The following is a 69125-nucleotide window of genomic DNA, read 5'->3' on the forward strand; positions in this document are numbered from 1 at the left end:
AGAGATGACTTAACTGTTACGAGGCTTAGCTTGACGCGACAAGAAAACCAAAACTCCCACACAGGACTTCGACATCGACAACGCCACATGACTTCAACAATGATCCCACACAGACTGGACAAACACAACAGACTAAGGCCCCGTCCAGACGGAAGCAAAGCCGGCTTCATTCCTCAAACAAATCTCGTAAACACAGAAGCATTTCAAGACTTGCGTGTGTCCAAAAGAAGAAGCTGAGGACGTTTAACCGCTGTAATGTATATGCCAAGTCTGGAGTGGCGCTATAGCGCAGCCACAAGGAGTTGACGGAATGCGTAGAAGAAGAATCAGCAAAGAAGGCGAACACTTTTTTTTCCCGAACTTTATTGCAATCTACAGAACAAACATGGCTTTGCATGTGTTTTATGGAAAACACTACTTCACCTTTATATTTTTATGCAGGATCGTGAGTGGTCGGCGGCAACAATGAATACACAGAGACTTGATATACTTTGCTAGAATAACCGTGTCTTTTATTCCCCGCAAACAGCAATCAACACCTGCGCTATGCTAGAATGATTATCCCTTTCATTCCCCGCAAACAGCAACAGTCACAACTCGATTTGCTAGAATTTACCTTTTATTCCCCGCAAACAGCAATAATCACAACTTGCTTTGCTAGAATGATTGTACCTTTTATTCCCCGCAAACAGCAATCAATACACTACAACGTTAAGCAGCATAATATAATGATCATCAGCGCTTACCTTGACACTAGACCGGAGAGCCTACGGTCCGGGTAGAACGAGCTGCAAAACGGCTGGGCAATCGTACGTGTTCCGCAAATGACTCTGTCGGGACCGCGTGCCGCTCCGTCTTTTATTCATTAGCGTGGGAAACCGGGCTAGCAAAGCCCTTTCTCAGACACTTTCGAAAACATTTTTTGCAAAGCAGGGAAGGCTGTAGTATAAACAAGGAAGCGTTCCCAGGCTGATCCAGCCCTTTATTTACAAATTGTTGGGCACCTGGATTTGTACAACAGTTCAGGACAACAACATATCCTTATATAAGAGGTTTCATGAGGACGTATCAAACCATGTTTTTTTTCCCTTCAGCATGTATCAAAACAACATGAAAAAGAGGAACACAGGAGAAGTGACGATGGCGGGTGATTCAAGTACAACATCGCTTGTTGAACGTGGGAATAAAGAAGCTAAATATTTTGCTTCAAAAGCATAAGCAAGCTAAGGAGGCTGCGCAAAACGACTACGACACGGCTATCCGCCATTGTTGTTGACAGACTGACGGTTCACGCGCAGACACGCGAGAATTGGCACAATAGTCATCAATGTGTGACAATGCGTCGTCTTCGAACTGCGACCATTACGTCATCACTGGAGGAGTATCCTGCATATGGTGTCCAGACGGACGCTTACGGGATGCGTTTTGAAATCTCTCCACTCTGGAGCCCGGTTTCAAAAGTGTTCGGTTTTAAGCTCCAAAACCATGCCGTCATCTGGACAGACGGCTTAAGCGGTAAGAAACTTGTGAGGATACATTGAAACTGGCTTTCGTGTGGACGGGGCCTAAATACACCAACACTAATGAGGAACCTGGGGAACACAATATTGGCCAAACACACTGGGAAGGGAAAAGACACACAGGTGGACGTGATCAGACATAACGAGACGGGAAGAACTAAGGAAAACTAGACAAACACCACAAACACACCCAAAATAAACAAAACCCCAACCCCTACAAAACTGAAACACGACAGAGAGGCGCTGACAAATGAAACAACCACGCTCTTAGCGCACTAATCAAATTTACGTGTATTGACAATTCCGAGCTTGTCACTAGTCAAAATGGCGGTCAACTCGATGAAAAGAAGCTCTCCACTAAGTGAAAAGCCATTAATCCTTTTCATATATGTTTATGTTACCAGTAATTGAACTTGTGTCAACACGTTTATGTTGGTCTATGATTTTATCTTTTTTTTTTTTTTTAAACAAACCGTAACTTTACGTGGTTTGTAAAATAATGACATCCAGGGCAATTCCATGTACAAGTTGCATTGCTCATGTGAGGAATGCTTGTGAATTTACGAATTTATATGTTTTGATTGTTGCCATCTGATTAATTGATCCACTACTATTTTTTGTTTTACTTTACAAAACAATCTCGCGGACCGGATTAAACCCCTTTGGAAGCCTGATGCGGCCCCCGAGGGCCGTATGTTTGACACCCCTGGTAAACTGTATACAATAACTTGGTTAACATTACTTAGACCTAAAAATAAGGTAAAGTGGGTGGAGGGGCTTCATAGACACTGAAATAATCTCTGGTCCTGGCATTTATTACAATTTAATTTATTTTACATTGCAGTCTGGCATAACAGCATTTGCAAACTGAGTTAATTATACAATTACTGAAACAATTACGGGGGTTCCCTACATCAGTGGTTCTCAAATCAGGGGTACGTGAAAACACATAAGGGAGCACATGGGATTTTAAAATAGATTTGAAAAGTAGCATACATGCAAGAAACGATCTTGTTTTTTTTTTTTCCAGTTTCTGCTTTTATTTAAAGTTTACTGAATTATTGGTTTTGAAAACCAACCTGTGCCATGATCCAAAATTGCAATTATTTTTATTATTTATTTTTAATTATTGCAATTATTGCACAGGGTGGGGGGGGGGGGGGGGCGATACATAGTGGGACTGTGGCCAAAGTTAAAACCAGTTCCCAAATTAAAACCAGACACAAAATGGCATAGGACTGTTTTGTTTTGTCAATCCAAAATGCTTTGCGCTGGTTGGGAGTACTAGGCTGAAAAAAATATTTTGCAGTGTGTACATCACTGAAAAAAGGCTGAGAACCACTGTCCTACATGATCCTAATCTAGCTAGTTTAGGGCTAAATTGTAACTTTAAGATAATGTTCACAACATTAGCCTACCCGAAACGCACAGTTTAACTATAATGTATTGGCGACAAAAAAAACTCCTCTGTACAGTGATATTGATAATGATTTATTTGGAAACAACTTTTAAACTTACCTGTGAATGATGTTTTCATTCTATGTACAGTATGTTCTGATAGCCTGCATGCCGTTACTCACCGAAAAGACGTTTATTTATTTCGGTCTCACTCACATTTACGATCATCTCGCAGGTGACGGAGCGACCTGTCAATCAACTAGAGTGGCATTGACGTATTAGGCACGACCCACCCAACCCATTCTCTGATTGGCTCATCAGTTCTGATGCCTTTAATTAACCAATAAGACGACGAGTGCAGGCCAGCCAGTGAGAGGCAGCGGAGGGTGGGTCATGGCCACTATCTGATCTATATATTACTGGATAGCTGCTAGCAGCGCTGAGGCAGTAAAATATACAGATCAGTGGTCATGGCTGAATGGTGTGCAAAAACTGCGCATCCAAGAGGATTCAAAAGTGGGCAGACGCAAAATTGATGATTTAGAAGTGTGTATAGCCATATACCCGAATATACCCTGGACTACACCACTACCGCTGCTAGTGTGTTAACTCTTTATCTTGTGGGCGAGTGAACAAAAAAACAAAAACAGTTAACTTTGCCTTAAAGAGTGTCTCTGTTATCTGAGGACTGACACAACAGACCAAGAAAGGCACTGACTTATTAAATGGCCACTCTGTTAGCTCGCTCACACGGTTAGTGAACGTAACAAACGATTAACTTTCCCTTAAGTGTCCTTGTTATGTATGGACCAACACACAACACTGAACAAGATACTGATATATTTCTATACTTTCCCAAGTGTCTCTATTGTGTGGATCTATGTGCGGAAAGTGGAGTGACGCTGTGGAGTATAGCACAGACCAAATTTTGGTCTGTGAGCACGCTAGCAGCTACTAGCTACTAACTAGCCAAGCGATTTGAAGTGAAGCCATCCAATTCACTCACGGTTCGCTCCATGTGCAATGCGAAGACTAACATATCTTGGAAGGTGCATTTTTTTCAGGTTCTAGGCGTAGCTACTAGGGGTGTGCCCAAAAAAATCGATTCTCATTTAGTACGATTCAGAATTGATTTTAAATGTCCCAAAATCGATTGTCTTCCCTTTGTTTGTGTGTGCCTTTATTGGGAGCGCTGTTCATGTTTTACCCGATTTGGCCACTGAGGGGCAGTGTGGTTCCTCACGGTCTGATACACTGTTAAGTTATAGGCACATTAGAGAGTAGAAGGAAAAAGTCACGATCAAGTTATTCCAATAAAAGTTGTTTTTTTTGCAGTGTGGAGCCGTTCTTTTAAGTTATAAAAGTGTCTCGAGTAGCGCACTAATTAGCATTAGCGAGTCAGACTGGAATAGATTATTACGATTCCTTGAACATCTATAAATTGAAGCAAAAATCATTATCGAGCAAATCATTTTGAATCAAAAATCGCTCTTAATCGAAAATCGGATTCTGAATCGAATCACACACCCAAAAATCGGAATTAAATCGAATCGTGAGACATTCAAAGATTCCCAGCCCTAATAGCTGCATAGCTAACTGCACACCATAATGGTAGGGGTCTTATTACTGACTTGCAATTGCGAAGGGATAGCTACAGATGAAACGGCGATGTTCAGCAGTGGGGAAGGGCACTCAACTCGCGATTTTAGCCCTGCCCAGAAGATCCGAACAACTGAGAAAGTGAAAAAGACTTTAACGCATCTCAGACAACTCAGTACTAAATTGTACTAATTTTTTGACTTTTTCAGCATTTATTTTCAAACATATTCAATGTACTGTATTAAGAAACAAATCGGGAAATCAACAAACATGTAGCCCCCTCTAGTTCTCAGTGGCTCATTTCAAAGTTGATCTCTTTAAAACTACCATGCGTTCATTTCTCTAAACGCAAGCGAGAGGGTCACATGCATGCAAGCCAAGTGTGGTTTAATTTTCAGTCCGTTTGTGTACAAGAACTGGATCTGTTTTGCATGTCAACAAGTGTGCGTCTCTCAGGTGAACACCACTTACTCACTCACTTGGTCAACCAGCTAAATATAGATGCCTTATCTTCATTATTGCCAGACCTCAACTCGCGCTCAACACAAACAACATGCACGCTAAACGAGCTAATGAAAATACCACAATGACATTTACATGATTAAGTGGATGCCATTGAAGAAGGCAGCAATTGCAAAACAACATTAGGTTAGATTACATAACCAATGATCTGCTTTGTAGGCCCACATGCTTTCTACTTTTCAATAAGATTTTTTTCAATTAAATTATTTTATCATTTTAATTAAGATCAACCTAAAATAATCTTTCAAGCATCTAAAAAATAAATGCGTAAATTTTTTGGGGAAAAGTGACAATCTTATTAGACTAAAATTGTTTGTTGTTTAGAAAAATAAGTTCTAACCTTAATAACATAAAATAATATTTTTTATGGGGGAAAAGAAAGCTGTAACCTTACCAGAATAACGTTCGACAGGGGGAAAAAAAGGGAAAATAACAATTATTAAGCGACTCATTTTAATCATTTAAATCAACGAGTTAAAAAAAAGGAAGATAATTGATCACCAATTTGATCAGAAAATGGACCAAGATTAAAAAACTTTTTTTTAAATTTATATTTACTCTACAGTCAACCGTTGTTATTCGAGAGGGATAGGGACTGGCCAGGCCCACGGATAGTGAAGTGCATGAGAAAAAAAAACAATCTTTAAAAAACATTTAATCTAGCATGTAACATCTCATTTCACAGGGCTGATCAATGACATCATTGTTAAGACATTATAGCCGATAATCGATTTTGCAAAATATCGTCCAATCCCGATCCAGCCAATCCAATCCGTGTAAAGTCTAATAATTAGGGTTATCTCAGAAGAATAAACTTTTATATATTTCATTTTAAAAATTTGATTAGAAGGTTAGAATTTTGATTCAAAAGTACACTTTTAAATATATATATATAAATCGATATATTTTGTCGAGAATTTTATGAGAATAATTTTTTTTTCATGAGAAGTCCTAGTTTTTCTAGGAAAATGGTCTGAGCTCAAGAGAATAAAGTCATTTTTTTATAGTAAAGTCATAATTTAGCGTGAATAGTCTTTTTTTTTTTAGAATGAAGTCATAATTTAGCAAGATTTCATATTTCTTCTGAGAATAGTTACGTTATGAGAATAAAGTCAGATTTTCAGGAAAAAACATTTTTTTAATGTTGCAATCAGCCGTATATAGAATTTGGCCAACTCGGTTTCAGCAAGGTAATAAGATGCCGTCCATATGTCATGTACCCAGCGGTCAACTGCGATTGGTCAACTGCTGGTCACATGACATATGGACGCCATCTTGTTACCCTGCTTGGAGGTTTAAAAAAAATGTAGGAAAAAAATCTGAATCTTATCAGAATAATGAAGTTATTTTTTAAGAACAAAGTCATAATCTTGCATACTATTTAGTTTGTCATCTATACTTACTATTAATGTTAAACTGTAAAAATATTTTTGAAAATTTCCTATTTACAATATACAATAAATACAAGTTGAATCAAGAAACTGGTAATGCACTTCACAATTTTTCCTCTTTTTAAATTACAAAGATAAAAAACACATCCTCATCGAATATTGCGATTTTGGGACGATTGAGAGACCTTCACTTTACAATTTGGCTTAATTGTTGGCGTTTCCGCAGCTCAGCTGCTTCCTGAAGAACTCCACCACTTTGGTCCAGGCAAGTACCTCGGCGCAGGCATGGGCTTGGGGCTCGCCGCCCCACAGGACGAATTCACGCAGCAACCCATGCAGACCCGAGCGGCAGTGGGGGCTATAGGGCGGCTCAAGCAGGTGCCCGGCTCGCGGGTAGCACACCGTCTCCACATTGTCCTTCCCGGCCCGCCTGAGTCCATCCAGAAGAAAAATTAGTTTTTTCTTATTAAATTTTTGGCAAGACAACAAGTCAGAATTTTTAAAGTATCAGGTTGTTTTTTTTCGCTGAGGAAAGAAGTTTGAATCTTATGAGAATAAAGTCAAGTTGTTTCTTTGTTTTTTTAAATGTCAGAATCTTAAGAGTGAAGTAACATTTCATTTGAATAAAGTTATGATCTTGAGAGAAATATAGGTTGGAATTTTACAAGATTTTTTTTAGGGTTAGGGTTAAGTCAGAATTTTTTAGAAATGTGTTGCATTTAAAAAAAAAGAAAAGAAGAAAAATTTGCATTTTTTGTGAATTAAATAAGTTAAGCTAAATATTTTATTCAAAAAAAGTTTGTCATTTATATTACATTACATTTGATCGGTGCAGCGTCTGCAGTGATGCGGACGCTGTATCGGTCCGTTGTGGTAAAGAAGGAGCTGAGCCGAAAGGCAAAGCTCTCGATTTACCGGTCGATCTACGTTCCTACCCTCACCTATGGTCACGAGCTGTGGGTCGTGACCGAAAGAACAAGATCCCGGATACAAGCGGCCGAAATGAGTTTCCTCCGCAGGGTAGCCGGGCTCTCCCTTAGAGATAGGGTGAGAAGCTCGGTCATCCGAGAGGGACTCCACGTTGAGAGGAACCAGTTGAGGTGGCTCGGGCATCTGGTTCGGATGCCTCCTGGACGCCTCCCTGGGGAGGTGTTCCGGGCATGTCCTACCGGCAGGAGGCCCCGGGGACGACCCAGGACACGCTGGAGAGACTATGTCTCTCGGCTGTCCTGGGAACGCCTTGGGGTCCCGTCAGATGAGCTGGCTGAAGTGGCTGGGGAGAGGGAAGTCTGGGCTTCCCTGCTAAAGCTGCTGCCCCCGCGACCCGACCCCGGATAAGCGGAAGAAGACGGACGGACGGACGGACCAAAAAAGTTTGAATTGAGTAAAATAATGTCGAGAAAATAATGTTTTTCTATGGTGCATTGTTTTTTTAAATATATATATAAAGGTGTAGTACAAGACACAATGTCTTATATTTTCAAGACATAATGACATCACTTTACGAGAATAAGATACTAATCTTAAAACAAAAAATAAAATAAAATCACTCAAAATGTTTTGTTAAAAATTGTTTCATTAAAAAAAATATTGGAATCCCAATTGTAGAAATTTTACGAATCCGAATCAGAATTAAGTGTTTTTATGGGGAATAAAAAGTCATAATATTACACGTAAAAAATGTTTATTTTCCCAAGGAAAAATGTCATTACGTCACAAGGATACTCTCGCAATAATATAAAAATACTATCTTACTTTTACAAGAAAAATGCCACAATCTTTTTTTAGAATAAAGGTCTTATTTTCAAGAATAATGTTATATATTTTTTAATTAAAAGGTCACAATCATTTTAGAGCAACATCAAAATCATGCAAGAATAAAATCGTATTTTCTTCTGAGATAAAAATTCTAAATCTTAGTAGTACAATCTTTTCTTTTCTTTTTATAAAAATGTAGGTATCTCGCAAGAAGAAAATGTTTTACATAAACTATAAAATTAATCAAATATGACTTACTGTATTTTATTAAATGGTGGTGTGATTATTATGATAACATTGTAAACAATGCAATTTTAAAATGAACATGAAAAATAATGTTATGAATATAAACAATTTTATTTTTAATAAATTGTGAAAAAAAAAAGTGGGTTGACTAATCATGGCTGAATTAAATATAAATGAAATAATGTAAAAATTAGCATTAAATATTTTATTCACAAACAATTTAACATTCTCATTTTTATTTGGAGGGGAGGTTCCATGATCTACCCACCTGAGTCGCGCCGCAATGCTCTCCATATACGCCCGGCTGTCGAAGTTGAGGTCGTTCTCGGATGCCAGGAAGAGGAAGTGGGCGTCGGCTTGCTCCACAGGGACAAGACTTGTCCGGTTGTCCTCGCCGTCGGGATCCCCGAAGATGAACTTTATGATGCTGGCGCCCTCAGAGGTGGCTATGATCTTGGTCAGGTCGCTGGTCAAAGGAGAGAGGATCCGTCGGCCGCGGTAGTGTAAAGGTGCTCCAATGTTGGCGCTGCAGGCGTTGATCCAGATCAGCGCACGCACGCCTGGCACGAAGGACGCCAAGGACAAGGCGATGTCGCCCCCTTTGGAACGCCCGATCACGCCCAGCCCGTCACTGCCCACCTAGAAGCGCACCAACTAAGTATGTGACATGACTTATACGAAAAGTGTTTTTTTTTAGGCCGATGACGATATTTAGTGCTGCGGTTTCCTCCATGAAGTTCACCCTGAGCAAGTAGAAATGCTATGAAATCAATTATCACTTCTATCTATTTTTGAATAGTGAGTGGTTAACTCATTCACTCCCAGCCACTTAAACTGAAGCAACCCCCTTCACTCCCGGCTGGTTTACTGGATTTTGACTGATTTTGCAAGGCCCACGGAATATTGTGTTCTATTGCTATAAAAACATGGAACCTACCAAAAGAAACATTAGAGTCTCTTCTTTCATCAGGAAAAAAGTATATTTGTATCTGTTTTCGTTTTGCAACAATTAGCATTACAATATAGCTAACTTTCATCATTGTTCACAAACCTGTTAAAATCACTGGGAAAAAGAGCACATGGCCCTGGCTGATCTCTTATACTCTAATGCTATCGGCCGTTTTTTGTAATAATCACCATTGCTTTAAGTGACCTCTTCATGTCAGAAGCTTATCAAAGCTTTCTGTATGCTCTACCATAAAAAAAAACCCATAAAAAACATAAATATGTTTTTGCGAGAGCAGGACAAAGTATGAAAAAACGTAGGTCATGAATAAGTTCTGAAATCAATGAAGAATTGTTTATTTACTCATTTGCTCCCAAAAACATTAATTTCTTTAATTAAGTAGTATTTTAAATGTTTTAAGTGTCCCAAAGACTTATTTATAATTAATAATCATAATTATAAAAGTTCATGTTTTTTTTCATACTAGAGCATACAGAAAGCTTTGATACAGCCTCTCAATTGCAAATAACGGTTGAAGAAATGGTAGTTATTACACAAACGGTCAGCAGGTGGCAGTAGAGCAAAATAGATCAACCAGGGCTATGTTGGAAAAAAAAGATAATTTACTCACATTTTTAAATAGATTTGTGAATAATGATGAAACTTAGCTAACTTCTAATGCTAATTGCTACAAAAAGAAAACAGATAGAAATGTACTTTTTTTTCCTAATGAAAGAAGAGATTGTAATCTTTCTTTTGGCCATGTTTTTATAGCAATAGAACACAATCTTCTGTGGGCCTTGCAAAATCAGTCAAAATTCGATAAAACAGCCGGAAGTGAAGAGGATTGCTTCAGTGAAAATGGCTGGGAGTGAATGAGTTAATCATGATTTCAATATCAATCAAAGTAATTGTTATTTTTTTATTTTATTTTGTGCCACAATTGCCAAGCCCTATCACCTGGTACTGGTATCTTTGCTTCCGCAGTCCAAGTTTTAAATAAAGCTTTTGAGCCACGGTTAGCGTCTCAAACGAAGATTAGGGATTGAAGACTGGGTTAGGGTTTCAAATTCAAATTAGGAACAACAAGGTGTAGGTGTCTTGATTCCTGGCGCAGTCACCTTGGGGTGCCGCTGCAAGAAGCGCAGACCCTCCTGGTAGTCGTCCAGCTCCAGAAACTTGATGTTGCTGCGCTTGTCGTACAAGATGGGCATGGTCAAGACCACAAAGCCTTTGTTGGCCAACAGGCTGGCTCTCTTCTCCGACGCAAAGGTGGCCAAATCCAGCACGCCCGAGAACGGACCGCCACCTGCCGTAGTCGCAACAAATCAAAGCACGGGCGGCACTTTGGTTAGGGTTTCGAATCAGGTCTGAAGTCAGGGTTAAAGTTAAAAATGTCTAAAAACAATTGGGTCAAAAACGGCCTGATCCACAAATTGACATTTTTGGCCGATTAATCATTGGACCCTAGTAGTTGGAACGACGCTTGGTTCTAACCTGGCGGTGTGAATAACACTCCGGTACACTTCCCGAGGTTGACGACTTCCCGAGTGAGGCCCTCCACCATCAGGACCCTCTCGTTGGTGGCCTCCACCAGGGGGCCTCCTCGCTCCTGCTCTTCCACGTCAACGCCGTTGTGTACTGAGAACCTGACTATGTGGGGACTCAGCGCCTTATTCCAGTGGAAATATTTGTGGGGGACGGTGGCCCGCATGGACCACAGCAGGCCCATGGGCTCCACACCCTCGTACGTGCCGCACAGGGCGGCGTCCTGACGGAGGTCCAGCTCCCCGCTATCGCCCGCCCGGTAGATGGCCGCCGAATGGAAGACCACCCCCCGCTCATCGGTGGCTCGGGCTCTAAGGGTGACCACCTGCCTGGACCGCAGACCGGTCACCTTGACGTGGATGGGCTCGTCGAAAAGGCAGCGGGCGCTCGGGAGAAGATGGAGGCGCACTTGAGATGACATGCTCAACTTCAGGGGAGCAAGAAAGGAAGCATCAGTCACGACAGTGGACTTTCAAATACTGTATTTTTTAGACTTGATTTTATTCTATTGATTATTTCATCAATTCATGATTGATTGATTGATCAACCAACCTTTTGGTTAGTGAGAGCTACTTCTTGGGCCCTGATGTGAAGGACTATTTTGATATTGGGTTGGCCCAGTTTGGAGGGGTTAACAAAGTCGGTAGGTAGGTAGGTACGTGCCAAAAAATCGATTCTCATAAGAATCGCGATTCTCATTTAGTACGATTGAGAATTGATTTTAAATGTTCCAAAAGCGATTTTATTTAAATTATTTTATACTGTCTTGCCTTTGTCTGTGCGTGCCTTTGTTTGGAGCGCTGTTCATGTTGTACCCGATTTGGCCACTAGGGGACAGTGTGGTTCCACACGGTCTAATACACTGTTATTTGTAGCCACATTAGAGAGTAGAAGGAAAAAGTCACAATCACGTTATTCCAATAAAAGTTGGGGGGGGAGGTTGCACATCTATAGATTGGAGCAAAAATCATTGTCAATCAAATCATTTTGAATAAAAAAATCGTTCTTAATCGAAAATTTATTCTGAATCGAATCGCACAAAAATCTGAGACATTCAAAGATTCCCACCCCTACTTGGTAGGTAGGTACTAGGTAGGTAGGTAGGCAGGTGGGCAGGTAAAAAGATAGACAAGGCAAAAACGTATCGTTTCTATCTTACTGCACCAGCTGCTTTCACAAATAAAGTGCAGAAACACTGATTTTACGAGACAAAAAACAAAATAGTTCCTGGATTTTTGCTGTCACGTAAACTTACCACGAAGGACGAATGCTCGGCGTTAAAAGTATCCCGGGGTGTTGTGTTCTCTCGAGAAGGCGTCGTGTAACCACATTAGTGTCGCTGCAAGATTACTTTTGTGCGTATTGTATGTGCAAGATTAACGGGACGGTAAAGTTGAGTTTTAGACCCACCGCCGTGGAAAGGAACTGAGCGAGCTGTCTCTTATCGACCGCGCATGCGCACAACAAACAAACCCGAACAAGTTTCAACCAGGTCAGCCCGAAGCTTCACTGCCAGTCAGCTGCCTGTCAATGGCTATGAATGACTTTTTAATATTGTTAAATGTAATCTTTAGCTAATTTTTTAAGTAAAAATCCGCACAATGTTTAAATCAAGATTTTTTGGTGGGATCAGTGTTAAATCAGTCTCTCTTGCCTCATTTTTCTTCACCGTTCTTTCAAAAACGTAAACTCAAAATGAAGCATTATGAGAAAAAAAAATCATGTTTAATTCTTATAAATGATCAGGTCACAAATCTCTGAACAACTTCAAGCAATGAACTGAGCATTTCAATCAACCCGATTACATCAATGCAATGATTTAAAGACTGAAATAATCATAACAAACGTTATTAATTAGCGATTCACAATTCGTTAAGTTCATAATGGATTAATTTTGTTTAATTTCATTTTTTTTCTTTATTTTTTTTTACCGCAGTGGCTCGACAGATGATCTGGATTGAGACTGGTATTGCACATCATGGAAGCGCGGAACATGGTCCACTCGGACTCAATGTCCCCCACGTCCCTCGGGACAAGGGAGAAGTTCTGCCGGAGGTGGGTGTTGAAACTCTTTCTGACAGGGGATTCTGCCAGACGTTCCCAGCAGACCCTCACAATACGTTTGGGTCTGCCTGGTCGGACCAGCATCTTATCCCGTCTCACTGTCATTACCCACGTGAGCGTTGAAGTCCCCCAGCAAAACGAGGGAGTCCTCCAGCACACCCTCCAAGGACTCCAGAAAGGGTGGGTACTCTGAGCTGCTGTTCGGTGCATAAGCACAAACAACAGTCAGGACCCGTCCCCCCACCCGAAGGCGGAGGGAGGCTACCCACTCATTCACCGGGGTAAACCCCAACGTACAGGCGGCTAGCCGGGGGGCAATGAGTATGCCCACACCTGCTCTGCGCCTCTCACCGTGGGCAACTCCAGAGTGGAAGAGGGTCCAGCCCCTCTCGAGAGGATTGGTACCAGAACCCAAGCCGTGTGTGGAGGCGAGTCCGACTATATCTAGTCGGAACTTCTCAGCCTCGCACACCAGCTCGAGCTCCTTCCCTGTCAGAGAGGTGACATTCCATGTCCCCAGAGCTAGCTTCAGTAGCCGCCAAGGTCCCCGCCTTTGGCTGCCACCCAACTCACTACCCACCCGACCCCTTTGGCCCCTTCCACCGGTGGTGAGCCCATGGCAAGGGGGACCCACGTTGCTTTTTCGGGCTGTGCCAGGCCGGGCCCCATGGGTATAGGCCCCCCCACCAGACGCTCACCTTCGAGCCCCACCTCCAGGCCTAGCTCCAGAGGGGGTCCCCAGTGACCCACGTCCGGGCAAGGGAAACGAGGATCCAAAGTTTGTGTTCATCATTGGGGTCTTTTGAGCCATGCTTTGTTTGGTCCCTCAAATATTTCTAAAAATATATATATAAGTTCATAAAATTAGTTTTATATTCAGTAGGCCAGGGGTGCTCAAGTTTGGTCCTCGAGAGCCCCTATCCAGCCTGTATTCCATGTTTCCCTCCTGCAGCACAGCTGAATCTAATGATCAGCTAATCAGCAAGCTTTTCATGAATCAGGTGTGTTAGTGGAGAGAAACATGGAAAACAGGCTGGACAGGGGCTCTCGAGGACCGAACTTGAGCACCCCTGCAGTAGGCTATTCAATTTCAGTGTCCTGAAAACCCAGCATTTCCCCCATACCAGAATGGTTTGACCCAACTTGTCATATGCCACCTGTCAATCACTTGAAAACTTTATTTAAAATTCAGTCCATTATTTCTTTTTGAGAACAGAGCTTTACTATGATCCCAAAAGATGACACTTTATGTTGATATTAATTTGTATGTGCACAAATCTTTAATTATAATTAAATTATTTCTCTCACTCTCTCTCTGGTTAGGGGGTACTTGGCTGAAAACATATTTCACAGGGGGGTATGTCACTGCAAAAAGGTTGAGAACCACTGTGTTAGAAGAAGAACGATCGCAATTTACCAGAATTAAGTGGTCATTCGTCGAGAATTGCCAAGTTTAGTTGTAAAAAGATTTTTAAAAATCACTATTTATACAACAAAAACAGGAGTTGAATCTAGAAACTGGTATTGCAAATCATGGTTTTGTGACCACGTATGATGATGATTTAGTGTCCTTTAGTTTACAACTTGGCTTTGGTGCTTGTGTGTCTGCAGCTCAGCCGACTCCTGAAAAACTCCTCCACCTTCTTCCAGGCGAGCACCTCGGCGTGGGTGTGGGCTCGGGGCTCGCCGCCCCACAAGACAGGTCTGCGCAAGAACGCGTGCACACCCGAGTAGCAGTGGGGTCCGTAGGGCGGCTCCAGGTGATGCCCGGCCCGCGGGTAGCACGCCGTCTCCACGTTGTTATTCCCGGCCCGCCTAAGTCCACCGAAAAGAAAAATTAAAGTTGTTTTTTGTCAAGGACAAAGTCTCTTCTTTCCCCACAAATAATAATGATAACAATAAAAAGCAATTGCCTGAGTCGCGCTGCCATGCTCTCCATATAAGTCCGGCAGTCGAAGTTGAGGCCGTCCTCAGAAGCCAGAAACAGGAAGTCGGCAGTGGCTTTCTCCACGGGGACCAGGCTGGTCCGGTTCTCTTCGCTGTCAGGGTCACCGACGCCGTACTTGATGATGCTGGCGCCGTCGGCGGTGGGTAGGATCTTGGTCAGGTCCAAGGTCACGGCGGAGAGGATCTCTCGACCCCGGTAGTGCAGAGGAGATCCGATGTTGGCGCTGCAGGCGTTGATCCAGACCACAGCACGCACGCCCGGTACGAAGGACGCCAAGGACAGGGCGATGTCGCCCCCTTTGCAACGCCCGATCACGCCCAGCCCATCGCTGCCCACCTGGAAACACAAAATACACAATGAAGCACATGACGCCTAATGCTAGGGTCCGACGATATGTTTTTTTTTATAGGCCGACTGATATTTGGTAGAATTAAATTCTAATAACCGATTAATCAACTGGTTAATAAAACAAAATATGCACGTATTTATTCAAATAAATTTAGTTTTGGTCTCCTTAACACAACAATAAATTACAGGAAGAACATTTTATAATACCTTTAAGCCAAGGTTAGGAATTTGGGTAGACATGGTTAGGAATTCAAGCCTGTGTTAGGGTTTCAAGTTAGGGTTTGATATTTGGGTCCCAAAACTGGGTAAGGGTTTCAAATGGACTATATGCCACGGATGAGGTGGGACTTCCGAGTTCTCACCCATCAACTTTGTTTCCGTTTCCGTTTTGCGATGTGTGGGCCGCGTCCCAGTACTTGCGCGTCCGCCTTTGTGCCCCTCAGTTGCGCGTTCCCGTCGACGGGTGCGAGGCTGCGAGTGTGTAGTGTCTGTCTCAGTGTCCGAAGCATTTCAGATAGCCGAGAAGCCCTCCCGCCGATGAGCAAGAGCGCGGTTGGGGGCGCAGGGGTGGGGGTGCGAGTGTTGGAACGCGGCCGGAAACTACGCTGATGTGTAAAACCTGGAAGTCTGTGGCATCTCCCCAATTATAATTCCGACAAGGCATAGGTTTCCTAATTCCTGGTGACGTCAGCGTTTACAGCGTGGTCACCTTAGGATGCTGTTGTAAGAAACGCAGGCCCTCCTGAAAGTTGTCCAGCTCAAGATACTTGACGTTTGTGGGCTTGTCGGTGAAGGCGGGCATGCTCAGGACCATGAAACCTTTGTTGGCCAACAGGCTGGCTCGCTTCTCCGAAGCGAAAGGGGACAAATCCAGCACACCCGGGAATGGACCTTCACCTAGAGTAGTCGCATGAAATTGTCAGCATTGGTCAGGGTGTCATTTAAATATGGTTTCAAGTTCAGCCCTCAAATAAGGGTTTCAATTATGGGTTAGAGCTTCAAATTACGGCGTGAAGCCAAGGTAAGCTTTTTAAATAAAGCTCTCAGGGTTGACCCTTCGAGCAAAATGGTCACATATGAGAATAATGACACTTTCTTTTTAGCATGTACAAGTGAAAATTATTAATAATCAAGATATATTAGCTGTATACTAGCAGTTTTTTGGTTTGTTTACTATACATACGTACTATTTATTGTGTAACGTATGTTAAAGGGGTAGGACCTGATAAGTTTATGCTTCTTCCTATTCCTTTTCGAACATGTATGTGTAGCTTTTTTATGTTTGCTGTTTTGTTTTATGTTTTTTTTTTTTTTATATTTTGTCTTCACGCATGTACTTTTATAATCAGTTTGTTTTTTCTTTATATACATGTTCGAAATAAAATTGAAAACAAAACAAAACTCAATTTTGTTTCGAAAGTTGCCCCTTTTCCACGCTTCCATAGTTTCGAGCAAATGTTAAAGTTAAGTTTGAAATTACAGATCCAAGACATGGTTAAGGTTTCAAGTTTGTGCTTCGGTTTCTGAGCAGGTTTTCAAACAATATGTAGGGTTTGAAATGAAGCCTGGTTCTAACCTGGCGGTGTGAACAACACTGCAGTACACTTCCCAAGGTTGACGACCTCACGTGCGAGGCCCTCCCCCATTAGGACCCTCTCATTGGTGGCCTCCGCCAGGGCACCTCCCCGCTCCTCCTCTTCCACGTCCACGCCGTCATGCACCGAGAACCTGACCACGTGCGGACTCAGCGCTTTATTCCACTGGAAATATTTAAAGGGGACGGTGGCTCGCATGGACCACAGCAAGCCCATTGGCTCCACACCCTCGTAGGTGCCGCACAGGGCGGCGTCTCGGCAGAGGTCCAGCTCCCCGCTGTCATCCGCCCGGTAGATGGCCGCCGAGCGGAAGACCACCCCCTGCTGGTCGGTGGCCCGGGCCCTAAGGGTGACCACCTGCCCGGACCCCAGACCCGCCACCTTCACGTGGATGGGCTCGTCGAAAAGGCAGCGAGCGCTCGGGAGAAGACGGAGGCGCACTTGAGACGACATGTTCAACTTAAAGGGAGCAAGAGAGCAAGCATTAGTCACTACAGTGGACAGATGTAGAAAAATGATCAGTTCTCCTCTACAGTATTTTTTCACGCTCAGCACTTTCGTGGTTTAGTTCTTTCTTCTCAGAGAGGACGCAGCATATAATCCATGGCAATGTGACTTCTGAGTCTTGTAATGTTACGTGGAGACTGGAGACCCACAGGGATTGGTACTCGACCCTCTATGATTAATGTACATGCTTCCACTTGGTGATATTATACAGTACATAAATATAACATTAGTTCAGTGTTATGCTGATAATGCCCAATCAATTATACAGTATATGCTTTTAGAAATAACAAATCCATGCAATTGCTTGGATGGAGGCATGACTCGCTGAGATTAAACAATGGTTGTCTTCAATTTTTTGCCCCGATAAAATGTTGACTGTTGGCCCTGCTCATCATTGGCACCTCAGGACACCACTCTGTCTTGATAACTGTACTATGACTCAAACTGACTCAGTAAAAATAATCTTTGTGTTGTATTTGACTCTTTTCAAATGCACATTAAAAATATTACTAGAACTATTTATTTTTTTAACCTCCACAATTTTGCTAAGATCCTCCCATTCTATCTGCTAGTGGGGGCGGCGTGGCTCAGTGGTAGTCTCCCATCTGTAAGGTTGTGGGTTCGATCCTCACCTCTGGTGACCATGTCAAAGTGACCTTGAGCAAGACACCAAACCCCGATTTGCTCCCAGTGGAACTGGCAGCGCCTTGCATGGAAGCAGCTGACCACCGGTGTGTGAATGGGTGAATGTGAGGCTATGTAAAGCACTTTGGGCACTATAGCTAAAAAAAGCGATAAACAAATAGCAGTTCGTTCCATTTCTACTGACGCAGAGATTCATACGTTTGTTACTCGCTTTGACTATTGTAACATCTCTCTGGTCTTCCTAAAAGTCTGCAGTTAGTACAATATGCTTCAGGGAGACTTCTGACAAAGGACGAGGAATTTCAATCATATTAGTCTCAATTTAACACAGACATCTGCTAAGCGGTCATATTCTCTAATATGAGTCAGAGTGTTGCCAACTCCCCAGTAAGGAAAGTAGCTATTGGCTGTCCTAAAGTCGCTAGAAGTCGCTAAATACGTACGTCATTGCCTAATTGCATAATTGGCTATTTGCATGTAATAGTATGGTGTAAGAGAATTAAGTAATGGGGGAGGCAAAAAGTGAGTAAAAAAAACACATTAAAGTACCCCCCCCCCCCCCCCCCAAAAAAAAGTTGCTAGATTGTTGCTAGTTGTCTTTGGAAGAAAAAAAAGGTCGCCAAAGGCTTTGGAAATAAATCGCCAGATTTAGCATGAAAGTTGCAAAGTTGGCAACATTGCTTACTCAAACCGAGACTGCAGGTATTTCCATATATTTCCTTGTGCACGCCACTGCTCCCCACTACGGTGGTAAAAAGAAAGGGCGTTTAAAAAACAAAAAAAACAGACAAAACAAACGTTTCGAAAATTTAGCGTTTTAAGCTTTACTCAAAGACGGTTTGATTGTCACAATCGTTATTATGATGAATTCAATGAGTCGCCAGCATTTTGTCGAATAGGGCTGAAACAAAATGTTACTTTTACGTGAGGAAAAGGTGCACCTTTGACCGTCATTGAGCTATGCATGAACAGACTGCGTAAACACTAAGTTGCTGATGCAGGGCAAAGATTACAAAAGCAAAGCTGACAATATGTGCAGCGTTTCTGTCATTTTCACAAGATAATAGTGATGCAAGCACCATTTGTTTTTTACACAAAAAAATGCACTAACGTACAAGAACACAGATTTTACGAGACAAAAACAAACTAAAGTTACCTCGAAGGACAAATTGAAAAGTTGAGTCACTTCGGTCCGGTTTTAAGTGTCCCTGGCGTCTTGTCTTCTCTCGAAAAAGGCGACGTTAAAGCTCACAAGCGTCACTGCAAGCTGTATTTTTCTGCATTTTCAGTGCAATGTTACAATCGTGCGCAAGTTTAACGGGAAAGTTCAGTTTGGCTTCACCAGCGTAGGCGGGACTTCACAACTCAGCTGTTGGAAACATTTGTTGTGCCAATGTAGTTACCACCAAGTGACCCATTCTGTGTATACGTGGGATCGTTTTTAACAGTGAATGCGGTAGGTTGTATTGTTCTACCGTTTCGCGCTATATATTTTATCTAGGAAGTGGCTAATAGGCTATTGACCGGCAACTCTCTTGCTAGCGATATTTTGCCGTGAGCGGCTCTGATAGGCCAGTCGCCGAGTCATGCACTGGGCGTGTTACATTTCTCTCCATCCCCTTGTAGTACGTATTAAAAAAATGTACAAAGCTAGAGTCGAACCCTTGACCGAGCGCTTGGGTAACCATGAGCTAGTACACATTCATTTACGCAGAATTTGTAAGTGGCGAGTTGCAGGTCACGGCATAATATCCACTTTTTGCACGTACCATCCAATAGGAGGTGGCATTAAACAAGTACAGTAGATTAAAAACGAGAAGAACAACCAAATGAAGAGGACACGGGAGAAAATGAATACAATGTATTTCGTGTATTAACATTTAAACACCGTGTGATATATCGATTACTTTAAACAAAAACAAAAAAAGATAAATAAGTGTATGGTACGGAAGAAGGAACAGTAAATAACGGCAATTACATAACTTTCACGCTTCTTGGACTTCAAATTGACGTCATTTCCTTGACTACGGGCTGCGGAAGATCCAAAAGACCAAACCAGCTGATAGGTCGTCCTCGTACTATTTGTTACACCTGACGCCACGATTGTTAATTAAATAATAACACTGGATTACTGTATTTGATTTACTATGAGAGTCGTCATAGGTATGTAACCATCACAAAACTGTCAAATATTTATTCGAAGAAGAACAGGTCAATGTGACTAGGACAACTACCTTGCTAGTTGTTGTTAGCATTCTGGTATTATACTTTCAGCACTTTTTTTGTAATGCCTACACTGACAATCAAAACATGTAAATACAGTAATAATTACTACATATCACCAACGTTGTATTATGGAATAGACAAGAGTGTCTGTCTTTCGCCAAAGTTAAACTGTATGCACGTTTCGTAAGCATGTGTTATACGCATGCGCATTATTCTCACCGTTTTGTTTTGGTGAATTAAAATTACAAGCCACCCTGCTGGAGTTTTTGTTTAGTTTTATTTGTCGTTTGACCAGGTCTGTGAATGAAGATGTGTTGTCTTGTCTTTGGCTGACATTATGTACAGTACAGTACTGTGATCGGTATCAGACCAGGATGTGGAGGTGCGACTATAACCGCGTTCCCTGTTTGTATTGTGTGTATCCGATGACTGTATAAAGTTTTCCGTTTTTTTAGTATTGTTTTATTGTGTGTGAGTGTGTGTCTCCGTTTTATGTATGTCTGTATTGGACTAAGAGTCCGGACTAAAGTACAGTATGTTTATACATTTGTAAAGTATGATTTTCGAGGTTGAGTTGCATACCAGTACACGTTTCCTAGTTGCAAGTCGGAAAACTCCAACTTACCCCCCCCCCTTTCTTTTCTTTCTTTTCTTTTTTTTTTAAAGAAAAAAAAGAAGGAAAACTTCGACTTCCCACCATCCTGGAAAGCTGTTAGGCTACCTCGCTGCCTATGCCCTCAGGGACAGTCTGAAATTACAGCTTTCTTCATAAACAAAGTGTGGTTAAGTTAGCCATGTTTTTACCAAATGTAAGTCAGCTGCTGCATTCAGGGTCAGTCTTACATCCTAACTTCGTCACATCCTTATGTTTACTTATATTATCTATCCATCCAACCTACCTATTTAATTTCTGCATAGGGGGTGGATCTGGCTTTGTGGGTCGTGAGTTGACTCGCCTTCTCCGAGACAAAGGCCACGAAGTCACAGTGATCTCCCGCCATCCCGGTCCCTCGAGGATAACATGGGTACAGTCATTTAGATATATCACATTTTGTCTGTATTTGAATACATCACAACCTGGCTCTTCCTTTTTGCTTCCGCTAGGGTGAGTTGGAGTCGTCTGGCCTCCCGCCATGTGAGGGTGCTGTCAACTTAGCAGGAGAGAATATTATGAACCCGCTGCGATGGTGCGTTTGACCGCTACAGTTGTAGACGATAATTTGTCATGCTAGCTGTCACCTTGCACTGTAGAAATAAGGACAATGACTAGAAATAATCCGCAAAGTTAAAAAAAAAGAAAAAAAAGAAGTCCACGGCACATGTACATTCAATCATCAATGTACATGTAATATGGTTAGTGCAGTGGCTCCTCTCCACTATATTACGATTTCCTTGCACAACAGAAGTAAACACAAATGGCAATAATCAACAAAAGTAAAAAAAACAACAACAACACACGTTCAAAAAAATCTACATCACATTTCTTGATCTCACTTTTCTTGACAGTTATTCAAGTGACAATTTTCTGTCTTTTTTTCAGGTGGAACGAAAGCTACAAGAAGGATTTGGTTTCCAGTCGCATCGACAGCACAAAAGCTCTGGCTGACGCTATCGCGGCCTCCCCGAGTCCTCCACACTCGTGGGTCCTGGTGTCGGGCGTAGGTTTGTTATTAGTCGTAAACTGTTGAATCCTGTTTTCTTTTGAAATACTAGCAATCAGCTATTGTTTTGTGACTGCAGCGTGCTACAAACCGAGCCTGACAGCCGAGTACACGGAAGACAGCGAGTGGACGCCGTTTGATCTCCTTTCTAGGCTGGTGAAAGAGTGGGAAGCTGCTGCACTACTGCCAGAGATTATGACAAACACCACCAAGCAAGTGGTAGTCAGACCTGGTATGTAAGAAATGTTACATCATTATACATGTTTATTTAAGGATGCCATTTTACACATATACCCCCACAAGGTGAAAAATTACATTGGTCTTGAAATGTGTGCGAACGCGAAGTAGTCTTCCTGTTAAGAGGTTATTATGTATATATATTTTTTTTATTGTGGAAATAGTTTTTAGTGTACAATAATCATGGTAATAGTTTGCCTTTTTACAGATTATAATTCCTAAATAGTATTTTATGTCAATACTGCATTTTGCCATCATTCTTAAAACATGAGTTTTTGTATTGTGTTTATTGGTATGTCCGATCATAAATCCCAATACATTAATAATTTACATTTTAGAAAATTCTTATATTAAATATTTTCAATAATTTTTTATTTTTGCTGTGAAAAACATTGACCAATAAATACAATTTTTCAATTATTGTAGAAAAATCTAACGTAAAATTGAATGCACTGTAATCATTGTGATATTTTGCTATTTTATTAATACATCCTGAAAAATAATACATTTACACATTAAGTGTGACAATACACTGCAATTATTCTAATATGTTTCTTTCACTAATAAATCAGTTAAATATATTCTAATGTAGCAAATATTTACAACATTAATCATGAGGTTTTTCTAATCATAAATCCTGTCAAACATCTATTTTTCATAGCCACTTTTTGACATACCCTGTTTGGTCCTCCGTCCACTAGGGGCAGTGTTGGGTCGTGATGGTGGAGCAATGAAGCAGATGCTCCTTCCTTTCTGGCTGGGCCTGGGCGGCACCCTGGGCTCTGGCCGGCAGCCCTTCCCGTGGATCCACGTGTCAGACCTTGCTGGCATCATCGCCCAATCCCTGGAGCCGCCCTCCCCATCCAACGCCCCACCCTCCTCTGAGCCCTCCTCTGGTGCGTTGCCCTACTCCCGCCAGGTCCTCAATGGGGTGGCGCCAGCCCTTAACACCAACTACGAGTTCACCAAGGAGCTGGGTCGGCTGCTGAGCCGTCCCACCATCTTCCCTGTGCCCGCCTTTGTGCTCAATGCCCTGTTGGGCTCGGAGAGAGCCGTGATACTGGCTGAGGGCCAGAAGGTGGTACCCAAAAGGACTTTGGAGACTGGGTTCCAATACAAGTACCCAGACTTAACGTCGGCCCTCAAAGAAATCGTCACCAGTTAAAAAGTTACACTACATTACAAGAAATACCTCATAGTCCACCAGTAAGGGGCAAAGTAATACCATAAAAACTGGGATTGCGCCTCTACTCTAAGAAATATGGTGATGCTAACTTCCTTAGCATGATTAGCTTCACTGATGCAACAACATCATTTTACATCTGCATGTGTTCATACTGTATAAAAAGAAACTCCAAATAAATCTTAAAACCTCTATCATTTGTCATCACTGTGTCATAAGCAACATAGGATGCTAATTTGTTTAGCGTTGGTGGTGAGTGTAGTTTAAAGCTAACTTTCTTAGAATGAGTCATAAATAAGAAGAGTTTTTGGGGTGCAGAAAATTACTAAAAATCAGACACTCTTTTCTGCTCTTAAGTGCTGCTAAGTTACCAATTTAATTATAACTTTCTTAGTGTGGAGTATAGGAGGCAGTATATTACCAAAAAATGTTTGGTTGTTCCTCTACCGAAATGAATAAGGTAATGTTAACTTCCTTAACATGATTAAAAAAAAGAAATCCTTAGCATGAGTTATAAATGATCAGATTTCACAGCATCTTCTTTGGCACGAGTTGTGCGAGACATATCATCAAAAAATAAAATAAAAAAAAATCCCCCATGGGTTTTAATTAAGCAATTTAGTGCTATCTTCCTTAGCATGGGCTGTAGGGGACGGCTAACTTCCTTGGCTGAGTTCTGAAATATGTGATGAAGAAATAAGGCAATGCTAACTTCATTAGAAGCGTGTAGCTACATTTTATTAACATATTAACATGTTGTAGGTTCTCCATCGTTGTCTTTTTCATTTTGGTTGTCATAGTCGTCATGTCGGGCTAGAGGAATTTGGTCACCCCATTCGCTGCTCCGGGCGCAGCGGTACACGTCTCTAAATGGGGAAAAAAATGAAATTGCTTCTTCAGGAAAGGCTCAGAATGTTTATTTCAGCACTGCTAATGCTAAAGCGGTTAGCATAAAAACTGCTAACTTAAATAAGTTATTATGACCTTATTTCTTACACTTTAGTAATATACTGCCCCCAAAACTCATACTAAGGAAGTTAGCATTCAACTGTTAACTTACAACTTATGCTCAGGACATTAGCATGACATTAATTCTTACAAGCACTCTAACTTGTTCGGTAACATGCTGCTGTTGTTTTGACCCCTAATGAGGAAATTAGCAGGAAACTGCTGATCTAGCATTCAAACTGCAAACTTTGTTTGCCATCAACCTCCTTAGCTGGGGCTAGCTCACCGTCCATGTTTGCTGGCAGACACCACCACGTGATCCAGACGTCCATCGGAGCGACACAAACGGCAGTGCACATGCCTCGTCCTGGCCTTCAGGGGCGCTATCAACCTGGACCAGTCCATCACTGTGTCTGCCTCTGGTCGCTCTCTGGCCATAATCAGGTAGCTGAACTTCTCCGTCTGACTGTTGTTCTAAAATCAGCATTAAATGTAAAAATGACTGTGTTGTAAGTTAGCAGTTTAATGCTAACTACCTTAGCATGGGTTATACATAAACATTTAAGCACCTACCCCGTATAATGGCATGTACACCTGCTGGAAGTTGCAAGGCATGATGGACCCTAGCGCAAGTTTGGGACACTTGGCTTCATGAGGACACTAAAAAACAAAAGTAAGATGTATCACAATCTATCATTGCAGCAATAAATATAAATTATCAAAATAAATACCGGCGCAAACACCGAAGCAGGCCTGGTGTCGTATACGATTTTGTCTTTGTTCTGTAGTAGAGTGTCTCGGGCCTCCATTAACATCTGATGGCCTTCTTTGGTGCCGTTTTCCACCAATAACTAAAACAAACACAGTCATCAGTATTCCATTTGATTTATTATGCTATACTATTACTATAGTATGCGCTACACACCAGGTAGGAGGCAGTCTTCCTCCACAACGTGATCACCGCCTCTTCCCGCTCCTTTGCGCTGCGAATTTCCGACAACGTGAAGGCAGATGCCACCAAGTCAAACTGCACCTGAGAGAACAAAAGTAGTCCGCATTTGGCTACGTTATAAAGGTGCCAAAAATGCTTTCTTGTCCAGATAAGTCAGGAATATTTATTTTCAAAGCAAAGTCCTTAAGGTACCAAAGGTTGTTAATTGCTTGGCTATGTCATGAAAAGCAAAATTGGTTCCAGCGAATGTAAGTTACAAAAAGTACAAAAATGTTTCCATTTGGCCATGTTATGAATATGCTACAAAGGTACCAAAAATTATTCCTTTATTGTCTGTCATTTAGAAACCAAAATCATCAACCAAGTCATGAAAGTGGCTGAAAAGGGTTCTTTGTCCAGCTACGTCAATGGTGCCTAAACTGGTTTCTTGTCTGGCTAAGTCATGAATGTCTCAGGGTTACGTTTAAATTTGAGGACAAATGATGCAACTCCGTGAGACCGGAATCAAGGACCTTAAATATCCCATTACTTGGCTATGTCATTAGGCTAGCAAAATGATTCGCTAGCTTGGCAATATTGTAAAAGTTAGAAAAATGGTTTCCTGCTTGCTTATGAAATCACGGTATTAAAATGGGTTCCTGCCCCGCTATTTCATGAACGTTACCAATATGTTTCCACTTAGCTACATATCGAATGTACCAAAAAAGCTTCCTTGTGCAGCTAATTTATAAAGGTGCCTAAAATGGTTCCATGTCCAACTGGACTGAATCTCACCTTGGGGGATACGGGGAGGAACTGCCTGAAGTAAACGTGTTTGATGTGAGCTTCACCGTGTTCGTCGTCACCTTCACAACCACAGAAAAAAATTAAAAAAAAATTGTTAAACCCAATCTTATGGCAGCTTTGATGATTATTATTTTAATTTGTGGGGTGAGAAAGCTTGTACCCTTAAGAAGCCGTTCTGCCAAAATGTTCATGGGCCCTGACATGTCCACGCACACCAGCTCATTCAGAGTGTCAGCCCAGTAAGCATGGGACGCCCTGTGGAATTCAATGACAGATTTGGATCAGAAAATGGTTTGGTTCCATTTTCAAATGAATGCACAATGTGAACACATCCAGAATTGAGTCCCTTTTTCTCTTGGTTTGCTTTGAAAATAACCATGAAAGCAACTTCAAGAGGTGGTCTTAATTTTAGTTCACTGAAAGTCTTGGAACATTTCAGCAAACTTGTACAATGTAAACACAAAGTAGTCATTGTTTACTTTGCCACGTACTTCCATTACTGAGTTTTTGCCAACCTATTGCAATGTTTACATTAAAGTGGTGTCTGGTCACTTGGCCTTGTGTTTGCATTGCATTTACTGAAGTAAAGTACGGTACACCAGAAAGAGAACTGGATCAGAGTTACCTCACAATGTGAAAGCTAAACTAATTGAGTCCTTGTTTTTCATTTAATTCACTTTAAAACAATATAATTCAGTTTTTAACTGCGACAAAAAAAAACACAGAAAACTATAACCAAAGTTAAATGAAAAGAAGATCCGGTTGTCATTCTGGTCCACTTATTTCGAATCAGCGGGCCTCGATTTGAGATATTGCAAAAGTAAACTTGGATCACTTTGTGTTCACACTGCACATTTTCACCAAAACAGAATGACTTAAAAACGTCTTATGTGTCTTTTTTATTTAATATTTCTACCTGCTACAGAACTGAATCCAATTTGGACTTTATGTAGTGATGCTCCCTTTAACACTGAAGCTCCCACTTGATAAATTAATAGGACAACTAAGTCTGGGATCGCGCTGACAGTGGTGACGTCACCCAATCACATACTATTACTGTTGTTTTCTAAGGATGGGGAATTTGTTTCCACAAAAAAATACAAATTCGACTGGGCCCTTCTGTGCAGAAAATGTTGTTCCTCAATAAAAACAACTTGAGTTACTTAAGCATTCAATGCACTAAGCAGTGCACAATGTCAACTATAAACACTCAGTACTGTATATACCAAGCACAATCTCAAAGAAAATATGAATGCCAATCAAAATTTCAAAGTCATTTTATTTTTTATTTTTTTATTACAAATTCATAAAACACCATTTTAATTATTATTACTATTTTATCTATTTATTTTTCATAAGAAGCGTCGTGTCACATATTTCTTTTGGATGATAAACCCAAATGTACAATTATCCCTACTGACACTAGAGGCCGCCCAAGGGTACTGAATGAAGCTTCGGATAGTGAACCATTTAATGACACAGTGGTTTAAAAAAGCTTCAGAGCTTCAGAAAGCCTCGTTTTGCCATCAATAGCTACATGTAAAAACACCCTTAAACCCACTTACCAGGCCACCGTTCCCAGCCCTGACCCAAAATCCAGGAGGGATTGAGGAGCAAAGGTGGGATCACGTTTCTTTATCTGAAAATGACAAGAAAAAAAACGTTCAATATTAATTTTCACTTGTTACGACAACAATTTTTAACGGACCTCGTTGAGAGCCCTCCTCACGGCGGCATAGCCTCCGGCCATCTTGGCCGCCATATAAACCACGCCAAGCTCCTCGTCATACCTTTAAAAAAAAAAAAGTGACATATGCTCAATTATGTAAATAATGACAAATTACAGAAATCCATGGTTCGCATCCACAAAGGAATATTAATTGTGATGCGTTTAAGTACTTCAAAGGGGTCCAGTGATAAAATGCCAGCCGGAGCTCCGACAACACTTTCTTGTTGATGCGGTCAGCCACTGCTTGCTCATCTAAATCTACAATGTGAAAAGAAGAAACAATGACATGACGAATATTCCTATATTTGCAAATATTAATATTACCCACCTCCTGCTTCCTCTATGGCCTTCTTCCACAGTTCCTTCTCCAGACTGACAGCTTTCTTCCTCACTGCCGAATCCTCCACAGCCCGCTTCCTGCTCCACAGGTAGTTGGTCAGCTTGTGAATGCGGTCGGGAAGTTTCGTCACCTGAGACCCTAAGAAATTATATCATATAATAATATCGTAAATAATGAAAGACACTGATGTCTACCTGCTAAAGTGCCTAAAATGGTTCCTTGCCTATCAAAGTCATTAGTAAAATCATTACGATACTCTAACTAAGTCATAACGTTAACTAAATTGTTTCCTCGTCTAGCTAAGTTGCCTAAAATGGTTACTTGTCCAGTTAAACCATTCAGTACCAAAAATGGTTCTTTGCCCTGATAAGACATTACCTAAGATGGTTCCTAGCCTGGCTAATAAGTAATGAAGTTACCTAAAATAGTTCCTTGTCCAGCAAAAGTCATTAAGATGGCAGGAGGAACGGAGCCTAATCTACAACAACAACTCATGGCGTGTGTAAACAAAGGAACAAAGGAACAAAAGGAACGACATGGCGGTTTTGTCCTACATCAGAGACGCGCTCTGGGCCCTCCGATCAACAGGCGACACACCACCCCCCGACCTGCCGGAGGAGATTCAGCGAGCAGACCCGGATAAACGCCGCCGGAGGAGAGGACAACGAGGTGGAGCACGCCAAAGACTCCGGAGGAGAGGATGCAGACCAGCGCTGCCGTCCTTGCTGCTCGGCAACGTGAGGTCCTTAAAGAGCAAGCTGGATGAGCTGAGGAGCCTCACCTCAGCCTGCCGCGAGCACCGGGACGCCTGCGCCATGGTGTTCACGGAGACATGGCTCCACAGCGACATCCCAGACTCTTTGTGTGAGATCGAGGGATTCTCACTCATTCGCGCCGACAGGACTGAGGCGTCGGGAAAAAGCAGAGGTGGGGGCGTCTGTATTTACATTAACGACAACTGGTGTTGGAATTACGCGGTGCGGCAGATCACCTGCACCCCCGACGTGGAGCTTCTCTGCTTGAGTCTGAGGCCGGGTTACCTGCCGAGGGAGTTTGGAAACATTTTCCTCTGCGCCGTGTACGTTCCGCCCAACAGGAACGCCGCCAGCGCCGCCGCCTTCATCTCCGACTGCGTTCAAAAACAACTGCGACGGTGCCCGGAAGCCCCGGTTTCCATCTTAGGGGACCTCAACCACTGCAAATTGGAGCTGTCTCTCCCGGGTTTTCATCAGTATGTAAAATGTGGAACAAGGGGAGACAGAGTCCTGGACAAATGCTTTGGGAACGTGAAGAACGCATATGTGAGTAGAGCCCGCCCACCCCTCTCCAACTCAGACCACAACACAATTCACCTCATCCCAAGCAAAACAAAACAGCTCTCAAACGCAGCAAACCACAAAGAAAGACTGTTAAAATCTGGTCTCAAGACAGCATTGAGACCCTTAAAGGATGTTTCCTATGCACGGAGTGGAATACCTTTCATGGGCTGGATGTGGATACTGCTGCTGTGACTGTAACTGACTATATTCAATTCTGTGTGGACAATATCATACCAACAAAGGAAATAACTGTTTACCCCAACAACAAACCATACATTACTAAGGAGGTTAAAGACTGTATTAACCGCAAAAAAAGGGCATTTAAGAACCAGGACAGAGCCCAGCTCAAACTGGTTTAAAAATAACTCAAACACATGCTTAAAGAAGCAAAAAGGAAGCACAAAGAGACTATAGAAAAGCACTTTGCTGCTAACAACTCCAAGAAAATGTGGGACACCATGAGGAGGATCACCAACTTGACTCCTGCTCAAAAAGGTCTCAGCACCCTAAATTACCTCCAGAAGGCAAGGGAGCTGAATGACTTTTATTTAAGATTCGAAACCCAGGACTTCTCCTCTGAATGTGGGGAGGTCCCGAGGTCCATTTCAGTGAATGAGCAGGACTCAAGGCTGGTGATTCATCCCCATGATGTCCAATCTGCTTTTAGGTCTGTCTGCACAAAAAAGGCCTCAGGACCGGATGGGATATCTGCCCTTCTGCTAAAACCCTGTGCAGAGGAGCTCACAGCGGCATGGCAGCCCATCTTCCAGAGATCTGTGGACTCACACTCCATCCCCAGTCTCTGGAAAAAAATCAGTAATCACCCCGGTTCCTAAAAAACAATGTCCTGTGGTCAATAATGACTTCAGGCCTGTGGCTCTAACTTCCATTGTGATGAAGTGTTTCGAGAGGCTGATGGTGACTCGGCTCAGGGGGGAGGTGGATGCACACTTAGACTCCCTTCAGTTTGCCTACAAGCAGGGTCGCAGCACTGACGATGCTATCAACAGCATCACACATCTGGTCAGCAAACATCTAGACCAGACATGGACAAACCCCGGCCCGCGGGCCAAATACGGCCCGTTATGCGTTTCAATCCGGCCTGCCGAACTTATCCAATAAGGCTAGAAAAAAAAATCTTTTTTTTTTTTTTTCCTCGGCCGAGTGGTTAGAGTGTCCGCCCTGAGACTGGGAGGTCCTGGTTTCAATTCCCGGCCGGGTCATACCAAAGACTATAAAAATGGGACCGCTTGACACTCAGCATTAAGGGTTGGAATTGGGAGGTTAGCTCACCACATGATTCCCGAGCACGGCGCTGTTGCTGCTCACCGCTCCCTCAGGGGATGGGTCAAATGCGGAGAACAAATTTCGCCCCACTTAGATGGGTGTGACAATCAGTGGATCTTATCTTTACTTATTGGATTTGGACATTTACAGCAGGAGACGGCACGGTTTTGTGTTGAACACAGCAATAATGTCCTGATAGTCCAGAGAATCGGTCAATTCTTTTTTGAAAGAAAGCAGGGACAAAGAGTTCAGTCTATCAGTCAACATTGTGGCACTGTTGCGTGTTTTGATCCTTTTGACAGCTGAAGATAGTCTTTCTACATGTTGTCATGGGTGAGGTGAGGAGCGCGCATGCAGGAGACTGTTGATATTGGTGAATACATCACCGGGGCGTGCGTCGAGCACTTCTATGAGCGTTTCCTCGTTGGCTTTTGGCTTCTTTTTGAGCTGCTGCACAAACACCGTGTGCTATGCGTCCCCCACGGAGATGGAAAAGTGGTCAGAGACGGATTGGATGTACGCGCTTTGTCCTCAGCGCGTGACAGGCAGCAGCGGCTATCATGCAGCCGCATGTGTCACACGTACTGTGGGCCCGGGTTAAAAATGGGTGGGCCAATGGAAAAAAATTATTTAACTTTACACCTTGAGTTGAAATCTATTAATAATAGATGCAGTCACCAGGTTTGACAGATCACAGTGTATGTGCTATTATAATCTATTTACATTTCTCCTCCCACTTTGCCAAATAGTGTGTAAATGCCGCATCTTGCATATTCATTGAGGCAAACGTACTACCTGGATTAGGGCTATTTTATAATAATCATAATAATAATAATAATACAATTAATTTAAAAACAGCACCTTTCAGAACACCCAAGGTCACTTTACAAAGCATAAAAACACAGCAAAAGTTGAGCTAAAACAATAAAAATGAAGCTATTGGAAAAGCTGTTTTAAATATGTGGATTTTGCACATTTGAAAAACGCAGTCCTAAGTGCACACTATAAGTAAATTGGGTTGTACATTTATCTGTGTGTTTTTACTGTGCTATGAGGTCCAAATGCTCCTGGTCCGGCCCATCTGTCAAAATTTCAAACCCATTGTGGCCCGCAAGTCAAAAAGTTTGCCCACCCCTGATCTAGACGTCCCTAAAGCTTATGCACGTGTGTTGTTCGTTGACTTTAGCTCAGCGTTCAACACAATGCAGCCGCACCTGTTTACCTGGGTAAACTGAAGGAGATGAATGTGAACGCGTACATCTCAAGGTGGTATCACTCATTCCTGACACAGCACACATTAAGTTCTCTGATGACACAGCTATCGTCAGCTTTCTGCAGGCCGGCGGTAGCCCACTGGACTATTTCTCAAAAATAGAGAAATTTGTCCAGTGGTGTGACCAGAATCATCTTGTGCTCAATGTGGGGAAGACAGAGGAGGTGATATTTGATCCAAAAACTGTTGGTGACCACAGGCCAGTCGTCATTAAAAGCAACCACATCAGCCAGGTGGGTTCATACAGGTATCCGGGGGTCCACATCGACAACACACTCAGCTGGAGGGTACATGTTGGAAGTCTCTGCTCCAAACTCCAACAGCGTCTCTACTTCCTACGCAGACTTAGGGTCTATGGAGTGGAGCAGAGGATCATGCAGTTGTTCTACCGGGCTGCATTGGAAAGTATCATCAGATACGGCATTGCGGCCTGGTACGGCAACCTGACTGTGCAGTCAAGGTCACAGATTGCCGGTCTGGTGCGGACTGCCATGAAGATCATGGGGGTCAGGAATCATCCTTCCCTACAGATGCTTTATGAGCGGTCCGTCACCGGACCGGCACAGAAAATTGTTAATGACCCGACTCACATTCTGCATCATGAGTACCAGCTACTGCCTTCCGGCAGGAGATTCAGGGCCCCCAGAACCAGGCTGAACCGCTACAAGAACTCATTCCTGCCGACATCCATCAAACTGCTTAACAACCGACATTAACTCAGTGCAATAAGATATATGGTGCAATGTTGTGTGTGTGGAATATATGCAGCCGTGTTGTACATACTCATGTGTGTGTGTGTATATATATATATATATATATATATATATATATATATATATATATATATATATGAGTGTGTGTGTGTGTGTATATGGGTATGTGCAGTCCTCATGTATGTACTTCTCTACACATGTATACTTCTGTGAAGACTTCTGGGAAGTCTTCTACTTATTGCTGCACTTCTTATTTAATTTAAATTTTATCTCTTTCTATTCTGTTGTTTTTTTCTTTACTGTAAACTGCAGCTGGACGGAGTCCAGGAAAAAGTTCCCCACGGGGAAAATAAAAGTATATCGTATCGTAAGATGACAATAAAGGGATCCTTGCCCACTAAACCAAAAGGAACCAAAACTGTGTCCTTATCCAACCAAGTTATTGAGGTAAAAAAAAAAGGGGGGGGGGTTCTTTCTTAGCCAAGCCCTGTCCCAATTACCTAACTGTTGGTTACTCAAAACTGTTTGCTACCCCAAAAAAATCCTTGTCAAGCACAATCAATAAGATAAGATTCCTTGTCCAAATAAGTGATAATAGCAAATATGGTTTTGGAACTTACTCTGGATAATGGAGCGGGTGGCCACCAGAAGTTCATCGGGAAGGCGCAAGGTTTTGAGGTGGGTCACCCCCGGGTGTCGCTTGTGTGGCTCTCCTTTGAGGAAATCCGCTTTGGGCTGAGGGTTTGCAGCTGCACTAAATCTCTGGGAATTAGATTTAAAAACAGTTAAATTACAACACCGTGGTGTGTTAGGACTAGTATTCCTGTAATAGTGCGCAAGACAAGATTCAAAACCTACTGCCTGGTGTACCCATAATGTTTTGCAGTAAATTCAGCGATACAGTAGAACTTTGCGGTCAAATGTACTTACTTGTGGCAAACGCGTCAAGAAACGTAAACTAACACGTAACTACAAATAATTACGAATAAAATATATTATTCGACGAAATTTGACAGTGGGAAAACTAGCTTGTAACGACGCTGCTCCAGTTTGTTCCCAATTGTTCAATAAACAATTATATATATATATATATATATATATATATATATAAAAAGACGCTGCGTCCAATGTGGCATTCAATGACATCTTTCCCCAAATGACCTCACCCTGGTCGCTGCTATCCTCCTCACAACATTCGCCCGCTGGCATAAGACGCAAGAAACGTAGCTCTGTGTCGCCATATTATCCAACTTTTAATTTATAAATTGCAATTAAATGAGGGTGAAAATTTCAGCCACACTGTGAGCGCATTTCCTGGATGCGTTAGCAAAATAACTCCGTGTGACGAATAAGGCGGAACATTAGTTCATCACTTTTTTGTTCCTGATGTTCAGTGAATACATTGTCTCACTCTGAGACATCATTTGTGTTGTTATACTTTACTAAACATTGAATCAATTATTTGCGTTTTTATTTGTTCGCTATTAATTCTAAGATGTAAAGAAACACGACCAGCGTGCATGCATTGAAAAAAAACAGCGGTTCCTTTCCTCCTCCTTGTCTAAAACGTTCAAGCGAAGCATCGGCCGCCTTTTAATTTACGATCTCTGGCTTTTGCCGGCTTACTAACCAGGAAGTGGAAAGTTTTCCGCCCACTTTTTATCTAACTGGTTTTGTTTACGCTGCGTGGTGCGGACTTATCGCTTTAAATAATTCATTTTACTAACAGTTATGAGGAGGTCAACAAGAAGTTCCAGAAGCAGAACTGTGCCCGAAAATAAAGCCAGCCCACCCGAGACAGGTGAGCGCTTGCATGCTGGTACTACGACACTGGAAGCACATGAACGCTGTGGTACTCTTGATCGCTCTTGATATGTGGCATAGAAAACATCTACTGTTGTGTAACTCATCACTAATTATGTCGGCAAAGCTCTGAGTGTTGAACTAAAAGTGTTTATTGTCCACAGACTCCAAACAATGTCTCATACAGTAGTCTCGAAATGGCAGGAATTGTGGTTGAGTGGACATAAGTGATGGCGTTTATTATAATCATTCATGACGTTCGTGTGTACGTATTATTCAGAATATGGTTCGTCCAGCTAGTTCAAGTACTGTCTTTACTTTGTTCTTTGTTCATTTGGCAAATGTAACTAAATGGTGCTTTTGTAATATTAGAATCATTAAACACAGGATATGATGGTAAAATATCCATTGTGCCAATAGATGGTATTCACATAAGGTACGCTTTGAAAGTATGGGAGCTGTATTTTGACATGGAGAGGAGAGCAATACCATTCACTGGCCTTTTTTTTTTGGGACACATCATCAGTAGTGTTCCTTTAATATCAGTGGGTGTTTCGGCCTTCCAACACTAGACAAAGTGACAAAGACAAAGGTGGCCAGCTACAGGGTGATCACGCCTGAGCTTGTGTCTTATACCCAATCATAACAGTTACTGTTATACATTATTAACATTTTAATTCTTTATTTCATATATTAACCATGTTGAAATACTTTATAGATGTGAAGTAGTGTTGAACTCAGTATAATTTGACCTTAACTTAAGCTGGTACACCTTGTTTGGTCTAAAATTCCCTCTCAGTGTTTACGCACACACATTCTCTTCGTGGGAGCGTACTCTGCTTCGGGGGAGCGCACACACCCACACACACACCACTGACTCATCACTCACGGCCATTCTAGATTTTGTTTTGGGAAAAAGTACCCTGAGAGTATATTTTGTCTAAAAATTAAAACAGGTGCAGTCTGTGTACGAAAATAATATTATGTAACATATTGTGTGAGAACCAATCTGTTCTACTCATTCTTAGTAGGAGGAGAAGGGGCGTTTACTTTCCAAACTCGATTCTTTAAAAGCTGGATTTTGCAAAGGGAGGGGGCACATTGGGCACTCTTTAATTCCACCTTTTTACGTGATGTAAATTGTTGCCGGTGACCGGAGAATTCTCTGTTTAATAAATCATCCTTGCAAGGTGTTTTTTTCTTACAAGAAATCTGTCTTCAAATTTTTGGAACACGCAAAAGAGGACATTATACTTAGCCTCTTTCATTACCCAATTTTAAAAGGTGGTGTGTTTTAGCAAGCGGGCAGGACCGCCACTCTTTTGAGCCCAGTCAGGATCTTTCCGCTTTGTCCTGAAGAGGGTCTTCTGCTCAGATTTAGTCATAACTGTTTTAATTTCCTTATTTCCTCAGTAGAGCTTTGTTCTGCGGATGTATCTTTGTGAGTGTTATCGCAATTTCTGCCAGGTGCCGTCATTACTGAAAAACCTCCTCTATTCCACAACAATGGTACATTGTCTGTGTTTGAAGTCAATGTGTTTAAATTATGTCTTTTAGGTCAAGGTGTTTGAATGATGTCTTTTAGGTCAAGGTGTTAGAATGATGTCTTTGAAGTCAAGGTGTTTGAATGATGGCTTTGAAGTCTTATCTCATGTCCGGTGAACCGTCCGGGTGGGCTGTTTGCTGGAGGCTGTGTGGTACCGGCCTTCAAGATAGTATAAGAATGTTGTAAGTCCTCTGTAATCTTCGCACTTGTGAGAAGCTACAGCCATTGCCTGTAACTCACTTGTGCCCGGAATATTCTGTAGAAATAAAAGCTTTGAAGTAACTGTTCATCGATCTCCAGCCTGTATTCGGATAACCAACATTCTCACTACCCGAAAGAAAACAAACACGCGGAGGAAAAGATCTGCCTCCACAACAGCCCATATCCACCTGCTGCTTGGCTCGGCTGCTTCAGAGACTGATCTTATTGTCTGCCGCAGAGCCTGTCCATGAATCCTAAGGAGCTTCAAAAGGCTAATGGTGGAAGAAGCCACAAACCCTCTGCATCCCACTTCAGCCGGATAGACTTTTGTATTCCACCCTTTCTGCTGAGCATCTGCTGCCAGGTCTGTGTAGCGCAGTTTCTTGCGCTCATAGGCATCCTGCGTCTCCCATGGGACAGTGAGCTCCATGATGAACACAGTCTTCAGTAAAGATGACCAGAGTACCGGCCTTAAGATGGTAGCTACAATTTCGGGTGGGAAGATTAGCTGTTGGCCAATATCGACAAGTAGCTTCCAATCACTGGCCATGGCAAGATGTCCAGCTTCTAGTTTGGCTGAGGGATGGTTGGGCTTTTTCTGACCTTCTCGGGGGCAGGGAGAGTTGATGGTATTTCTCTTGCTCTCAATGGCTGCTGCCAGACTCTTGAGGACCTGGTTGTGCCTCCAGGTGTAGCGGCCTTGTGTGAGGCTAGTCTTACAACCCGTCAGGATGTGTTGTAGAGTTGCTGGAATTGAGCAGAGGGCGCAGGTTGGGTCCCCTCCATACCACTGGTGGAGGTTTTTTGGAGATGGGGACACATTGTAAGTTGCTCTAATGATGAAGCTGATGTAGCTTGCTTCCAATTCCCAGAGCTCTCTCCAGCTGAGTTTTCTTCCTTCCAGGCCCTCCCACCTCATCCATTGTCCTTGTTTGGCAAGCGAGACAGCCTTGGCACTTCTTTCCACCTCCTCTTGACGGCGCACCTCTTCCACCACCATTTTTTTCCTCTCTGATGTTGAGGCCTTACGCCAAGTTGGTTTACTTAAAGCAAGGCCAAGGCCTCCTCTTCCCTGGTGGACAAGCCCCACAATGTCGTTGTTCCTCAGGGCTGATGTAGCTTGCAGCACCACATTACATGGTGACCATTTTCGTCTAGTTACCAGGGGTGGTGCAACATTACTGATAGTCTGGTCTCTAGAATCCTTCAAAGTCATCTGGAGTCTTACTTTAGAGCACTTGTACTCTTCGGTTAGGCTTGTTATAGGCAGTTCAAAGGACCCCTTTGCCGTAAAGGCTGATGTTAGTCGGACAGCGTGGGACTCCGAGCCAGTTCTTAATGTATGAGGTCATGTTTCTTTTCATCTTCTCCACCATTGTTATTGGGACCTCACAGAGTGTGAGAGGCCACAATACTCGAGGGAGAAGACCAAATTGTAGGCACCAGAGCTTAAGTTTTCCTGGCAATAGTGTCTTATTAATGTTTTCCAGACTGTTGGAAATGTCCTTCCCTAGTTGTTGTATTTGGTCCTTGTCCCTGAGGCTTGCATTGTACCACCTGCCTAGGCTTTTAACTGGTTGCTCAGACACTGTGGGTATAGGTTTATCACCAATGCAGAACTTCCCTTTCTTAACTTCTCCCTTGACGATTGAGATGCTTCGTGGCTTATTCGGCTTGAATTTCATCCGGCCCACTTGATGTTCACCTGCAGTTTTGCAAGTAATCGCCTAGTGCATGTTGCAGTAGTAGTCAGAATGGTTATGTCGTCCATGTATGCTCTGATAAGTGGAAGGCGGATCCCGTTCTTGACTCGCTCACCACCCATTTTGAGGCCCTGATGATGACCTCCATGCCTATTGAGAAGGCCAGGGGTGAGATTGTACAGCCTGCCATAATGCCGATTTCTACACACTGCCATGATGTTGTGTAGTCAGCTGTTGTGAAGCACAATCGCAGGTCTTCAAAGTAGGCTCTTATTAGTGTAGTGACAGATAATGGAATATGGAAGAAGTTGAAGGATTCCCAGAGGAGGTTATGGGAAATGGATCCAAAAGCATTAGCCAAGTCAAGGAAAGTGACATGGAGGTCTCTTTTGTCCTTCTTTGCTGCTTGGATCTGATGCCAGATCATACAGTTATGCTCCAAGCAGCCAGAAAACCCAGGAAGTATGTATCGATATACTAATTATTCTCCAGGTAGGTGGATCGCTGAAAAACATGCTGAAAAAGATTTTGCCCTCAACATTGAGAAAACAGATTGGCCGGAATTGACTAATTGTCTGTTGCATCCTTTTCTTTAGGAATTAATACACCTCCAGCCCTTCGCCACACCTAAGGTATTATTCCCTTCTGCCACACTACCCTCATGGGCCTCAAAGGTAGCGTAGAATATATGTTGCCTTCTTGTAGGGCTTATATGGTACTCCATTCAGACCAGGGGCTGATGCGGATTGCGCGTGTCGTACTATGTTCTCTACTCCCATTTTGGAAGGTCAGTGTCCAACTTGAAATCAGGAGGTTGAATAGGCGGTATGTCACGAGGGATAGCTAGCTGTTCGTGCCTTTTTTCGTCACAGTAGACCCTTTGTAGATGTTGTTCCAGTTCCTGTTTTGAAGGTTTTAGTGTTCAGCTTTTTTTGTTGGTGAAGAGGTCCTTCACAAACTTGAAGGGGTTTTTGTAGAACCGTGTTCTTGTGTGTTCCTTCCTCTTACGACGTTTCCTCAAGTTCTCAGCTCTTCACAACGTTCTCAACCGGCATTTAATGTCCCCCTGGAGCAGCTTGAGACCATCTCTCTGTGAACCAGAGGCCTTCCTCCACTGCTTTCTTAGCTGCCTTCTCTCTTTCACCAATATTTCAATCTCTTGCTGCCTCCTGGATTTAACTGTTGCTGGTGTTACCTTATCGCTTCCCCTCATGTTCACTCCAAAGCACTTTCCTCCATTGAGGTAAATGATATCGCCCATCTTATCCAGCTTTTTCTCTGCTGTGCCCACTTGTTGTTCCAGGATTTTCTTGAGGTCATTGTTTACAGTTTCCCACTCTTTCTCTTCAACAGCGTTTGGCCACTTCACACTCGGTCTGTGCCCTTTGATCTTTTCCTCCTTGTGAGGCCTCTGAGGTTGGCCAGGGTCCTCCACCAGCATTTCTGGGCTTGTATTATCCTCCTCAGTGACGGATATTGATGCTCTGCGAACTTTGTTTTTTGTCCTGTCGCTATGCTTCAATCGACTGATTTGACTTTTTGCTTCGTAAGAAGTACTTGTCAATGCGAGGCCCTTGTCTCTGCTCACTCAAGCACCCACTCTTTCCTTGGTGGATCCTCAAACCCCTGAGTGATGTTATGCTAAAATAAAACAAATCAATATATCCATCACCGCAGCGTCACATGCCAATGTGCGACCATTGACTCCGTTTGGTAAGCCATGGATCCAATCAAAGAAAAGAAAATTCCCCCCCAAAAAAACAGAATGTTTAATGTTATTCCTATACCTACATGAACTATATTCAAAACAAGCCTTATATATGGCAACTTGCAATCGAATGTGAAAATGAAGGTGACACGATGTACAAGGAGATGAAATTTTTGGTTTGCTGACGGTGGATAATTTAAGCTTGGCTTTAATTTCATGAATAATTTCATGAATATGAACTCAAATAGACATGGACTATTCTATTTCAAAGTCTATTTTTCGGAGTTCAAAATGTTTTCGTTTCATGAAGTACTGTTTTGTGTTCCCTTTTGCGGTTCTTTGATTTCATAAATGTAACACACTAAAAGTTGTTACACGCACACACACTACCACTCCCGCTAATTCCCATGCATTTGAAAACGCCCGTAATTTTCCAACCCTAGCTCCTTGTCGAGATAAATCACTAAAGTGCCTAAAATGGTTGCTTTCCTGGTTATGGGGGCTAAGCCATAAATGAATTTAAAATGATTATTCATACAATGTATCAAATGAGTTGTTTGTTTGTATGGCTAAGCCATAAAAGCACTTCCTTTCCATAGCTAAATCATCTAGGATACCTACATTGCTTACTTGTCTGCATATGTCATGTAAGTTTGTACCATGGTTCCTTGCCAGGTTATGCAACCTTAAATTAAAATCTTCCTTGCCTTGCTATGTCATTAACAGACCAGAAATGGTCCATTACCTGGCTAACTACAGTGTCATGTGACATGTCAGTAGTGTGGCAGTGGCAGGGCAATGAAGGCCAGTGGGAGGCATACTCTCCATCCGACTGTGTCCTGCTGGACTCCGCCAAGACCTCGGGGAAAACCTCCGTGTCCCTGACTTTGGGTTCAGGGTCAGTCTACCAGGTGGACCTTAAGAAGATGGTCCAGGTCAACTCCGTCACCAAGTACAAGAGGAAGATCCGCACACAGACACTAAAAGCAGGCGAGGCTGTGTTTAACATTCCTTTTTATTAGACAGCAATAAAAATTGAAAACTACAAATCGACCTGAAATTTGATAACTTTTTCTAAAGTGATTCAATTTTAGAGTTTTGAACCAGGGTTACTGTTTCAAAGTAGGGTTTTAAACAAAGAGTAGGGTTTCATGTTTGAGTTCAAACAGGCTTTTAGGTTTCTTATTAGTGTACTTAGAAACCAAGGTTTGAGACAAAGGTTAGGGTTTAAAATTTGGTTCCGGTTTACTGTTTCAAACAAGGGTCTGGGTTTTCATTTAAATTAAGACAAGCTGATGACTTTGGAGCTACCTGCACTTTTTGTAATTTTTTTTTTTTTTTTAAACTAAGCATCTATTCTCTATGTGCAAAAGTAAAAGAAAAATCTTCAATATGCTGCAAATTTGAACAGTTATTTTATGCTTAAAATACTTAATGGCATTTCAACAAAGTTGACAGTTGGGAGTAAAAAAAAGTTTTTATATAATTTTTTTACATTTTGATGCCAAAATTTTCTCTTTTACAGTGGACCCCCGGTATTCTCGGGGGGATAAGGACCAAACTGGCCCACAAATAATGAAAGTTTGTTTATTATTGATGCTCATTGAAATGCATTTGGAAGGGGAAACAATGCTAAACCCCAAAATTATTTTAAAAAACACTGATTGAACACTGACATTCAATATGCGTACCCTCTGCCCCATTAAAAAACAAAAAACAAAAACAAAACTGAAATATTGAACAAAAAATTTGATGATCCATGGTTGTCAAACCCTGAGTATGCAAAGGTCCACACTATCGATTATCGGTCTCCTTGACTATAATCGATATTGGTATTGGCCCTGAAAAAAACAACACATCAGTCTATCACCAATTAAAATACTCACTCTGTTTCTTGTATCATATTTCAAGCAGGTTCTGATGACACAGTGGCAGACCCCAGTGCTCCCAACGGGGGTCCGGTGGAGGTGAAACAGGAAGCGGAGGAGAGCAAGGAGCAGTCTACCAAAGGCAAGAGGAAACGAGGCAAGAGCACAAGCCAGGCCAGCACCACAAAGAAGAAACTCAAGGAAGAGACGCCAAGTGAAGGTGCGTTGGATTCGCACACCTGGTGTGCTTGAACAGATGCACTCAGCCACCGGGGTACTTTCAATCACTTTATTACAAATGGTAACAAAATAAAACATTTATACACTAGCTGCATGGCCACAACTGACACGCATTAGCACTCAACATGCTAAGATGCAAAGTGATCTATCCGTGCGATACGATTACAAAAAAAGTTAATGTATTGGCGCAAATAGGCATCAATTTATGCTGGGTATTATGAAAGGTGTGTTTGATTGAATGCGAGTCATGCGAAAGTTGGAAAATTTCGACGCGAGCCACAAATTGGGGTGCCGCTACGTCACAACAGCCATTCCGCGTCGAGAATGTTCTGCGTCTTACACAACTTCCTGGAGTGGTTGGGCAGAACGCCGGAGGATAAAATGATCGTCGCTGTTTGTGGGCACCCAGAGCTTTTTGTTAACTCCTGCTACCAATACCAGGACTGTACGGGGAAAAAAAGAGCTGGCCTGGTAAATGGGGCCAACGAAGTTTGGTAAGTATATTTATGTTATTTGTTTATAGGTGTTGCTTATACAGGGTGTGCAGAATTATTAGGCAAGTTATATTTTTTAAGATTGATTTTATTATTGAACAACAATTATGTTGTCAGTTCACACAAACGACTCATAAATATCAAAGCTGAATATTTTGGGAAGTTGGAGTGGGGCTTTTTTAGTTTTAGTATCTTAGGAGGATATCTGTGTGTGCAGGTGACTATTAAGTGTGCATAATTATTAGGCAACTTAAAACACAAATACAAGCCCAATTCCCAAAAAGTTGGGACACTATACAAATTGTGAATAAAAACTGAATGCAATTATGTGGCAGTGCCAAATTTTTATATTTTATTCAGAATAGAACACAGAGAATAGGTTAAAAAAAATACTCATAAAATGTATCATTTGAAGGGAAACCTACGTTGATTTAAAATTCCATGGTGTCAACAAATCTAAAAAAAATTGGGACAAAGCCATTTTAATTCTTAAGTCTTCTTACAACAGTCTGCAAACGTCTGGGGATCCAGGAAACAAGTTTCTCAAGTTTAGAAATAGGAATGCTGTCCCATTCTTGTCTAACACGCGTCTCTCTAACTGTTCAACTGTCTTGGGCTTTATGATGCGCCAAATGTGCTCAAGAAGTGGACTGCAGGCTGGCCATTTCAATACCCGGATCCTTTTCCTATGCAGCCATGATGTTGTAATTGGTGCTGCATGTGGTCTGGCATTATCGTGTTGACAAATGCAAGATCTTCTTCGAAAGTGATGATGCCTGGATGGGAGCATATGTTGTTCTCCAATCTGAATATACCTTTCTGCATTGACGATGCCTTTCCAGATGTCTGACAACAAAACAGGTTTCCACTTTGCCACACTCCATTTTAAATAACCCCTGGCCCAGAGAAACGCCTGCGCTTCTTGGTCTGCTTTAGAAACGGCTTCTTCTTTGTACTGTCGAGTTTCATCTGAAACGGTGGATTGTGTTCACCCACAGTGTTTTCTGGAAGTATTGCTGAGCCCTTTCTGTGATTTCCTTTACAGTAAGCATTCCTGTTTGCGGTGCAGTGCCGTTTAAGAGGGTTGAAGATCATGGGCATTCAGTCAGATTTTTCGGCCTTGACCTTTACATAGAGATTGTTCCAGATTTTCTGAATCTTTGGATGATGTTATGCACTGTAGATGATTATTACTTCAACCTTTTTGCAATTTTTCACTGGTAAACACCTTTCTGATATTTCTCCACTGTCTTTCTGCACAACATTGGAGGAATTGGTGATTCCCTATCCATCTTTGCTTCTGAGAGACACTGCCACTCCGAGAAGGTCTTTTTATACTCTAATCAAGTTGCCAATGGACCTCATTAGTGGTAACTGGTCTTCCAGCTGTTTTTGTTATAAGTGCAATTGACTTTTCCAGCCTCTTATTGCTACTTGTCCCAACTTTTTTTTAGATTTGTTGGCACCATGAAATTTACAATCGACATATTTTCCCCTTAAAATGATAAGTTTTCTCAGATAAACTTTTGGCCTGTCATCTATGTTTTATTCTGAACAAAATATTGAAATTTAGCACTTCCACATTGCATTCAGTTTGTATTCACAATTTATATAGTGTCCCAACTTTTGGGGAGTTGGGTTTTGTATATACCCATTTCACTTATTTATTTTAACCAGGGAAACCAATATAACAACTGAAAATTTACAAATATACATTTCTGGCATTCAAAATCAGAACAAAAACAAATCAGTGACCAATATAGCCACACTCAAAAGCCTCAAAAACTACAGCCTCCCAGACACTGTTCAGACACAGACACAGGCTTTGGAATTGGGCTTGTATTTGTGTTTTCCCTCCCTGTACATCTCACATTTGATGAGGGACCACAGATTCTCTATGGGGTTCAGACCAGGTGAACAAGGAGGCCATGTCGTAAATTGTTCTTCTTTTAGACCTTTTTCGGGCCAGCGACGCAGTGGAGTACTTGGATGCGTGTGACGGAGCATTGTCCTGCATGAAAATCATGTTTTTCTTGAACGATGATGAATTCTTCCTGTAGCACTGCTTGAAGAAGGTGTCTTCCAGAAAATGGCAGTAGGACTGGGAGTTGAGCTTGACTTCATCCTCAACCCGAAAAGGTCCCACAAGCTCATATTTGATAATACTAGCCCATACCAGTACCACACCTCCACCTTGCTGGCGTCTGATTGGGAGTGGAGCTCCTTGTTTTTTCAACACGCTTCTTGCGTCCCTGTTGACTATTTTCAATGAAACGCTTGATTGTTCGATGATCACGCCTCAGAAGCTTGGCAATTTTAAGAGTGCTGCATCCCTCTGCAAGACATCGCCCTATTTTTGACTTTTCGGAGTCCGTCAAATCTCTCTTCTGACCCGTTGGCCCAATAATTACGCACACCTGATATATTGATGCCATTAGACCACACCCTTTCTCATTACAGAGATGCACATCACTGATATGCTTAATTGGTAGTAGGCTTTCAAGCCTATACCGCTTGGAGTAGGACCACATGCATAAAGAGGATGAAGTGGTCAAAATATTAATTTGCCTAATAATTCTGCACTCCCTTAGTTGACAGTGAAACAAGCTAGCTTGGGCTGCCGCAAATGATTATTTTGATAATCGACTAATCACTGCTTATTTTTGCGATAACTCTTAGTCAATTAATCGGCTCATATGTAAACCGTAGCTCATTGCAAGCAGCATGCTCATATACTGTAAAACCATCATTACCTTCCAGCTTGAATTGCTTAAGCCGCAGTGGTGGCAAGCACCGGTCCTCGAGGTCCGGAGTTCTGCAGGTTTTGGATGTTTCTCTTCTCCAACCCACCTGAAGCTCATCAGCAAGCTATGCATAAGCCTGATAACGATCCTGTTCACTGGAACAGGTGCGTTGGACCGAGGACCGGGTTTGGACAGCACTGGCTTTAAGGTACAGTATGTGCAAACCAATAATGGAGACAATGAATGATGGTAGTATATTCAACTTTTAATCAAATTTGCAGCTTGTACCAACATTCTTGACATGTTTATTGTGCAAATTAAATGAAAGCGACGCTTTAGTCTTGAACATTTTTAGCTGTAAATGTTTTGTGCAGTTAAAAATGGAACAAAAAAAATAGTGTATACAATGGCCATCTATACAAAAAAAAAAATACTGTACTTAGCATGTTTCGCACTTGTCAGGCAGTAGTTGAAGATGCAAACAGTTGAGTAAAATTAGGAAAATAATGCATTGTCCTAGAGAAAACTAAAATATTTACTCAAATAGGTTTGTTTTTTATTCAAACTTTATTTATCAAGGTAAAGCAATTGAGGACAGCTATTCAGACATCGCTGTTAACATTACATAAATTATTAGGGATAGACGAGTACCGATACCAGGGCACATTTCACAGTTTTGGTACTTGCGACGGATATCGATACTGTTATCGGCCCCTGCTCTTGCGGCCGTTTTTCGGTCAGGAACAAAAGGCTCAAAATGGTTATGTAGCATTTATTGACCACCACAGGGGGCTCTATTAAGCCTTCAGTTGTACTCAACAATTTAATTAGCTCTGAAGTGCAGACAGATCTTTGTATAGTCTATAGTATATTATCATTGACTACTGCACTGCAATGAGATGAATGACGAACGAAGAACGTGAAACAGGAAATGGAAATACAGAGCAGCCTAACAAATTAAAAGCATGGATTTAAAAACAAGATATAATTAACTCTTTGACTGCCAGACGTTTTCAGAAACGGGTTGTCGCCAGTGCCAGCCGATTTAAGCATTTTGACTGATCTTTCAAGGTCCACAGAAAATGTTATGTTTGGACTATGGAAACACACATACTACCAAATGAAAGATTGAACTCTCATCTTTCATCAGAAAAAAAAGTTTGTTTTTACCTTATTCCGTTCTTCAGTAATCAACAATAGAAAATGGTTATTTTCACCGAAATGCTCTGTTTTGAAACAAAAAGCGGAGAAAAAGAGCTTTTTGTGAAACTATGTTATTTCATGCACTCTAGTGAATTGTACACTTCTTTTTGTCCATGAATGATGCCACAAACACCTAAATAGTGCTTTACTTCTGTAAAACACTATCACCAACAATGAAAAAGTGTTTTTTGGTTGCAAAATACGTTTATTTCCATTCAACAGTGTAACAATTTGACAAAACAATTTCGCAAACTATTTACAAATGTGTGCAACTGTGGTACTATTTACAATTATGTGGATGTTTCAAATACAGTTTTTCTTTTTGTAACGCTCCCATGCGTGCAAGGAGACGCAGCAGGATTTGCACAACAGGTTAGTTTCACTTGCGATGGCTCCTTTCGCGTGCAGACGTTACACTTTCTTGACGGCCTTTTTTTCCGCAATAGCAAGTAGCAGACTGTAACCACTCCTCCGATGAATATGCATTGGACTCTGGGCACTCTTCGTCGTCCGATTGAACGTCCGCCTGAGCGTGCTCGGTTGTGCTCCGCGTTTTCCGGTGTTAGCATCGCTAGCCGGTGAACCTTTATGACGTCGTCATAGCCGCTGCGTCAACGCTTGCAACTTCAGTGTCAACCTCGGAGTCACCATCATCATCATCGATGATGATCATCGTCGTCATCAATGTGCTCTTTAGCGTTGGTCGATGCCTTTCGTCTTTGAAAAAAATTCCCAAGTGTGAGCTGCTTGCAACCCGGTCGCCATTGTTCGCTTCTTCAGCCATCTAGCTCCGCCTCACGTCTTCGACTGCCGCGTCAATGCTTCCAACTTCGGAGTCACCATCATCATCATCGATGTGCTCTTTAGCGTTGGTCGATGCTTTTCGTCTTAAGCGTGAGCTGCTTGCAACCGGTTGCCATGTTCTCTTCCCTTCCCCAGCCATTGTCCCCTCTAGCTCCGCCTCGCGTCTTCTACTGACGCCTACCCAATCTCGTCAAAAGAGAGTCATTGCTGCCATCTAGGGGCCAAAAATAGTCATTAGGCTAACTAGATCTGCTTGAAACTTTCTCCACAGCTGGAAAAGGCTTTCCTCCACCCGTTTCCAAAAAAAATTGGAGAACGTCTTTTAACGTCCTTGGCGGCCCTCCGTAGGTTTTTACTAAACGTCATTTAACGTTTTTGGCAGTCAAAGAGTTAAACATCACACACTAAACAGCTTGAGGAATTCTTAACATGGTAACATTACTTGAAAAACTTTTGCATTGAATTGAATTCTTTGCACTTCACCGTATTCCTTAAAAAGAAGTTGTACAACCACATATTTTGATTGGGACTTTTTTTTCTGGCCGCTGGATTATTTGTTTCATTTTATTTATGTTTTTTGAAATTCATTTTATTGTGTGCTCTATGCAAAATTACTTTTAGGAGCAAATTGAAAAAATATAATTGCCATTAATTTCAAGCAATTTTAAGGAAATTTGCTAAAATTGCTATATATAGGTATTTAAAAATATATATCTGTCATTGTTTTGGGGGAAAATGTATGCATCATAAGTACTAATGGTATCGGCACTTGGTATCGGTGAGTACTGAAGATTTGAGTATCTGTATCTGTCTCAAAAAAGTGGTATCGAACATCCCTATAAATCATATTATCTGGATGTGTTAATCATGAAAATGTTAGCCAACTTGTACCCAAAATGTATCCATAGATGCAGATTCATGAAGTGTCGCCCACTGTTTTTAGTTTATAAGAACTTTTTTTTTAATGCAATGGGTCAAAAACAAACAAGCTTGGATTGTTTGCAATGTGAATTCTGTACTTGATTGGTGTATGCGCAATTTTTAAATTTTTATATTTTTTCCGGTGACATAACTATTGACTCGGCCCATCAGTACCAGAAATGCGCACAACTGGACTAGATCTCCGATATTATGTTTGGTTAAGAAACAAATCCCAGAATATGAAGCTTGTTCTCGTTCGGGAACACCGTGAAGAATAATTCATAACGCACGACAACACGTGACAAAAAACAACAACCTCCTTGTCAGTGAAAATAGCTTGAATAAAGGCACAAAATGCTTTTTACATTTCGTCAATATGTAGAGAATTAAGTAAAGGATCCGAGCAGAACGAAGACGCGGTCTCTGAAATTTTGACATGTACCATTTTCGTCGGCTTCGTACAAAAAACAACAACATTTTTTAACCAGCCATAGCGTTCTCTGAGAGGAGCTCAAACTGACTTGGTGTGACGTGATCACACGAAAATGTCGTCACGAATATGGGCGTAGTCCGCTCATTGTCTCGTACTTATAATATGGCCGATATATATAGAAAATCTATCTATATATAGAAAAGAAAGTTGGTCGATCATTATTAAGTAGAAATATATATTTTTTTTATGTCTTCTGTATTCATAATTGTTATTTTACCATGTGAAAATTTTTTTTTCATTCAATAGAATTTTCAGTAGAAAATTTGAATACCTAAATATTCGATAGCTGCAGCACTAAAGGGGACTGCAACCCGCAGTGCTATTATACTGTACTATACATAATATAAATGGATAATGAAAGAGATGACCTGAGACTTGGGGGGAGGACTGGCAATCGGGAATTTCATGAGTCTCACAAATGGCCAGTCCATACACGCCCACAAATCCAATTGCGATGGCTTGATGTCAGTCAAACAAGGAATCAGCACGTTGGACACTGCACCACAACTCCCCGGAAAAAGTTCAGGCTCAGGATTTTTTTTAATTTGAAGCCCTGTATACAGTATGATGACAGGACAACATAGCTCATGTTTTGACTGGATGCGCATATTTTCATTCTATTAGTTGGTGGAGGCCGATAATAGGTACCAGTATATTTGGGGGACGAAGAAATTGAAGTATTTCTGGATTTAGTAAAAGAAGCGAACATCTTTGTTGACAGTCAGCTGAGTGTGTTGTGGTAGAGACATTCTCTCATGATATCATCCTCTGCTCAATATTTGCAAAATAACAACAAATGCTAACGGGCATAAGTCACATGTTCTTTTTGAGCATTTTCTCTAAATTCGCTTAAATTTTTTAAAACATTTGGATGGAAACCCAATTATACACACAGTGGGGTAAAGAAAATAGTTTTCATTAGTTTTCGTTTAAATTACGTAAAATTGCATTATGGACTTGACAGTGATTTTGTATTCACGTTCAAACTTATGTGCAGAGTAGCAACATTTCTGCACATTTAATGAGGCCCTCTGTCTGGCCATCTCTCTCTAACACACTCACACAAACACACACACTCTCCATTTATTTATTTTTATTTACAGATGAATTGGATCTGTTGGGTGAGGGTGAACAAAAGCCCCAAAGTGCGGCTTCTGTCAAAAGATCGTCTGTGGGTATGTATACTTGGATAGGATTTTTATGGTATAAATAATCTATAATAGTTGCATACTTAACCACTTAAAGTTATGCACTATTTATTTGTGCTTCCATTTTTGTTGGATTGTGAACTCATTTCAATAATGAATGTAAACTTTCCCAAATGTTTCCTACAGAAATGAGGAACGGTAAAAGGAGCGCTACAGCGTGTGATAAGGACAGGGAAATTCTGGAACAACTGTTAAGTTTGTTAAAACGGCCTATTTACTCTGCTCCACGCCCCCGTCCCTCTGAAGATGAGCTGTTCCTGAAAAGCCTCGTTCCCTCACTGCAACGAGTGCCACCCCAACACAAGGAACGGGTCAAATTTGAAATTCATAAATTGATTTATGAAGCGACACTACAACGTTAACTTTGAAACAAACAACTGGAACAAATGTCTGAGTGACGATGCTACTAAAAAGTGAACAGGCTTGTATTTTTTCTTTTTTTTTTTCCTATTCTGATAAAAAATGTGAAATTGCAGTATAAGAAAACCACTTTATTTTACTATGTTGACCTTCTTTTTACACTTTTTGTTAACAAAAATAAAGTTTATACATGCGTAAAGAACCCTTTGTACCTCAATTATGTCATGATTGATATTTGAGTCACATCAAAAGTTCAGGACCGTCAGTTTTATGTCAGTATTTGTCTGCATTGTACAGTTATGTTTGTTTATATGCTAAATGCGGTCCATACGTTTTACAGGTTACCTATTCTGAAAATGAAGCTTTATGACTGCACGATAGGGGTGCAATGCTTAATCAAATAACAAAATTAATTGCCAGCTATTTTGACAATTTGTTATCTTTAAGAGACAATTATTTGCAGCTGCGGCGGATCCTCGAAATTCCAGCCACTTGACAGTAAATATTCTCAGAGTCCTCCATGATAGCAGACTTGATTATCTTATCTTCATTTTGAATCAAAATAAGGCCATCTGTGTTTACTTTGGAAAACAATAATCAGCATTTATGTTAATTTTCTTACATTCTGTAGTCCAAACCAGTCACTGAATCATAATCAATTTTAGAGGTGCATTGATTTACTGATTATCAAATTAATCTATACTTTTTATTGGTAATAAATTAATTGTTTGATGCCTTTTTTTAAATTTACAATTGTCCAAATGCTTGTTTGACGGGTTTCTGCTCTGATTATAAAAACTCACGCTCGAGGAAGCCGACGAGGACAGCAGCCAAACATGAGCGCGCGTGAAAACAGTCCACCAATCGAGAGCGGGCGTTCGCACAGCTTAATTTGCATAATTTATGCAGGCAAGACACATGACTCCAACTCTTAACACCAGCCCACCAATTAGTAGCGCGTGGCGGTTTGACTTGAGAGAAAACGTTGCGTCGAGACGGGGCCTTATTTATTTCTGTAAAGTCTGCAACGTGACGTCATTTGTTTTGGGTGCACATCATTAGATGTGTGCTCTTTGCGCATGCAAGTAACATAACGGGCGCGTTGCGTTCACATTGAAGTCACATTTGTTTTTGTAATGTGAACAGTCCATAAAAAGATCGGATTTAACAAAAAATCTGAATTGGGCATCACGCCCTGCAGTGTGAACCTAGCCTTAGTGTGTACGTACATAAAAAAAAACAATTACCAGCAGCGTGACAAGTGGCTTGGATGGATTTTGTTTAAAAAAACAAGACAAAAACATGGATGAACGCTTCAAATGTCTCTACAATCCTCTAACTAGTGTTGTTCCGATACCGGTATCGGCAGAGACCCTGATACTGCATTACAACAGTGGCATCGGCAAGTACTAACGAGTAACGTGCCGATACCATTATTTCCAACGCTAATATAGGACTTTGGCTGCACCGTCTTGTGTCTTGCTTGTGCACAACATTCACTGATGTGTGACGTGTTCACTGCATGCCGACTCTCGACCGGAGTCATGTGACATAAACAAGTCTGTCTATCCCTTGCCCCCCCCCCCCCCACACACACACACACACTTGCGAGTTTTTTTATTATTATTATTGAGGTCACCTGTTGTGCGCCCTGGGCGATCGCCCACATTGCCCATAACAAAAACCTACGCTGGCCAGATATACTGAGTAATGTCAGTTTTGTACTGTTTTGATTTTCTATCAGCAATATAGAACAACATTCCTCCAAAAAACAATTGTGTAACCCTTTTTCCGATTTCCAAAATTCTTGGTGCACTGTTGTCAAGTTGAGGTGAGTTGAGACATAGTTTGGGAAATCTTGTCACGTTGCTACTCATACCTGGTGTGTTTCATTCTCATTCCAGATGTTGTGAAGACAGTTGTCATGAAGGGAAAAGCTCCGGTGGATGTGGAATGCAAAGCTAAGCTCGGGAAGGTAACCACTCCCAAATTGAACAAACATGGCTACATTTTACGCTGAGAAGGGTTTGGGTTGGGTTTAATGTGAGTATTTGTGTCTTTCGGGGCAGGCCCACGTTTACAGCGAAGGAGCGGACGTTTACGACGTGATGATGAACCAAGTAAATTGCTTTGAGACTTTATTTGAAGTTGCGCAAAGAAGCCGGCTTTTGTTTTATTTTGTTTTCTGTAGACCAATCTTCAGGTAAACAACAACAAATATTACCTGATCCAGCTGCTTGAGGATGACACGGCCAAGGTGTTCAGTGTGTGGATGAGGTGGGGTAGAGGTGAGTGCTTTGTGGTGCGCTCAAAATGTTTTTACATTTTTAAACGGACTCTTTGGTGTCCCCCAGTGGGCAAAGTGGGTCAGTCCAGCCTGACGTATTGTGGTGGTGATCTGCTGAAGGCCAAAGATATCTTCAAGAAAAAGTGAGATGATGGTTGACTGGTCACTACGTGGATTTAAAAAAAAAAAGCTTAATTGTGGGGGGGGGGGTTTGGCTTCAGGTTCTTGGATAAGACCAAAAATGAGTGGGAGCACAGGGCGAGCTTTGAGAAGGTGGCTGGAAAGTACGACATGGTCTATGTGGACTACAGCACAAGTTCAGAGGTAGTTTTTTTTCTCTTTATTTAAATGTTAAGATAAAAATATATATATATTCCCCCTTTTCACCATTTCTAATTTGTTTCCCACATTTTACATTCTCTATTTAAGTTCCCCCTTTTTTTCATTTTAAACTCTTGGCTTTTCTCATTTTTCAGTTTTATTCATTAGTCTTTATTTTTCTATTTTACTCTTTTTTTTCTTTTATCATTTGCATCCGTTTCCCCCTTTTTTGTGTATTTATTTTTTCAAATGCATTTTTCAAGTTGTTCTCATTGTTCCCCAATTTTTTTCTTTTTGCCTTTTTTGTCATTTTTATTCTCCTTTTCAAAATGATTTTCTCTCGTTCTTTTTTCAGTTTGCCCTTACCATTTTATGTTGTTCCCATTCCCTGCCTTTTTCTTGTTTGTATTAAATATCACCTTTTGCTGCTTTTTTTTTTTTTAGCTCTATTTGTCTCTTTTTTGTAATTAAAAAAAAAAAGTTTTCCATTTTTAAAATAATTTTTCCCCATTTAATTTTTTTTCTTTAATTATTTATTTTCTACCTCTTTTTTTCCTTCAAATGTTGAATGCAACACTAAGGAACTTTGAGTTTTCTTCCATATGGACAAAAGCGGTAGTGTTTTGCCTGAACGAAGACCACATTTCTCATGAGGACCAGCGCATAGCGTTGTCTTTGAGCTCACTCCAGTGGGTGAAAGCCGGGCCAACGTTGCTCCTTGACTGTCCTTTTATCAGGGTAGCTTCCCTTTTTTCTTTTTTTTTGTCGACTCAGACAAACCTTTTCGGTTGTTTTCCATCTTCTGCCATGACAGCAGCAGTCGCGGGTAGACGTTCAAATCGACTTCCGTCTTTGTAATGGAAGGGGAAAGTGACGTATGCTGTGAAGCAGTCAGCACATTTGTATTTTTTGGTGTGGCAGGGTTGCTGCCACCCTCCAACGTTGCTTAGTGTCAGTAAAAGCGATACAGACCCTTCAGGCCATGACAAAGGTACCATTCAACTACGGTAGTTGTACGTCAATGTTCATCAGAAGAGTTGTGAAAATATTTTATGAAGGTTAAAAAGTTCCTTAGTGTTGCTTTAACGAACTAACGTTTCTAGACCTCGATGCTCGCTGAATGTTGTCTTGTCATGCCCATTAGTGTTGTTTCCCTCTATTTGTGTTTTCCTGTGTGCAGGAGAAGAAGCCGACCCCTACGGTCACCCAAGCACCAAAGAAGACCTCCAAGCTGAACGTGAAGGTCCAGTCTCTGCTGGATCTCATCTGTGACGTCAAAGCCATGGAGGAGGTGGTGTTGGAGATGAAGTTTGACATTCGCAAGGCTCCCCTTGGTCAGTCTAAAACGATAGCGTGCACACGACATGGTTAACTCTAGCAAGAAGCTGCTGCTCATAATTACACCTGCGTCCGGTATATTGCATTTATTATTCACTTGCAGCTTCTACATGCACTTATTGGATTCAGTGTCAATGTATTAAAAACAAATATCACAGCTTATTCTATTTTATCATGTTGTACTGTAGGCAAGCTGACCACAGAGCAGATCAGCGCTGGCTATACGGCTCTCAAGAGGATCGAGGCATGTCTGAAGAGGAAAAATGGTGGCAGCGAGCTGGTGGAAGCTTGCAATCAGTTTTACACCCGCATCCCACATGATTTTGGGTGCGAAGAATATTACTTTATACTACTTTTACTACTAAAATAATGGCCCACGTCAGTATTATTATTTTTTTTAACTGAACCAAATACTGATTATATTTACTAAGGATTTCATTTCAGGGGTAGAATTGAATGATCTTTTTAATTAGTAGTAATAATTAAAAGATGTTGCCCATTTTAGCAGAGGTGGCAAGCATCATGCGAAAAAAATAATTTATATCAAAATATGACTTAGGCCATTCATTTAACAAGGTGATTATTATTATTATTATTTACAGGTATGTATTTGTAAACTTTTATCCTTTGTCTCTCCCAAGGCTAAAAAAGCCACCTCTCATCCGGACAGAAGACGAGCTGAAGAAAAAGATTGAGTTGTTAGAGGTAACATTTTGAGTTTGGTGTGTGATTAATCGTGTGATAAAGTAGCTTGAATGTAAATATTTGGACCCCCCCCCATGAGAGTCACCTTTTAATGAGTGGAAGGTCTTAAATTTGAGGTTAGCGGTCTTAGAAGTCTTTCAAAATATTGTGCTATAATGATAGCGATAGTAGAGAATTTGCCTGTCAAATATAATGGAGAGGTGTTACATTGTTTTGTTTTTTATCAAAGGTTTTAAAAACTCTTATGTGTGCCTTCCTTAAACCTGCAGATTTCCTAATATATATATATATATAAAATACACAAATCTTGTGAAATAAAGTTGTCCCCAGCTCCTGTTTGTCACAATTAATGAAGGAGAGGTCCTTCATTTTGTAGTATTAAATCTGTCTCTAATTTTGTAGTATTAAATCTGTAGACAAGAGGTCTTAGTTTTGATAAAAGTGGCCTAAAAAGTCTTACATTTACCTCACTAATCGTACCATTACTGTGATGCAATGTTAAGCCTATATTGAATTCCTTGTCGGCATAATTTTGAAGGAGAGGAGAGGTCCCAAATTGTGTGTCGTAATATTAACAATTTTCTGAAAAATAGCGTGTGACCCGGCTTCTCCTGCGGCGAGGTCTTTAATTAGCACAAAGCTCTTAAAACTCCCCTTTAATGTGCCTGTTCTCAGGCCCTTAGCGACATCCAGATCGCGGTGAAAATGGTGGAGAGCGGCGGCGATGGCCACGACGAGCATCCTCTGGACCGTCACTACCGCTCCCTCAACTGCCTGCTTGAGCCCCTGGACCCCATCGGCGAAGAATACAAGGTTCACTTTTTGAGTTGGGACGCCTTTCTACCAGCGTGTCATTGATGTTTTTGACCCCCAAAAATTTATTTTGCATTTTTTCACGCAAAGGTGATCGAAAAGTACCTGCAGTCCACGCATGCCACTACGCACTGCGACTACACAATGAGAGTGATGGACATCTTTGCCGTGGACCGCGATGGCGAGAGCAGCCACTTCCTGTCACACATTCACAACAGGTCTGGATGGCAGAGCGGGTGGGATAACCGATGGCCGTCTACCACCATAGATATCGTTTGGTTGTTTGTTTTATGCCAGGATGCTGCTGTGGCACGGGTCCCGGCTCTCTAACTGGGTGGGCATCCTCAGCCAGGGACTCAGAGTGGCGCCCCCTGAAGCTCCTGTCACAGGTCACATGGTAGGGAAAATCATCTTGTGAGCACAGACATCCGCTGAGGCATTTGTGAAATTAATGCGTGAACAATCACCGTCTAGAATAGTGATTCTCAGTGTGATAGGTGGGCTCCCTCTGGTGGCATGCGAAAGAAACACTGAGTTGGTTTCCCCAAAATGATTTTGGTACAATATATTTTTTTCATTAAGTGCATTTCATTTTAGTTGAATTATTTATTAGTTTCAATTTGCTTGTATTTCAGCGCAGTGTTCAAGCTGCATATAATGATACAGTGGCTTATAATTAAACTTTTGTTTATGTATTTTCTGTTATTTAGTTCTAAGTGTATTTTAGACTGTTATGCATGATTTTGATTTTGTGGTATGCATGATTTTGATTTATGTTATTTATTTCGTCATTTACTTATCGGTTTTAATTTTCTGTATTTGTTTTAGAAATGTCAATTTTTTTCTGTATTATTTTAATGAGAATTTGTATATACTCATTTTTATTTTATGTTGGTACTAATTCGCTTTTGTCTTTATTTATATCCATTTACTGTATAACATTTTATGTTACATTTTAAACTGTTGACATGAAGTTTCATTGAAATCGACAAAAAAAAAGTGTGCCTTGGCGGAGGTAATCGAGTACAATAATAACGTGACACTGCACATGATAAATAGATAAGTTTTACCTGCACGAAGGAGGTTGTCTGTAAACAATATAGTCTGTAATCATAAACTTTGTGTATGCATGAATGCAGTTTGGCAAAGGCATCTACTTCGCCGACATGTCGTCCAAGAGCGCCAACTACTGTTTTGCCAGGAACCACAACCAAGTCGGACTGCTGCTGCTGTGTGAGGTATCCGACTCGCATCGGTAACTGTTTTGTTTCTGCATTTATACGAATGGCCGCTGATGCGTGTATTTACAGGTTGCCCTGGGAGACAGTAACGAGCTCCTTGTCTCTGACTACAACGCCAATAACCTGCCAGCGGGCAAACACAGTACGAAGGGCATCGGGCAGATTGGACCTGACCCTCAGAATTTCGTCACTCTGTAAGTACTGGTTCTCAATGCATCAATTTGTCAATTTGACCCAGGAACAAACCGTTTGACCCGTAGCATGGTAAACCCTCCTACACTTTTCGTTTCTCATGAACAGATAAATGTTCCTGGGTCAATTTGACACACTACTGTGTTTTAACTCATTGAAAGTGATACAGTTCCGGGTCAGTTTGACCCGGAGCATGTGTAACCCTCCTTTTTAGGTTTGTTTCTCAGGAGTAGCAATATCATTCCAGGGTCAATTTGACCTAGACCTTTTTATATTCAGGATAAGCAATACTGACCGGGTCAATTTGACCCATACCATGTTTAACCAATGAAAAGCCATCATATTACCCCAGTAAATTTGACCCAGGATGTGTTTTACCTTGTTTTTGTCTCCTTCTTCAGCAAAAGCAGTAATATTCTTGGGTCAGTTTGACCCAAGGTGTGTTCATCAGGGAAAATCAATAATTATTATTATAATCATTTTTACCAGGGTCACTTGTTCAGTTTGTTTCTCAGGAACCGCAATATTTCCGGGTAAATTTTAACCTGGGGCGTATGTAACAGTACTGTTAAGTTTGGTCCCCAAGAACAATAGTGATGGGTCAGTTTGACCCGGGCAACAGCATTGATGTTCCTGGTCAAATCAAACTGTTTTATTTCTATCTATAATGTTCCCAACAGGAACCATGTTATGTTTGTGTGTCACATTCATTTATTAATTGTTGGACATTTCTCAGGAACGGCATGACGGTTCCGATGGGCCCCGGCGTCAAGACGACAAAGAAGACGGCTGGGTTGTCTCAGGACGTAGCTTACTCGCTCCTGTACAACGAATTCATCGTGTACAACTCGGCTCAGACACGCATGCGCTACCTGATGAGGGTCAACTTCAACTATGCCTCCCTGTGGTAACCTACGCTTATGTGAACATGTCTTTATGGGACAGCATCATGTCAGATGTCTAGAATATTTTACTGCTTACTAATGTGCCTCACATCAAGGAATGTTGCAATAAATTCAGCTGTTAGCATCCAAAATACTCCAGTTTGAAAATATGCATATGAAGTCTTATTTACTGTAGGCGCACATTAAAGGTGAAAAGTGTTTTTCAATTATTTATTTTGGTCTGTTTTTTTTAATACATACTGTATATATTTATATAACAAAATCCTTGCATTTGTGTAGACTTTTTGTATCCTCTGTATATTGTGAGGATGTTTATTGTGTATATTTATGGAATTGGCCATTTGAATCCCTAACCATTGATTGAAATCTGGAAATCCTAACCCAGGCTTGAAACCTCATTTGAAGCCCTAACCTTGTTTTATAAATCATTTTAAATCGCTTGAAACCTTAATTAAATTTTTCTTTTAATTTTAATTTTTTTTTTTTTTCCTGAGAGCTCAGTATTGTTCATTCGGTAATTTTACCGATTTGACATGTCATCATCATTGCTCTCTCTTTTTTAATTTTGTATGTGCATGTGCGTGTGTAAGTGTGTGTGCACGTGCGTGCGTGTGAGTGTGTACTCATTAGTTCACCTAAAACCTATTAAAAATCCCATACTGTTCACCTAAACCGAATACTTCAGAATCCAGTTAGTCGCGAGGTTGCCAGGAGACCCGAGGAAGGTCCAAAGAAAAGAAACGAAAGTGAAATCCAGCAACGACCAGACAACACCCACCGGGCCACCAAACAGAGTCTTTCACCAACCCCAGAAACATCTAAACTCCAACAAACCAGAGAGACCCCAAGAGACCAAAGGAGAGACTGAGGAAAGGAAGGAAGGATAGATGAAGCAGAGTGAGATCCACAGACATCAGCTTCCACCGATTCAACGACCAGAGGAAGAAGCAGATTGTGTTTGAATTTCGGTAGATGCTGGTGTGGTGGATCTGGCATGCATGAAAACCTCCACCAAAGAGTGGCGCCGTCGACCCCGGCCAGGACAGCAAGCACAACCCCCCAGAGCCCCCCAGGCCACGGCAGCACCAAGGGACAAACCCCGGGCCCCGCAGGGGCCACCGGCCGGAGAGCAAACCCAGGAGCAGGAGCGCCCCCCACCCAACACGGCCCGCGCCCCCAACCCAACGCAGCAGGACAGGGCACTGCAGGCCCGCCGAGCAACCCACCGGCCCACAGTAATTAATTAAAATTAAAATATTATTATAAAATATTTATTTAGCACTAGCAGTTTAACCAAGCACAATATAAATTGAAATGTGCCCACACCGCAGACATGTTGGCTGATGGTACATTAAACACCAAACGAGGGTTGAGCATTTTCTGGTGGTGCGATTGCACTTAATAGTCAATGTAGTTCGCGCAGGCAGGCACGGATGTGTGCGGCGGGACAGGGTGCAGCGCACTTTAAATCCGCACATTCCCATATTTACCAACGTTTAAAAATAATAATAATAATTTGTTCGCACCAGATAATCGGCTTTGGGAACGGACTGCAAAGTCACACTTGGCGTCCTGTACAGGTCTGTTGCCACCCGGAGATAGCGGTAAGTGTTTCCGTGTTTAAAACTGTTGATAGCAATAGTGCTAGCATTAGCTAAAGTATTTAGCACAGCCACCGGGATGTCGGTGAAAAAGTGGAAGCGTTCGGAGCTCTTATAAAAATAAAAATAAAAAAGGAAGGCGTTGCAGAAGAAAGAGTGGCTCACCTGTACTGCAGTACACGGCAGTTATGTCCTAACCCAGGCTTGAAACCTAAATTGGAAGACCTTTACCCAGGCTTGAAACCTTAACCAGAAAACTGAGGCGTGGAACCTTACTTTGAATTCCTAACCCAAACTTCAAATTTTCGCTTGAAACCTTAACCAAATATTAAACTGTAATCTAGGCTTGTAATCTGACATTCAAGCCCTAACTTTAAATCAGAATTCTGGCTCAAAATTTGAATTCCTGACCCTGGCTTCAAACCTTTACTTGAAACCAATTTTGAACACCGAACCAGACTGGAAACCCGACTTAAAAACTCTTTAACCTAACCCACAACCCTAATCCAGGTTTAAAACCCTAACCCAGGCTTGAAACCCAAATTGGAAACCTAAACTCTAGTTTGAAACCCTATCCTAATGTTGAAATAAGAAGTCTGTCTTGAAACATTCCATTCAAACTCTGACCCTAGTTTGAAACCTTACCCCCTCCCCCCCCCCCCTGATGTGTGGTGCATTAAAATTGGAGGGGAGTTTTAGGGCGAAGGCGGTGTCTCCACCATACCCCATCCCCCCAAAGTGTGTTATGTGCCCTATATATCTATAAACAAAGTGTGTTGTGCAAAACTAGTGCGGTGAGTTAAGAGGAGCGACCAGCGGGGCCCCACCCCAACCGGGCGGGGGCAGGAGGCGCACCCGCCCACCAGACCCCCAGCCACCCCACCAGGACCCCGGCGGGCATATGGGACCAGCCCAGCGGGGCAATAGGGCTCGCCCCCCGGATACTGGGGCCCGCCCGAGGTGCCAGGAGGTCCACCGGAGCGGGGCGGGCACAACACCAATACACCCACCCGCCCGGAGCCCCGAGACAAGGGCCAAGGATGGAGCCCAGGGGAAGGGGAGGAAGGTGGACAGGGGAGGGGGAAGGGATGGGGGAAGGAGACGACAAGAAGGGCAAGGGGCAGCGGCAGGGCCGCAGAGAGAGAGGGAGAGAGGAGGAGGAAGGGTGACAAGGGAGAAGGGACAGGGAGGCGGAGGACGGGCGGGAAGAGGCGAGGAGGGAGAGGCAGCAAGGGGGAGGAAGGGGGAGGGGAGAGGGAACCACGGGGCACCCCGGCGGCCCACAGGCCCCGAACCGCGTCGCCGGGCCCAGAGCGACGGACCGCGGCGGAGCAGCGCCGCCCCGGACACCAGGGAGAGCCCCGCAACGCAGCACCCCCCAAGAGACCCAGGGAACAGCCAAGACGCAGCCGCCAGCAGCCAACAGAGGGGCAGACCCGCCCACGCCCAGCCAGGGGGGGACAGCACCTATAGAATTAACCCCCTGGCATGCAGTGAATCCGAATATTAACCCTTAGTGCCCATTGGAGGTGAATCTGCTCGATCCTGTTGGCAGCAACCGGTTTCCTGACTATAAAAACACAACCTTTAGTTACAAATTGCCAAATACAGAAACATCAATGTAAATTATCGCGATGTGGTGGGCAGAATTAAGTAACCAGAATTAGGTTAAAATATTCAATATACGTAGACCATGTTTCTATCAATTTTGATATTTGGTTTTTATTTGAGGCAGATATTTTTTCCATTAAAATGTGATTTATGAGGAGGTTAGACCATTGGTCGATATTCAGAGTTTGTTTATTTTTCCAGTTAACAAGAATTGTTTTTTTAGCGATAGTAAGGGCTACAAGTGTAGATTGAAATTGTTTATGTGGTAAGTCAGTTGTTGTTAGGTCACCTAGCAAACACAAGTTTGGAGATAAAGGTATCCTACAGTCCAAAATAGCGGAAAGTTTTTCTAAGACTTTAGTCCAGAAATACATAACCGGCGTACATAACCATAAAGCATGAACATAAGTGTCTGTAGTGTTTTGTAAACATTGGAGACAAATGTCGGAGTCTGAGAGTCCCATTTTCTTCATCATATATTGAGTAATGTATGTTCTATGAATAATTTTATATTGGACAAGTTGTAAATTTGTGTGTTTTGTCATTTTAAATGCGTTTTCACAAACTTGAATCCAAAAGTCAGATTCCGGAGCTATAGACAAGTCTGTCTCTCATTTCGAGATGGGTAAAGACATTTTATCAGTATATGAAAGTAACTTATATATTTTTGAAAGTTTTTTTGTTGTTGTCGGAGAAAGCTTGTTAATATCTTTAGCTAAAACAGGCGGTTGGAGCGTACCCCGAAGTGTTGGAATTTGTTTCTTTATCATATTTTTAACTTGTAGATAATGTAAAAAATTTCCGTTTTTTATTTTATATTTTTGGAGCAAGGATGTATATGATATAAACATATTATCTGAGAAGAGATGGTGGAGATGTGTAATTCCTTTCTGCTCCCACACAGCTAAATGAAACGGTTGGTTGTTAAGTTGAAAGTCGGGGTTATGCCATAGGGGAGAAAGCCCACAGGGTTCCACTTGGGCTTTTGTCAATTCTAGTGCCTTCCACCAGGCAGTCAGGGTGGCGGAAATCATTGGGTTTTTAAAACAATTATGTCGCTTAATCGATGTTGTAATAAAGAGTAAATCTCGAAGTCTGAGGTTATTACAATCCTTCTGTTCTAGTTCCAACCAACAGTTAGTGTCTTTGTTGGGTTGTGCCCATAGAACGATATATTGTAGCTGGTTAGCTATATAGTAGTACATAAAATTTGGTGCCTCTAGACCACCTTTGGATTTACTTTTCTGAAGAGTAGATAGACTAATCTTTGCTTTTTTTTTTAATTCCAGTAAAATTTTGTAACGGCTGAGTCCAACAACTGGAACTGGCACAGGAGGCCCGCCAGGCACCCCACTGGCCCACAGCCACCACCACCCGCCCCCCCCATCCACCCCCGCCGCTCACCACAACCCAGTCCCAGCCGTCCCCATACAACCCCCCCCCCCCCATTCCCCAACCAAGCCGCCGCCCCACCCGACCCCACCCCCACCGACCACCAGCCCCCCCGACCCCCAAACCCCGGGGATCCCCCGTACCCAGGCATCGGTGCCGGAGAGGGGCCGGACAGCGGAGCGGGGAAGGCACCCGCGCCCACCCCACCTCCAGCCGCGTGGTGGGACCGAACACCGGGGGCAGAAGGGGAGATGGGAGCACCATACAAGTGTGTGTGTGTGTGTGTGTGTGTGTGTGTGTGGTGCATTAAAATTGGGAGCAGGTGAGATGGAGCAGAGGGAAATGATACCCCCCCCCGCTCCGATCCCCCTGCCTCCCAGACATGACAGTGAGTGTATGTGGTGCATTAAAAAAAAAAAAAATAGGGGGGGATACCTTAATTTTTAACCCTAACGCTAGATTGAACACCCCACCCTACTCCTGTTCCTTGAAATCTTAAAATTAGGGATGCACTGAAATGAAAATTTTTGGCCAAAATCGAAAATAAAAAAAGCTTGGCCGAAAACAGAAACGCCCCCAAAAAATTATGCCAATTTTTACTATATATATATACTTTATTATAATGAATTAAAATTAAAATATTATTATAAAATATTTATTTAGCACTAGCAGTTTAACCAAGCACAATATAAATTGAAATGTGCCCACACCGCAGACATGTTGGCTGATGGTACATTAAACACCAAACGAGGGTTGAGCATTTTCTGGCGGTGCGATTGCACTTAATAGTCAAAATAGTTTGCACAGGCGGGTACGGATGCGTGCAGCGGGACAGGGTGCGACGCACTTTAAATCTGCACATTCCCATATTTACCAACGTTTAAAAAAATAATAATAATAATAATTTGTTCGCACCAGATAATCGGCTTTAGGAACGGACTGCAAAGTCACACTTGGCGTCCTGTACAGGTCTGTTGCCACCCGGAGATAGCGGTAAGTGTTTCCGTGTTTAAAACTGTTGATAGCAATAGTGCTAGCATTAGCTAAAGTATTTAGCACGGCCACCGGGATGTCGGTGAAAAAGTGGAAGCGTTCGAGGGGCTCTTAAAAAAAAAAAAAAAGGGAAGGCGTTGCAGGAGGAAGAGTGGCTCACCCGTAGTGCAGTACACGGCAGTTCTGTCTTTTTCCGACCCGCCTAAATGTTGTACATCAAGCGACGGCCCTTTCCTCCGGTGCGCGCATTGACCCCGGGAACTGCTGCGATGCAAACTCACACGGTAAAAGCCAGTGAGAAGTGAGGCGGACACTCACCCCCACGTTCGCTGTTTAATTCAAACAGACGCTTGCTTGCAGCGGTTTTTGGCTTGCGTCACCACAACATCCTATTTCAGCCATATTCTTTCGGCTTTAATTTTATTTCGGCCGAATGCCATTTTCGGCCAAACATTTTCGGTAGCCGAATATTCGGTGCATCACTACTTAAAATGTAGTCTTAAAACCTTAATCCTGTATTTAAACCCAAATACAGCCTTGAAACCTGACTTTGAAATACTAATCTTGTCTTGAAACACTAACCATAGTTTGAAACCTTAACACAGAGGCTTGGAACTGTAACCCCTATCTTGAAATCCTAACCCAGGCTTGAAACCTAAATTGGAAGCCCTTTACCCAGGCTTGAAACCCTAACCGGAAAACAGAGGCGTGGAACCTTACTTTGAATTCCTAACCCAGACTTCAAATTTTCGCTTGAAACTTTAACCAAATATTAAACTGTAATCTAGGCTTGTAATCTGACATTCAAGCCCTAACTTTAAATCAGAATTCTGGCTCAAAATCTAAATTTGAATTCCTGACCCTGGCTTCAAACCTTCAGTTGAAACCAATTTTGCACACCGCACCAGACTGGAAACCGGATTTAAAAACTCTTAAACCTAACCCACAACCCTAATCCAGGTTTAAAACCCTAACCCAGGTTTAAAACCCAAATTGGAAACCTAAACTCTAGTTTCCCAGTCTTGAAATAATAAGCCTGTCTTGAAACATTCCATTCAAACTCTGACCCTAGTTTGAAACCCTACTTTGAAAACCACTATACTTTGATGTAAAAATCATTTTCAAAAAAATAGATTATTAATTGACATAAAATAGAAGCTCAAAAATGAGATTTGAATGGCACATTTGCTGTTGATGAACAATTAGACCGTTTTCATTCAGAGCCACAAAATGTCTGCCTGTGATGCGTTGACAAATGCTATAATGACTGTTGAGAAGCAGGAAGAGAAGCAGAACAGATGATCGGCAGAAGGCTGAGTCGTTTTCGGAGGGTGTCAGTGCCTCCCCATCAGGTAGATGAAGATAAGCATGACATCCAGGTAGATGATGAGAGCTGCGCTGACGTACTCCTCGGGGTCCAGGCGGTAGCTCAGCACACCCATCATCAGCTGGCAGTCGAACATCAGGAACTGAGCCAGGAAAACAACGGCAAGCCGGGAAAGTTGTTAGGTCGCACTTCAAACCATCATTGGAAACCATCATTTTAAACCGAGTTTGAAACTCAAATCCAGGCTTGAATATCTATTTTGAAACCCTAACTTTAATCTTAAACCCTGTTTTGAAACCCAGAGTCTGATTTCACATCCTAATTTGAAATCATACTTTGAAACCCAAACCATGTTTTAAAGGGGAAGTCAACCATAAACATTTCTTGATAATAATATGTAACCTGACTAGTCTAAACATGACATTCTGATTAATATTACATTTGTGAAATATAAGTTATGCAACAAAATCCAGCCATTTTTATCCACCGCAGGGGGCGGCCAATTTGCCACTTTCTGTCGACTGAAGACGACATCAGTTGCTCAGGCAACGACCAATCACAGCTCCCCTGTTTTCTGAAACTGAGCTGTGATTGGTTGTTACTTGAAACCTGAGCAACTCTTATGTCATTTTAACTCAACAAGAAGTGGCAAAATGGCTGCCTTCTGATATTGATAAAAACTGCTGCATTTTGCTGCTGAACTCATATTTGCATATTCACCAGAATACCATATTTAGACTAGAGGGTCTGCATAGAACATATTGTCAAGAAAATTTATACCCTAATTTTAAATTCCACCCCTGTATTGAAACCCTAATTTGAAAGCCAAATACTACTTGGACCCATAACCTTGCAATGTTAATTCAAAACCAAACCCTGTCTTCAAAGCCTAATTTGAAATCTGACTTAAATTAACCTTGTTTTACACCCCTTTGAAACTTCTTTCAAACCCTAATCCCAATTTAAAATCCTAAACCTGTCTTGAAACTGTTTTTTTTTTTTTAAATACCCCATCCAGACTTGAAAGCTGACTTTGAAACCCTAATTCTGGACTGAAAGCCTAATAGTAAATCCAGCCAAACCTAAATTTTAAACCACAACTCTTGTTTAAAACCTGACCTTTAAACCATAACCTAACCCAGCCTTGACACCTTAATTTGAAACCCCAACTCTTGTTTTAAACCTCACTTTAAAGACACAGTCAGTCTTGATAACTTCATTTGAAATCCTATCTCATGGTACAAACCTTAATTTGAAACTCATCCTAGTTAAAAGAAAGGAAAAAATACTCATGAAACCCTAACCCCAATTTGAAAACCTAACCCTAGTTTGAACTATTCATTTGAATTTGAAATTTGAAGTAACTGAGGACGCGTCCCTGAACATGTTGCATCAATACACTTCCTACCCAAACTTGAAATGCTAATCCATGCTTGCAACCCGACTTCGATACGTTACGTCGAGTCGCTGCAGTTCTTACCAGAGAATACACCAGAGCACCCAAGCAGCCGTAGCAAACCTGAGGTATGTGCGTGTAGTAGAAGCTGCTGAACACGCCGAACATCACCAAGTCCACCACTAGGATGAGCAGCAGGCCGTAGCAGCAGGAGAAGTCATAGCGTGTCTGTGTGTGGAGGAATCAGTCCCGTCACAATGAGATTGTCTTACAAATGTCGCGGGTCAAACCTGACCTGCGCCGAGAAGGCGATGATGGTGAGGGAGATAGCCAAGGTGGTCGCCATGGTGATGATGACGGCGCGGGTGTCATGGTAGGATGCCATGGTGCCCACCACGTATGATAGGCTCAGCGTCACTATGGTCTGAGGATATGACAAAAAAAACACATTGGCTTGAACCCTGAATCTTGCTTGGCAGCTTAACCATGGTTAAAAACTTTAATGTAGGCTTCAAACCCAAATTTGAAACACTTTTTAAAAACATTAACCTAGAGAGGATACCAGTGGTAAATGTCGATAATGACATTGCTATTCATTTGACAAACCCATGGGGTTGAAAAAGGCAATAAAGGAGAATAACGGGGGCTCTTGAGTTGATCCCTGAGGAACACCATAACCAATCTTTGGGGTACTATATATTAGGCCTTCAGGGGTGAGGGGTGGGGGGTGGCACACACACCAGACCGATGATGTTCCAGGGGTATTTGCGGCGGAGGGACTTGGCACAGTTGAGGGCGATGCAGACAACGGCGAAGATGATGAAGGAGCTGACGTAGACCCAAATGTTCTTCTGCACCGCCTTCTTCACCACCTTCGAGAAGGTGAACACGGACACCACGCTGAACGTGAACACCAGCTGCACCGTCAGGATGCAGAACACCTACATCGGAGACACCCATTCAATCAGTCATATATTTTGTTGTAGTTAAAAAAAAAAACATATATACATATATATATGCGTATATTATATTGAGTATGCAATTCGATTCAGAATCGATTTTCGTTTAAGAACGATTTTTTATTCAAAATGATTTGATTGACAATGATTTTTGCTTCAATCTATAGATGTGCAAGGAATTGTAATGATCTACTCGTCTGACTCGCTAATGCTAATTAGCGCGCTACTCGCGGCACTTTTATCACTCACAAGAACGGCTCCACACTGCGCAAAAACATTTTTTATTGGAATAACTTGATCGTGACTTTTTCCTTCTACTCTATAAATTGGCTACAACTTAACAGTGTATTAGACCGCGTGGAACCACACTGCCCCTCAGTGGCCAAACCAGGTACAACATGAACAGCGCTCCAAATAAAGGCGCACACAGACAAAGGCAAGACAATATAAAATAATTTAAATAAAATCGATTTTGGGACATTTAAAATCGATTCTGAATCGTCCTAAATGAGAATGGCGATTCTTATGAGAATCAATTTTTTGGGGCACACCCCTAATATATATATATATATAATGTATGTATATATATATATATATATATATAATGTATGTATGTATGTATATATATATATATATATATATATATATATATATATACACAAATGTGAATGTAAGAAAAAATGGTAATCTTACACAAACAGAACAATTCGTAGTATCATGAGTTGTTTTTTTTTTTAGAGAGAGAAAAGTTTGTAATCTTCTGAGAATAAATTGGTAATTTTTTCTTACTAATCAAATAGTATTGTTGAATGGAAAAGAAAGTTATGCAAGTGACTTTCCTAGCCTTTAATTGTCAGACAATTCCAACACTTTTCTGACTTTTTGTCACTAGCGCCATTCCAGGCTAAACTTCTGGCGCGTCACCAACCTTGCGAACAAACGCCCTCCTGACAGTCTTGTCATCGAAAGCCGACGTCTCGGCCAGCGCGACCTCCTCCGACTGACCCTCAGCTTTGGTATCGGGGCAGGACTGCTCGCCCTCTGTCACGTCGCATCCCGCCGTTTCACCTTTGGTCTCGCCATCCTCCAATAAGTCATGGGAGTAGGGCGGCGGCTCTTGCTGCACCGGTTCTTCGTACGGTGGCGGTGTTTGTTGAACGGACAAATCGGAACCTGGGGGCTCGAACATCGTCTCACCTTGATCCGACATTCTAGTTATGAAAAATTGACCCCCCCCAAAAAAACATTGATTAGCACATTTTTCTTTGAATGCTATTGTCATTGTAAAAACTGTACGTGAGGATTTGAAATCGAAAGTACGGAATTAAATTGCGTGTGAATGTTGAAGAGCTGGCGGTGAACTGAAATGTGGAATTAATTGAATTTGAAATGTAGAACGGGAAACTTGAAGTTGCTATGGTTGTGTGCAAATATCTGTTGCTTAAACCGTTTCAAAAACACAAATCAACGCTAATTGTTAGCATGTCAATGAGGTTTCCCATTGCATGTCAGCATTAAGCTAAATGGACTGACTATTTTGAAGTTGAAGTGGTCTGAGTAGAATAATTATTATTTTTTTTAATAACACTTAAAGGATGTGAAACATGGTTGGTCAAGCCTGTGTTGCATCACGTCGCCAGGTTACAAAAGTTGCAAAAGTCCCCTGAAATCTTGCACTTTATTCTTTTCTCAAGTCCCTATATACTCTAATTAGACAATTATATTTATTATGTATTTATTATTATCCCTCAGTTTAAAAACAAAAACAAAATTGAGAATATAAATGTCCTGAAGATAAAAAAAAAAAAAAAAAAGGTTGTTGAGTGTAAAGACACATTCAAAGTCACTGGCAAACATTGGCGTTTGGCAGGAAAGGTGCGTTGATAGATTTTTTAAAAAGTGTTTTATTTAGAATAAGTATATTAAATCATCGAGAAATGTAATGGATTTTATTCATACAAAGTAATTTTGCTAAATAAGCAATTTTTTGCACATGCATTCCAGCATTTATATGCACTAATATTATATCTCTCTTTTCAGACTTTAGAGCCAAAGATGC

At 41.8% G+C, this 69125-nt stretch overlaps 6 protein-coding genes and 1 long non-coding RNA gene across 15 annotated transcripts in view; 3 read left to right on the forward strand and 4 right to left on the reverse strand.

The window, feature by feature from the left end:
- Positions 1–4709: 4709 nt before the first annotated feature.
- Positions 4710–12417, reverse strand: LOC144044823 (acyl-coenzyme A thioesterase 2, mitochondrial-like). Its single transcript, XM_077559474.1, has 5 exons — positions 12184–12417; positions 10878–11355; positions 10502–10689; positions 8703–9073; positions 4710–6860 (listed from the first exon to the last, which is right to left on the reverse strand). The coding sequence occupies exons 2-5, from the start codon at positions 11347–11349 to the stop codon at positions 6635–6637; spliced, it is 1257 nt and encodes a 418-aa protein (XP_077415600.1). The 5' UTR covers positions 11350–11355; positions 12184–12417; the 3' UTR covers positions 4710–6634.
- Positions 12418–14155: 1738 nt separating this feature from the next.
- Positions 14156–23126, reverse strand: LOC144043530 (acyl-coenzyme A thioesterase 3-like). Of its 2 annotated transcripts, none has more exons than XM_077557260.1 (5): positions 21161–23126; positions 16865–17342; positions 15998–16185; positions 14906–15276; positions 14156–14807 (listed from the first exon to the last, which is right to left on the reverse strand). In XM_077557260.1, exons 2-5 carry the CDS (start codon positions 17334–17336, stop codon positions 14570–14572), a joined length of 1269 nt encoding a protein of 422 aa, XP_077413386.1. In that variant the 5' UTR covers positions 17337–17342; positions 21161–23126; the 3' UTR covers positions 14156–14569. The 2 variants fall into 2 exon arrangements, with proteins under 2 accessions (XP_077413386.1, XP_077413385.1); XM_077557259.1 differs by lacking the exon at positions 21161–23126 and adding an exon at positions 19192–19339.
- On the forward strand, positions 19334–23534 carry sdr39u1 (short chain dehydrogenase/reductase family 39U, member 1). Of its 5 annotated transcripts, none has more exons than XM_077557263.1 (7): positions 19640–20198; positions 20928–21093; positions 21180–21286; positions 21366–21448; positions 21802–21923; positions 22002–22154; positions 22861–23534. In XM_077557263.1, exons 4-7 carry the CDS (start codon positions 21432–21434, stop codon positions 23322–23324), a joined length of 756 nt encoding a protein of 251 aa, XP_077413389.1. In that variant the 5' UTR covers positions 19640–20198; positions 20928–21093; positions 21180–21286; positions 21366–21431; the 3' UTR covers positions 23325–23534. The 5 variants fall into 5 exon arrangements, with proteins under 5 accessions (XP_077413392.1, XP_077413387.1, XP_077413389.1 ...); XM_077557262.1 differs by having other exon boundaries at positions 20928–21070; XM_077557264.1 differs by lacking the exon at positions 19640–20198 and adding an exon at positions 20205–20643 and having other exon boundaries at positions 20928–21070.
- A 520-nt stretch (positions 23535–24054) lies between these two features.
- Positions 24055–34042, reverse strand: mettl17 (methyltransferase like 17). The gene is made up of 13 exons (XM_077557258.1): positions 33856–34042; positions 33310–33451; positions 28086–28235; positions 27928–28015; positions 27737–27818; positions 27594–27667; positions 26189–26283; positions 26017–26087; positions 25216–25323; positions 25022–25141; positions 24864–24950; positions 24577–24764; positions 24055–24208 (listed from the first exon to the last, which is right to left on the reverse strand). The coding sequence occupies exons 1-13, from the start codon at positions 33928–33930 to the stop codon at positions 24091–24093; spliced, it is 1398 nt and encodes a 465-aa protein (XP_077413384.1). The 5' UTR covers positions 33931–34042; the 3' UTR covers positions 24055–24090.
- Positions 34043–34313: 271 nt separating this feature from the next.
- parp2 (poly (ADP-ribose) polymerase 2) lies at positions 34314–57998 on the forward strand. Of its 4 annotated transcripts, none has more exons than XM_077558438.1 (17): positions 34314–34490; positions 40428–40640; positions 41565–41738; positions 51890–51960; positions 52055–52105; positions 52177–52273; positions 52340–52415; positions 52494–52596; positions 53774–53927; positions 54120–54258; positions 54573–54636; positions 55312–55449; positions 55540–55667; positions 55747–55846; positions 56589–56687; positions 56760–56884; positions 57619–57998. In XM_077558438.1, the coding sequence occupies exons 1-17, from the start codon at positions 34421–34423 to the stop codon at positions 57791–57793; spliced, it is 1977 nt and encodes a 658-aa protein (XP_077414564.1). In that variant the 5' UTR covers positions 34314–34420; the 3' UTR covers positions 57794–57998. The 4 variants fall into 4 exon arrangements, with proteins under 4 accessions (XP_077414564.1, XP_077414565.1, XP_077414566.1 ...); XM_077558439.1 differs by having other exon boundaries at positions 40431–40640; XM_077558440.1 differs by lacking the exon at positions 40428–40640 and having other exon boundaries at positions 41562–41738.
- Positions 41748–51374, forward strand: LOC144044189 (uncharacterized). The gene is made up of 3 exons (XR_013291202.1): positions 41748–45204; positions 49521–49592; positions 49752–51374. It is a non-coding gene; the product is annotated as an uncharacterized LOC144044189 (long non-coding RNA).
- A 4512-nt stretch (positions 57999–62510) lies between the features above and the next one.
- Positions 62511–69125, reverse strand: part of LOC144044986 (protein lifeguard 1) — a 7449-nt gene continuing 834 nt past the window's right edge. Inside the window, exons 2-6 of the mRNA XM_077559739.1 lie at positions 67995–68277; positions 66848–67048; positions 66403–66531; positions 66192–66335; positions 62511–64853 (exon numbers count right to left, since the gene is read on the reverse strand). Of these exons, the coding sequence (XP_077415865.1) occupies positions 64719–64853; positions 66192–66335; positions 66403–66531; positions 66848–67048; positions 67995–68276 (891 nt within the window). The 5' untranslated portion in view covers position 68277 and the 3' untranslated portion in view covers positions 62511–64718. The remainder of the gene's footprint in view (positions 64854–66191; positions 66336–66402; positions 66532–66847; positions 67049–67994; positions 68278–69125) is intronic.

Source organism: Vanacampus margaritifer, chromosome 2 (assembly GCF_051991255.1).
Source record: "Vanacampus margaritifer isolate UIUO_Vmar chromosome 2, RoL_Vmar_1.0, whole genome shotgun sequence".
Lineage (NCBI taxonomy): Eukaryota > Metazoa > Chordata > Actinopteri > Syngnathiformes > Syngnathidae > Vanacampus > Vanacampus margaritifer.

Excerpts from the sequence above, each read along its gene's own strand:
- LOC144044823 (XM_077559474.1), bottom strand. The coding sequence starts at position 11,349 with ATGTCATCTCAAGTGCGCCTCCATCTTCTCCCGAGCGCCCGCTGCCTT. Across the intron at positions 9,074-10,501 it reads TCTTGCAGCGGCACCCCAAG|GTGGGCAGTGACGGGCTGGG; the intron begins GTGACTGCGCCA and ends GTGCGCTTCTAG. Across the intron at positions 6,861-8,702 it reads AGCATTGCGGCGCGACTCAG|GCGGGCCGGGAAGGACAATG; the intron begins GTGGGTAGATCA and ends GGATGGACTCAG.
- LOC144043530 (XM_077557260.1), bottom strand. The coding sequence starts at position 17,336 with ATGTCGTCTCAAGTGCGCCTCCGTCTTCTCCCGAGCGCTCGCTGCCTT. Across the intron at positions 16,186-16,864 it reads AGTGTTGTTCACACCGCCAG|GTGAAGGTCCATTCCCGGGT; the intron begins GTTAGAACCAGG and ends CGACTACTCTAG. Across the intron at positions 15,277-15,997 it reads TCTTACAACAGCATCCTAAG|GTGGGCAGCGATGGGCTGGG; the intron begins GTGACCACGCTG and ends TTGTGTTTCCAG.
- sdr39u1 (XM_077557261.1), top strand. Across the intron at positions 21,449-21,801 it reads ATTATGAACCCGCTGCGATG|GTGGAACGAAAGCTACAAGA; the intron begins GTGCGTTTGACC and ends TCTTTTTTTCAG. Across the intron at positions 22,155-22,860 it reads GCAAGTGGTAGTCAGACCTG|GGGCAGTGTTGGGTCGTGAT; the intron begins GTATGTAAGAAA and ends TCCGTCCACTAG.
- mettl17 (XM_077557258.1), bottom strand. The coding sequence starts at position 33,930 with ATGGCGACACAGAGCTACGTTTCTTGCGTCTTATGCCAGCGGGCGAAT. Across the intron at positions 33,452-33,855 it reads GGAGGATAGCAGCGACCAGG|AGATTTAGTGCAGCTGCAAA; the intron begins GTGAGGTCATTT and ends TCTAATTCCCAG. Across the intron at positions 25,142-25,215 it reads GGAAGACTGCCTCCTACCTG|TTATTGGTGGAAAACGGCAC; the intron begins GTGTGTAGCGCA and ends TGTTTGTTTTAG.
- parp2 (XM_077558438.1), top strand. The coding sequence starts at position 34,421 with ATGAGGAGGTCAACAAGAAGTTCCAGAAGCAGAACTGTGCCCGAAAAT. Across the intron at positions 53,928-54,119 it reads CATTCGCAAGGCTCCCCTTG|GCAAGCTGACCACAGAGCAG; the intron begins GTCAGTCTAAAA and ends GTTGTACTGTAG. Across the intron at positions 55,847-56,588 it reads CTCCTGTCACAGGTCACATG|TTTGGCAAAGGCATCTACTT; the intron begins GTAGGGAAAATC and ends GCATGAATGCAG.